Here is a 72,089-nt window from a genome sequence, read left to right as displayed (position 1 = left end):
GGGATGGGGCCCTGGGCTGCTGCTTTGGGAATATCTCCCTTACATAACATGGCATGGTGCCTTTCCTATGCAAGCTCACCAGGATCTTTCCTAGGACAAAACCACCCCCTGCTTCTAGGTGTTACACACACACACACCGCTTATCCCAAGAATGATACTCGAAACAGGGTAAGCTAAGGTTACCAGATTTTTTTCAATGAATCCGGGGACACTTTTCAACTTCAATGGATTTTGTATGGGGACTGATTTGTAAATCCGGGGACTGTCCCCGGGAAACGGGGACGTCTGGTAACCTTAGGGTAAGCAAATAAATACTCTTTTGCCTTTGGAACTGTGGTTATTGGAACATGGTGCTCTTGTTTTCATTTAAGTTGTTTAATTAAAGCCCTTTTGCTGAGTTCAGCGGCAGTGAGAGGGCTGGCCCTACCATTAGGCAGAGTTAGGCAGTCACCTCAGGCTGCACATGCAGAGGGGTGGGGAGTGGGCAGAGGTGAAATGTCCAGCGTGGCCTGGCCTGTGCTCCTTAAGCTAGGCTGAGGCACTTGTAGGTGCAGTACTCTCAGCTCAATTGCTGTCAAAGGCTTTTCTTTCTAGAATTCACTACACAGCTCAAACATAAATCAGGTTACAAGGTACGCAAGTCAGAGCACTATGGCATGTGGCTAGGCGTAATCTAACATATTGTCCCCAACACTTGACACACACCCTGAGCTCATCTTTTGAAGAGTAGGGTGGATGCAGTGATTTACATGGTTGGTGTCCGGAGCCTCAGGCAAGCAAACAAACAAACCCTCCTGTGAGTAGGTTGGGTCTGCTTAAGTCGGTGCAGCCAGCATTGTATATCTGGAAGTGGAGATGTGTTGATCAGCTCACTGTCCTATCCATCCTCGGGTGCCTCCCTGGGGGTGCAAAATGCTCTGATGATGGGAGGCAGAGGTGCAGCCGCATCACCCGATTCGTCCTCCACTCCCAGAATGTCCAACATGACCAAGGCAAGACTTTTCCCTGCCAGATCCCTCAGCCCTCCTTAGCATCCGGATCAGTGCCCCACAAACCACACCAACCCTCCCCAGGATTGAGTTCCTCATCCCATTTCTCCTCCCCGTCAGAGGTCCAAAGGTTCCCTACCCCAGTCTAGGGAGTGGGGAGTGAAGCAAGAGTCTGAGATCCTGAGGTTCAGCTACAAGGCAATTTCAACAAGATTCCAAGTTGCTTGCCCAAGCAGATTATCTGCTTATCAGTGGTTAAGCTGCATGGTTTCTTTATTTATAATATTGCTAAAAAGAAAATCAAATAAGCTTCAGAAATAGCCTTAGCTGAGGCCAGATAGCCAGCTCTGCTATTGCATTACTGAGAAGCTAATGTATTATGAACTGATGCCAAGATATTCCTGCGTAGCACAGAAGAAAGTAAATGGAAATTTCTATTTCTGGGATATGCTTTGCCGCATGCCATGCAATCATGGGAAATGTCAAGATCACAAAGAGTGCATAGATAACCCAGTTAATTAGGAATGTTTTTTTTTTTTTGTCCCGTCCTCCCAAATGGTTAGGATCTGAATATTGCCTTTATAGGATGGGTTTAAAAACAACAAGAAAATAGATCAACAGACAGAGCCTCCTCCCCCCCCCCAAGTATTTTGTAAAGGAACTTGCAGAATGCTGGATAGAGAGAATGTGATTTTGCATTGGCAGTCAATCAATTATTTTTTTATCTCCCCGCCAATTTATTTTGCAACCACATTAAGTTCCCAGGCTAACAGAGGACACTGGCAGAGAGGCCTTAAAAGTGACTGCATGAATTGATAGGTTAGCTTAAGAGATAGCAACAAACAATTAGCAAGTGCCTTGACGGTTCTGTGAGTCACCTGTACGGAACTCACTGACCACCAATGTCCACAGACCAGAGTTTGAGAATCTCTGCTATTGCCAGAAGCTAAGTGTTTGGAACATCTGTCCCTCCAGATGTTGATGAACTACAACTCCCATCATCCCCAGCCATTGGCTGTGTTGTTGGGGCTGATGGTGGAAGTTGTAGTTCAGCAACATCTGGAATGCTAAAGGTTCACCACACCTGCAATAGGCCATAGAACTCAGCAAAACTTACATAGGGTGGGGAATGCTCTCCATGGGATGGGGGGCTTGCCTGGCACCTTCATTATACAGTGGTACCTCGGGTTACATACGCTTCAGGTTACATACGCTTAAGGTTACAGACTCCGCTAACCCAGAAATAATTCCTCGGCTTAAGAACTTTGCTTCAGGATGAGAACAGAAATCGTGCAGCGGCAGCAGGAGGCCCCATTAACTAAAGTGGTACCTCAGATTTAGAACAGTGTCAGGTTAAGAATGGACCTCCAGAACGAATTAAGTTCTTAACCCAAGGTACCACTGTATATATTTAGGCACCAGGTGGAAAGGTTTCTCTATAACCAGGCTTTTGGTTGATTAACATTCTATGGCCTTAAAAATGTGTTTGTGGGAGGGGGGTTGGGGGGGCTTGTTTTTGTTTTATTGTGTAGTTTGTGTTCTCATTTTATATTTTTATGTTGTGAACTGCCCTGTGATCATCAGATGAAGGGTGGTATACTACTACTGATGGTGATAATGATGATGATGGTGATGATGATGATGATGATGAAGAAATGGCTTTCAGGCAACACTGTTGGTGACTCTACGAGACCTAAGAAAAGCAATCACAGTCTTATCTAGACACTGTCCAAGACTTGATTTGTCCTGGACAGTATCTGGATACGACTGAGATTGCTTTTCTTAGGTCTGTTAGACTTAGGTCTGGTACACTAATAAGTGCACAAAATCCTGATTTGATTGCAGCAATAACAACCGTTAATTGGGGCATCATTAAAAGCCAATTTAATATTTCCTCTATTAAGGGGAACCTAATTACTTTTCTCTATAATGACTGTAATTGGTTAATACAATGGCAAATATGACTGTTTTTATTTACATTTCAGTTTTAATAAGGGAATGCTTAAATTAATCTCCCACTTTCTGCTTGAAATTGAAAAGCATTTATGTCATAGGTATTTTGGAGAAATTTCTGAATGTGTGAGGATATAGTTATAGCATGCTTCATGTTAGCTTGGTTTGTGGTGTTTGGAGTTTTTTTTGTCTAGTGGGGGGATGTTTTTGGCACCTTTTGGCACAGTGATTCTCAAAGCTGGGAACAAGAATTAAAAGTGCCAAAACAAAGAAAGATCAAGGAAAACCATATATGGAAAAGTTTAATATTCTTATTTATCCTAGGTGGAATCTACACACATAAAAAAATGCTGCGAGAATGGTGTTTTTAAAAAGTTTTGAAAAATACATTGAATTGTCCATAGCTCACTGCTGCCATCTAGTGTCACATTTGTATGTTGCACTTTGCAACACACTTAAAACTTTTTATTTGCAGCTGTATAGCTGAGCCCCTAGTGTTGCTTAAAATGTGGTGGTTTAAAAAATTAATATATAAATCAGGCCTGCACTGGCTTTTAAAGATAACACCCAGGTCGCAAATTAGCAACACTGAAGCAGTCACCCTCATATTCCTGTATTCCTGTCTTATGAAATTATGGCAAATGATCCAATGAACTTTAGATTTATTGCCTTCTTCCTCCCATCACTGATGTGTGACTTAATGCTGACACACACTTTCTTAAACAAAAGCAAAAATGAAACAAAAAGTGAAGCTCAGTTCCCAATAACATCTCACTCTCATAGTGCCAACTGTATCTTGCATTTTTAAGATGCAAAGTCATGCTGAATCCCAAACTGACTGCTGTGGTTATTGCAAAAGTGGCAACCAAATGGAACACCTGCCTAAACTGGATGTACCAGTTTGAGGCTAATTACAGAGGGAAAAGATCAAGGTTTTTACCCAGGAGGAGAACCAACCACAGCAGCATTGGGCAGCAAAGGATTACAGTGTCTCTATCCCAGGAATAGGGAACCTTGGGCCCTCCAGATGTTGTTGAACTACATTTCCCATCATGCAGCTATACTCATTTGTGAGAAAGGCTTTGGGGGTAAACCCTGAGGGAAAATCTGTACCCTCTCCCTTGTGGTACATCTTTGGGAGAAGGAAAGGATAAGGAGTAAACCCTACATACGTATTTCTCGCCCTATAAGACGCACCAGGCCATAAGACGCACCTAGTTTTTGGAGGAGGAAAGCAAGAAAAAAATATTCTGAAGCCAGAACAGCAAGAGGGATTGCTGCGCAGCGAAAACAGCGATCCCTCTTCCTATCCTGGCTTCTGGGATAGCTGCGGAGCCTGCATTCGCTCCATAAGACACACACACATTTCCCCTTACTTTTTAGGAGGGAAAAAGTGAGTCCTATAGACCAAAAAATCTGGAGTAGAGTCCCTAAGGCCTCATCAGTGAGGCCAAGGTGGGGCCTTGACAACTGGGCAGCCTAGGATCTCCATATACACTGCCCAGGCTTGTGCTCTGCAGAGATTCACCCCAGGAGGCACGCTCAATTGTTTCTCGAGATAAACGGATGCCAACAATAACAACAAGAAGAAATGAAATAGATCTAGATTGTGTGTGGACGATGTACGAAAAGTAAGGACTCGGGCTCCATCGATTCTAGAATAAAATGTGTGCAAGCAGCCCAAGGCTGACCCTGCCCAACAACAGTCCTGGCTTGACTTAAGAGTTATACCTTGGAAGTCAAACAGCTTAATTCCCGAACGTTTTGGCACCTGAACATCGCAAACCTGGAAGTGACTGTTTTGGTTTGTGAACGTTCTTTGGAAGCCGAACGTCTGACCGGGCTTCTGCAGCGTACAATTGGCTGCAGGAGCTTTCTGCAGCCAATCAGAAGCCGCGCTTTGGTTTTCAAATGTTTTGGAAGTCGAACGGACTTCTGAAACGGATTCCATTCAACTTCCAAGGTACGACTGTACTCATGAGCACTTAAAAAAAGGAGAAAGATGTGGTCTTGCTCCTTATAAACAGAACTGTATATAGCCTCCAGCCAAACTGCTTAGAATTTAACTTTCCCCACAGCCCTCTCCAACTTGGCTGCCACTATATTCTCAGCTTTGCTTCGGAGAATAGGATAGGAACAAGAAGGTCATAAAAAGACTCTGCTGGATCAGGTTAATGACCCATCTAGACCACCATTCTATGGCCAACTGATGCCAGTGGGAAACCTACAAGCAGGACTTGAGCACAAGAGCACTCTCCCCTCCTATGGTTTCTAGCAACTAGTATTCAGAAGTATTACTGCCTCCGAGCCTTGAGGCAGAGCATAGTCATCATGGCTAGTAGCCATCGCTATTCTTCTCCATGAGCCTCTAGACAATCTCTGCAAGAGTGACATTCCACCTAACCATGGCAGGAACCACATGAGTTGGGCTCATCTCTGCCGCATACTCAATATAATTGTTAATTCAACCCTGTTTCTTCATGGGAGGTGGGGGCTGGGGCATGGAAACATTTGAGAAAAGAACAAGCAGTACAATTTTAATCACTTACATAAACAGGATAAGGGTTGCTTTCCTAAATGTTATCCTGCATAACCTTTCAGTAATAACCTAGGCAAACATTACTTTTAAATGGCTGTAATTAATTAAATTAGAACAACACATCCTTCTTTTATTAAAATAAATAAACTAAAGCTGATGTTTGGCTAAAGACTTGGGTGCCACCCTAATGATTTTTCTTTTCTTTCTTTTTTTGGATTCGTTTATTAATTTACTAGCTCAATAACTATTGGCTGCCCCTGGGAGATGTTTGTTAATATTTTATGTCATGTAAACATCTGGATCCAATTTAGCCAAGGAACATTTGTGAGTCAAAGCTGGCGTCTTGCCAAGACAATCTTGTAGGTGCCTGACTATGAGATTGCTCCATTTGCATTATTCTTTGGAGAGTTAGCTTTGCTGAGATTTGTTTAAGACACGCCCCTGTCTCCACTTGTCTAAGCACTAAGCATCATAGGGAAAATGAAGAAAATTAGCATATGGAAAATTAAGGCATTAGTCAGGTTATATATGGAATAATAATGATTTTTTTGCTGAGGGAGTAGGCTGGCTTTGTTGATAGATCAAACGAGGGTGTCAGAGAGAAAGTCAGGCTATACTCACTACCTAACACTCTATTTTCTAAATTCAGAGAAGGTCCTTTGTTTTGTTTCAGTGGGAATGTCCCCTTCCACATACAGGCCACATTCACACTATGCATTTAAAGCTGTATGGTATCACTTTAAGCAGCTGTGGCTTCTGCCAAAAAATTTTGGGAGTCATAGTCTATTATAGGTGCTGTGCTAGGAATTGCTTGGAGACACCTGTCCCTCTTGCAGAACCGCAATTCTCAGAGTTCCTTGGGAAAAGAGATTGGTTGTTAAACCACCCTTTGAACTAAAACGCTAATGACAATTTTTTTTTAAGCAAACAGATGTTTGCTTAAAAATGTGGAAATGCAGGAAAAATGAACTTAAGAATGAAGAAATGAGAAACTAAAATAAATTGAAATTGAGAGATTTTGCACATCCCTCCGTAGCTCAGTGGGAACTAGCTGGAACCATAGGGCTTGGCCACACTTCCATTTGTCCTGCCACTTTCCGCTGGGGAAACCCACTGTTTATCACTAAATCGGAACAAATGTCAATCAGTTTTTCTGCAGATTTACTTTCCCCCCATTTCTGTGGTAAACAGCGGGTTTTCCTGAGGAGAATGGTGGGACAAATGAGAAACTGCTCAAACTCACACTTAGAAAGCATGGGACAAGCAGAAGTGTGGATAAGCTCTTAGTCTTACCCATGTACCAAGCGCTAGCTGATCTATGCAGATGGTGACCTTTTACTGATTCATAAATACAGCTACTGAAGTTCTTGTGACTCCTGCTGTTTCCAGTTATTAATGCAGACCCACTGTAAGTTATCCTCACATAGTGAGTACCTTCTGAAACTCATGGGATACTACCAAGTTGTCTATAAGAAATGATTATGATATTTGGGGCTTTTAAGTTTAGAAAAAGGTGAGTAAGTGGGGACATGATAGATGCACAGTGTGAATAAAGTTGACAGAGAGAAGTCTATCTCTCATAATACTAGAATCTGAGGCCATCTAATGAATCTGAAGGTTGGAAGATTTAGGACAGACAAAATATAGTACTTCTTCACATAGGACATAGTTAAACTATGGAATCTGCTTCCCCAATGTGCAGTGATGGCCACCAACCTGGATGGTTTTAGAAGAGGATTAGCAAATTCATGGGTAGGGATGTCAATGTTCTACTTCCAGTATGACCCAACAAAGAGGATGAAGAATGCTTATAACTCAGTGGTAGAGTATCTGCTTTGCATGTAGAAGGTCCCAAATTCAATCCTCAGAAACATATCCAGGTAAGGCTGGGGGTGTCCCCTATCTGAATTCATGGAGGGCCACTACCAGTCAGAGCAGATGATCCTGAGCTAGATGGACTAATGTTTCTATGATATTGGGAAGGAACTCTGGGTAATTAGCAGGCTCAGAGCAGGACAAGGAAGAACGAAGGATCACAAAAAGCAAGTAAATTTAGGCTACAGATTATATCTGAGGCCCAGCCAAAGGACTCGAAGCCAAAGCTGTTGAGTTGCTTTCCAACAGACTCCTTCATCTTCCTTTCATGGAGACTGCCAAGAGTCTGGGCTCAATGAGTCTGGGGCAGGCCAATTAGTCCCAATTGTGCTTATCTGAAAGTCAGTAGAGTGTAGCTATTTCCTTTATTCTAGGATGGGATTCCAAGCATGAGTAAAAGAGTTATACAAGCCAGCGAACTAATCTGCCAAACTCTCTTTATCCAACACCCACTTCATACATTTCAAGGATGGTAGCTGCTCCCCTAGTATCTATGAGTAAACGGGGTCTGCACCAGGTTTGTCTTGGATGTCCAGGCTTTCAGACTCCACTCTTTTCTTTCCCTCCCTCTGCTTTAGGAGCAAAGGAAGCTGCGTTCTAATGAGTAAAACCACTGATCCGTCTACTAGAAGCAGCTTTCCAGGGATTCAGACAGGATTCCTTACCAGCCTTATCTAGAGATGACAAAGATCAAACCTTGGACCCTCTGCATGCAAGGCAGATGGCCCTTCCTTCAATATTATTCTAGTCCTTGCGGTTCTGAATAAAGGGTGTAATTAAATATCGACACAGGAAACTGAACTGAGTCAGACCATTTGTCCACCCAGCTCAGGATTGTCCATACTGACTGGTAGTGGCTCTCCGGGCAAAGGACATTCCCAGCCCTACCCAGAAATTGTGGGGATTGAACATGGGACCTTATACATGCCATGTCTGTGCTCTACCATTGAGTTATGACTCATCAGGCTTAGGAGAAAAGACTGCTCCCAACCTCCTTCCCTAGGCAGTGGGACCCAGCAGGGCATGGGAAGTGGCAGCAGCTCTGTCATGGATTCTCCACCTGCTTACCATGTAACTTCTGTCAATCAATTTCTCTGTTAATCCATTTGTCAAGTAATATTTTTGTTATCAGATGTGGCCAAGCTCAAAGTAGGAGATGATGCCATACAGCTGACAACATAGGACTTACTTGTTCCTTTATTTCATTTTCCTTCCTTCCTTCCTTTAAAATATGTACACTAGAGGTTGTGAGCCGAAGGCTAGGTCCAAATATGGGACTCCAGGCCCCTTCATCTGACCCTCAGGTATCTCATCAGGCGATGCCCACTCTCCAGGCCACAACCTTTCTCTCCAGGCTGCACCCTATCACTGGCCTAGATGATGTGCTTCTCCTCAGTTTAGATCAGGGGTAGGCAACCTAAGGCCCGTGGGCCGGATGCAGCCCCATCGCCGCCTCAGTCCGGCCCACGGACGGTCCGGGAATGATCATGTTTTTACATGAGTAGAATGTGTGCTTTTATTTAAAATGCATTTCTGGGTTATTTGTGGGGCATAGGAGTTTGTTCATTCCCCCCACCACCACAAAAAAATATAGTCCAGCCCACCACATGATCTGAGGGACAGTGGACCGGCACATGGATGAAAAAGGTTGCTGACCCCTGGTTTAGATGGATGAATGCCCTGCCTCAGTATCAGGCAGCTTCCCTAGGCACAGCCATGCCTCATTAGTAGAGTAAATGCTTTGTAGAGAGAAAATCCAAGGTTCAATCCCAAATGACATCTCCAGGTATGAATTGGAAAGACTCTGTAGGAAGCCCAGGAGAATTATTGCCAGTGTCTCAAGATAGTAGCAGACTTTGGTAATATGGCACCCTGAGCGAGGACAAAATTTGGCACCCTTCCCCAAAATACTTCTCATTTTCACAATAATTCATTTTAAAAATATTATTATTATTTTGTGCCCCCTTGGCTCAGTGTCCTCTGTGCCCACACCACCCTAAATCCAGTACTGCTCAAGACAATACTGAGCTAAATGGGCCAACCGTCTGACTCACTTAAAGGCAGCTTCCTATCTTCCAAAGTCATCGCTGACAATTACTTCTCATCTGCCTTCAAGTACAGAGTCATTTTGTCCACATTATTCTCTGCACTCCCAAAGTGCTGCATTAACTTGCTTGCTATCAGCCACAGACACCAGATGGACTCTTTTTCTATTAAAAGACTGCTCATAAATATGAGATATAGCATCATTTAAAATCCATGCAACATCTTCCTACCTGGCAGTTTAAATTTAGAATTTTATGCTGTCAATAAAAAACAAACAAAAAAACCCACATACAATTGTTTATCATCTGTCTTGCTTCAGGCATTTGTAAGTCAATCTCAGATGTAGCAGGTGCTTGTCTCTTAAATTTGGGAGTATAAAGATATAGTGGATTTTTGCCACTCTCTCTCTCCACCCTCCACTGCAATCAGCTATCTTGGTAGTTTGGGTAACTTTTTCACTGTAGCAAATAATAGCAAAGTTTTGTGCAGCAACTGTCTTAGTTCTAACACTTAATCTAAAGTGTGTAGTCTCTCTTTCTTGGAACACTAGAGATGGCAAAATAAGCATACTTTCCTACACTCTAGAATTTTGCAGGAAAATCATTTGTACTCATTTGCCCCTACAAAAAACCCCTCAAAATTGCTTCTAAAATGTACTGCTGTATTACAACTTTTACTCTACAGTTGTGGTCTCTAATTTGGCACCACAGTGCCTTTCTTTGTGGCTGCCAAGGCCCCCTGCTCCTCTCACATTTTAAGAATTGTGTCTTGGTTTGGTTGGGGAGGGCTGCCTATTGTTTTTGGGGTAGAGGGGCTGTTTTTGCCTGTACTTTGTTTTGGAACATATATCTCTTGCCTTGTGTAATTTTGGTTCCCCTTTTTTGGGGTGGGTTTTTTTGAGCATCTTTTTGGAAGTGGGTATTTTGTGGTGTCCATGACAGTTTCATAGGATTTCCAGATGTGCCTCTGGTCCCCAAAAGGAGAGGGGCTGGTTTTTACACACACACACACACACACACACACACACACAATCATAGTCTTGTTGCTGAGCAATGTGCAGGGCTCAGTGGAGTGGGAGGCCAGCCAACCAGAAGAGACTCTGAGGTGAACTTGCCTGGAGACAGAATCCACATCCAAAGTCAGGTCCAGTCCTAGGGTAATCCACGTGGCAGTCGATCTAGGGGTCAGGGAATCCGATGATCTTGGGGTCAAGAGTCAAAATGAGCAGGAAGCAGCAAGATAGAACCAGGAACCACAAGTGTTGCAACCAGCATCTGACTGCTGCTGGAAGCTCTGCTTAAGAAGGCTGAAGCCACCTAGTTCTCATCAGCACCTTCTCCTTTGTGTCCTTGAAGGCTGATCAGCTGCAGGTGGAGTCATTCTGCCTTCAAGTTACTGTTCAGCAGGTGAAGCTGACTCCTGGCCCACGACACTCACACATATACACTCATATACGCTCATATATATTGACAATGTGTGGTCTCCAGGTGTTGTTGGACTACAACTCATAGAACCATATAATTGTAGAGTCTGATGTATGGGGGTGATGTAGTCCAAGACATCTGGAGGGAATGTGTTTGGAAAATTTATTATTATTTATTAAATTTGTATACTGCCCTTAATCCAAAGATCACAGGGCGGTTCACAAAATAAAAATATAGAATAGGAACACATTTAAAAAATAGCAAACCAATAAAACCCTTCCCACAAACACATTTAAAAGGCCATAGGTAAGGTCACCAGATTTTTTTCAATGAATCCAGGGACACTTTCCAACTTTAATGGATTTTGTATGGGGACTGATTTGTAAATCCGGGGACTGTCCCCGGGAAACAGGGATGTCTGGTAACCTTACCATAGGGAACCCAGTCAGAGGGGTAGCATATAAATAAATTATTGTTATTGTTATTGTTAACAACACAAAGCCTGGTTATAAGGTAACATTTTCACCTGGCGCCTTAAAATATGTAATGAAGGCTCCAAGTGAGCCCTTCTGGGCCCTGGTGAGCAAGTTACTTTATTCAGTAGTTTACTACGTGTCCCCCTGCCTGCCAACCAGTACAAACTCCTTCTCATACCTCTTGCAATGGGAATTAATCGGCAGAAGTTCTCTGTATCAATGGTTAATAGGGTAAGGCCGCGGCCTGATGACATTTTCATTTCCCAGATCCATTTACTCCTTGCCCCTACTAATTCATCAAAAGTGCTCTCTGCTTCCTTTTCCCTTCCCTTCCCTACTTCTTTTACCCCTGTGGAGCATCTCATTAACACAAAGGCTAGAAGTAAAGAAAAGACAAATCATGCAGTAACAGTGAGACTTAATTTACAGTCACTTCAGCATTGGGCTTTATTCCCTTTGTTGTTCTACAGCTATTCCAGAGAAAATTTGGGATCCTGCATATAACATTGAATACATTCAATTCTAGTTAAGAATCTTTCTCTCTCTTTCTTTCTTTCTTTCTTTCTTTCTTTCTTTCTTTCTTTCTTTCTTTCTTGTTGGGAAATTCAAAGTTGGGTACTAATTAAATTTGTCCACTAGGTTCAAAGAGCTCAAGGCAGAAATGTGGAGATTTCGACATCCATCATCTCCAGGCTTTACTCTTCTGAGGGGTTTCCAAACCGAGCTTCTGTAATAATCAGAAAGGTGATAAAAGGAATGGTGGGTGGACATCAGCTATTTGCAGACTCAAGCTGAAGGATCTGCTTGTCAAAATGACAGCTGAGGAATTACATTTGAGCAGACAGGCATTAAAACGGATTGACTTCCTATCTTGGAAGTGCAATACCTCCCAATGACTCACAGAGGAAACTAGGGACATACTGGTAAAATCCTTGATCTCACTGGAAGCGTTACTGCCCTGGCTGCCTCATGATATATTGCCGAAGGCTCTACTCTCTGTTACTAGCCTGCACTGATAGGTCAGAGATATACTAGAAAAACATAATCAGGTCCAGCGTCAGGTAGGGATGTTGGAGAATTCAGACAAAAATGGAAACAGGAATGAAAATGTTGCTGATGTTCACTTATTCATCCCATGCCCAGAACAGAAATGAATCCAGTGAATACGATTGGTATTTGCTGCTGTTGTTGCTTTCAGTCCACAAATGTTAGCAATTGATTCCACACACCCATTTGCATCACATTTCCTTAGCACTGAAAATAATAGGGTCGAATATCATAAGTTACATTTTGCGTGTGGAGAGTGAATCAAATAACAGAGTTTTTGGCGAAAGATGAACTGCAACAGAACAGAAACTGTTCTGTATGTGGCAACTATGGGGTAGAATGGGAAACAATGCCTTCTTGCATCCCTAGCACCAGGGGCTGGCATAACTGGGAACATACTAAGGCTAAACCACTGGAGCCTCACAGTTTTGCCTTCTGCTGGGCAATGGTGCAGATCATGCCCAGAAGGAATGGAGAACTCAGTGAGCAGTGATGACAGTCATGACTTGTGAGCAATAGGGGCCCCATTGAGCATTTTCTAGAGTAGTCTCATGTCCTACTTTATAGAGGACAATCTACTGTTTGAAGAAGCATAGGAAGGCAGTCCTCTATTTGAAGATGTCCTTGATTTGAAGGGCTGCCCAGTTCATATCCAGTTTAAAGATAAAATGACCCCTAAGAAGGGAGATCAGGAGTCTTATTGTCAACCAGGAGCAGTGAATAGCTGGACAGCAGACTGAGCAGGCACGTGTGCTACCTGGTCAAAGTCTTCCTCACTGTTGTGAGACAGGCTACATTTCTATTTGAGCTGCAGTTATTATTTCTAAATTTGCACATAGACCTTACCATATGCTGATTTTATGCAAATGCAAGCCCTCTTTTCTCTATGGTATGTTTCCTTTGGGTGGGTAGGGGGAAGCTAACGCATAAATGGTTACCCTAAGTCCCTGCACACCTTTGAGCTAGCACTGCATCCAACTGTCCTACCGTCTGTTATTAAGAGTACAAAATGAGCCTCACTGGCATAGGAAAAAGCAGGCTATCTGAGATGTAGCTGGGGCTTTTGGTTCACAGACCCAGCAAGGCGCATTCGTACAGGAGCAACAGTGCCTCGGGCTGCACAGCATAAATTGAAAGCATGTTCTCTCTTCATGATGCAATCGGTGGTGTCCAGATCTGGCTGGCAGGAAAAGTGCATGCCCCACCCCTTGCTTGAGGATGTGCTGTGTAATGCTTCTGTTTATCCCCTCCAGGCCAGCTCGAGCAGGATTTATTCCATACATTATTGAAATGGATGTTTATTTTACTCTGTGCAGATGTCCGGACAATGCGCCAGCTTTAGCTCGTTTATAGAGAAAATTCACTTTTCAGCAGTATCCACCAAAAGCACTGACAGAGCTTACAAAAGGATTTCAGTTGACTGCCTCACTGCACACTGTGGTCATGTCATTTCCTCATGTGTATACACGCAGACATACAGATCAAAATACTTTGGAAGGAGAGTATCTTTATGAGCTGATGAGTGATAAATTTTCTTCCAGGCAGAGCTCTGAATGTATCATCTTCCATAATACTTTTTTTGTTTTTGTTTTTCAAGAAGAAGGTGGTGGTGGGGCAGGAGGCTTGAGATTTATTTCAAACAGAAGAGCTTAAGGGATTTTTGTATTTAGTTTTGTGTTTAGTTTGGGGCATATATTTAACCTTGCACGGATGAAATCTAGAGCACTTTGGCTCAAAATCAAGAGAGCATATTTCCTATTTTCTAAGGAGGACACTGGTCACAGAACCAACTCTCTGAGGACAAAGTAATAGAACACCACAGCCTATCATGAATGCAGTGGTTTTAATAAATAGAATTAAGGAGACACTGCTGGCAAAGCTCAATATTACCATACCAAATTGGATAGCTAACATAATCCCACTGTATTAACTTTCTTTGAATGATCCAGCCGCAGGAGGAGACAACCCTTTCCAAATGCATCTCATGAGACTCAGAATAAAATGATTATGGTGACTTCACCAATGAAAAAGAAGCTTGTAGGCTCCAAGGTTTGTTACGTAACAGTAGAATAGGAGGAGGGAATCTCAAGCCCAGGGCTAGAATGCAGTGTTCAAGCCTTTGTTATCTGGCCCTTATGACTCACCATAGGCCCAGGAATGGAATGTAGTTCTCCAAGTTTATGAGGCCCTTGAGACTTTTCCCAGGACACCCCCCCCCCTTGAGTACTTTGCCTGGCTGGAATATGTCTTTGAACTGTGATAATGCTTCTTGTTTGCCTGGATGAAGAAATGCGTGTGTATATAGGGACAAGTGAGTGCATACACGCATGGAAAGCTGATTTTTGCATGGCTGAAGCATAGCTTACTGTACAAGATCATATATTTTGCTCAGTTCACTTTTGCCTCTGGCACCGCCCACCACTAGTGTGGGACCCTTGGGAGGTTGCCAACAAGGAAACGCAACCCTCATATTGAAAAAGGTTCCCTAGCCTAAAAGCAGAAGTGACACTGTAAGGTGGCAGGCTTCTAAAACGAGATTATCTTCCTTGAATGAACTATTGTCACTGTAGGCATTCATCTCAATGAACATTATGCTTCTTTGGCACTCAGATGTGCAACATGACACAGCCTGCATTCAGACAGCACCTTATTCCATTTTCCTGATGTTTCCTTATCTGATAATTTCCAAGTTTTATGTGATCTTTCGTGTGACTTAAACACTACTTCTAGAAATCTACAGGAATGTGGTGGAAGTTTAGTCTTCATTTCTCTGCTAATTGCTTCCAGAACAAAATCTGTTTGCAACCCCATTAACCCGCAAAATCGTGGGAGGTTTGTAAGATGCTAGTTCCCTGAGGTTTTCATGGATCACACACTGGGACGAAATTTGGGGTTGTATTCTGGCATACAGTTCTTTCATACAGTTTTCATGGAGCAACCATAGGGAAAACAGAAGTGCACATCTGCATACACAGCGGCAACATGTCCAATGACGCTGGCTGCTGTGTCACACCATAGTCAAGGATGTGAATGAAATTTAGGGGGACATGGTGATACATCAATAAAAAAGCCACAGTTCCATAATGAAGTAGGTAGCGAAGTGTAAAAGGAACATTAGAAAATGGCACAGCACTAGCATTATAACCAGGAAAACTAATGCAATAATCCTGTCTGTATGCAGCCATTAATGTCTTTTTTACAGTCCCCTCACTGCTCTGTAAAATCAGCCGCATTAGGGTAATACACACACCTGACTCCTTCCCCTCTCTCCTTCCTGTTCCTTAACCAGAGGACTGTTCCTCTTATCCTTTGACTCCTAAGTGTACTCAGACAGCTTTAGAGTGGGACTTTGTCAAAAGCTTCTTGGAAGTCCAATGCATAATGGACCATCACTATTACATTCTCAAAGTAACTCTAAAAGGTTAATGAGAAATGAGTAGACTTTGCACAAGATTTTTCTTCAGCAAGACTTGCTCTGCATCTGCATTATACATGTAAATCAGTAGCATAATACTTTAAACTGTCATAGCTTCCCCAAAGAATCCTGAGAACTGTAGTTTGTTATGGGTGTTAAGGTTGTTAGAAGGTCTGTATTCCTCTCAGAGAACAATAATTCCCGGAGTTCCTTGGGAATACGGATTGACTGTTAAATGACTCTGAGAACTGTAGTTCTGTGAGGGGAACCAGGGTATCCTAATAATATTCATAAACTACGGTATATATTCAGTTAGAACCCATTTCCATTTCCATTTTAAGTGGACTGCCTTGAGTAGCCACCCCACTCTACCTCAAAAACACTTCCAGGGTCCTGGGAATGTGGTCTTTCAGAATATGCAGCTCAGGGAAAATAAATGATTGGGAATCCCAGACACAGTGATTCAACAGCATTGTAAAGATGCTTAGCATGAATGGCAGGGATCATTAAGAGTATTAATGGCTGTGCAGTCCAAGGTAAGGTATTACTTTCCATAGTGCAGGCTGCATTTCATCAAATATTGGGAGCACTGCTGTCTAGTTTCCCAACAATTCTCAACCTCAGAATGAGTGAGGAACCTCCACTCATGTCTGCCAAATCTCAGTCACAGTTGGAAAGAGGCTCATTCATTTGGCCTCTGTTTCTTGCCAATTTCTGAAGTGTTGTACTCTCATGATAAAAGGTTTTGCAATTGGTCTCAAGCAGGGGCATTTAAAACATTGCCTAATTTTGTAAATATTTCCCCTCGTTTTACACTTGTTGCCCAAAGCCATATTACACTAGGGTGACTAGTGAGCTATAGCGGAAGGAGAAGACAACAGCTTTGCAGGAGGTTTTGGAGGAGTCATAGAGGTTAGTCCAATTATGAATATGCAAATCAGATAGGCTAAATGAGCAGGCTATTTGTATTATAGCCAACAGGAGAGCAGGGTTTTGTGCATAAAACCCAGATTTCTAACACAATAGTTCGGATAAACTGGTGGGATGAAAGAATGATGGGTTGGATTGGAAGAAGAAAGAGGGTGGAAAAAGAAGGGAAGGAAAGACAAGAGTTGTGATTATTGTCAATTATAGCTATTGTTTATTGCCAATCATTTATATCTCACTTTGCCGTCTAAAAGAGGAGTCCCCAAACTGGTTTGCAGACCTTCAATGGTCTGTGAGTTTCATTCAGGTGGTCCGCAGAGCATCTGTGGATTTATGGTTGAAGATGGCACATTTATCACATTAAATATTCCTACTGACTTTTAATTCATATTTTTATTGCTTCTTACATTGAGTTTTTATTTTATTACAATTTGAATTCAAATTTGAATCCAACAACATATGGAGGCACACATCCCCTACCCCTGACAAGTAACCCATGATCTGCTGTCATCTTGTCCAGGAGAGGCTAGTCCAATACATGTAATATTGTCCAGAAGAGGCTAGTCCTGACCCTCTCTGGAGAGTGGCAACATGAGAACAGGCCTTTTAGGAGAAATGAAATAAATTGTTGTGTGAATGCATTCCTGCAGGCATGTAATGCATGTATTGGACTAGCCTCTCCTGGACAAGATAGCTGCAGATCATGAGTTACTTGTCAGGGGTAGGGAATGTGTGCCTCCATATGTTGTTGTACTATAAATCTCAACATCTCTGGTCGTTGGCCATGTTGGCTGGGTCTGATGGGAGTTGCAGCCCAACAACATTTGGAGGGCCACATGTCCCCATTCCTGCTATTGGGAAAGTGATCTAACAACTGTTAAGTGGCGGCAGAGAAGCAAAACGAAGCCTTGGGGCTATTGCTCACCTCCAGAAATGCTGTCAATAGGTAAGAGAATATTTAAGTACATGGGAAATCAACATAATAAATGAATTATATAGCTTAGATTGTAGAATTTAATGACAATAAATTCATTATCACGAATACTGATTTAGCAGATAAGCAAACAGTTCCTTATCTAATGTAATGGCACCCAAGGTAATTGGCACCCAAGGTAATTAATGACTGTATCTACTTTACTGCACCTAATGTACTGTAATGCAAAAGTAATTGTCTTCCAATCTCCGGAAATTATAAATCATCAGAGTTGATTTACATTATTTAGTATTACTAAATTTAAGAGCAGAATTTATGAAACATTTCCATAATTCAAAACAAATGTCATTTATTACAACAATTAATAGATAATCTAATACTTAAAACAGATAGTTCACTTGAATGTTTCCATTACAGTACTTTCATTCTGGTTAAATGATAATTTAAATCAGGAATGGGAAAAATTTTAGGCTAAGAAGCACACTGGGAAGGCATATTCCATTGGGCAAGGCCAGACCAGCACACACAAACACATGCCCTTAAAACACAGTTATTACAGCAATGGGGTTTGACTATAATTCCAGCCAGTATCGTCAACAGTCATGGATTATGGGAGTTGGAGTAGTCCCTCAGTGATTATGAGAGTGGAGGGTTCTCTATCCCTGGCATATAATGTGGGTGGGTTCTTTGTTATTGCCTGATTGGTGGGTCGGTGAGAGAGAGAGAGAGAGAAAGAAGGAAAGAAAGAGAAATAAGGTGGTGTGGAATTCTAACTCAAGAAGATAATATGAAGCACCCAACACATTATGCCAAATCGTGGTTGGTTGTGGTCTGTTATTCAGTGTTAGACACCCAGACCAAGAGATGAGCCAAACAAAAATATGATAAATGTATACGATGTGTTCTGGAGTGCGGGTGGCGCTGTGGGTAAAACCTCAGTGCCTAGGACTTGCCGATCGCATAGTCGGCGGTTCAAATCACCGTGGCGGGGTGAGCTCCCGTCATTCGGTCCCAGCTCCTGCCCACCTAGCAGTTCGAAAGCACCCCTAAGTGCAAGTAGATAAATAGGTACCGCTTTCTAGCAGGAAGGTAAACGGCGTTTCCGTGTGCTGCTCTGGTGCCGGTTCGCCAGAGCAGCTTCAGCACGCTGGCCACGTGACCCGGAAGTGTCTGCGGACAGCGCTGGCTCCCGGCCTCTAGAGTGAGATGAGCGCACAACCCTAGAGTCTGTCAAGACTGGCCCGTACAGGCAGGGGTACCTTTACCTTTACTAGATTTGCTGCTGTTGTCCCTAAAATTGTTTTTATATGCAGATGCGGTTTCTGTATACATAACTTCTACATACATCATTACTGCACATTGCAAATCGCTTCTAGAGGCCTCATGGGAAGCAAATAATAATAATAATAATAAATAAATAATTTTGAAAGTTTATTAAAATTAGCTTGAAAGTTAATTTCGTAAACATTTCTGCCTTAAATGGTTAAACTTTACTATTATTTCCTGTTATTTAAATATCACAGGCCATTATCATTATTAAAGGAGATCCCAAGTTAACAACCATATATTTCAAGATTAACTAGGTGAGAGGAATAAATCTTGTCTCACCTCAGTGAAGGATGAGGTACATCCAAAAGCTGAGGAGGCGGCGCCACAAATCCATCTAATTCTAGCCTCCCTCCACCTAACGCCGCTCATTCCGTCAGGCGAGGTCTCGTGCGCGTGCGCAAGGAGAGCGAGCCAGCTCTCTCTTTCTGAGCTGCAGCTGCTGCCCTTAGCCGGGGTGCGCGCGCACGCGCGAGGGAGAGGGCAGGGTAGGGTGTGTGTGCGAGCGCGCGTGCGCGCGCAACCGCTGGAGAAAGAGAGCCGAGCGCGCTCCCCTCCCGGCCTAGCGCTGGTGGTGGCGGCGGTAGAGGGAACGAGCGAGCGAGCGCGGGGTCGCTCGGCCGGCCGCCTATTTAACTCCCCCCACCCCCACCCCGCTTTCTCCCAAGGCTGGTTCTTCCTCCGTTTTATTTTCGTGTGTGTGAGTGAGTGTCGTTTTGGCGGCCATCGTCGAGATAAGCCCGCCCGCCTTTTACTCCTTCTTTTAACCCCCTTTTAAAAAAATCCCCTCCATTCCCCTCCCCCCGGTGCTCGCTTCGCCAGCTCATAGCGCCCTCCTCACACGGTCCTCTCGCGGCCCGTCCGGGGGTGGGAGCCAGGCCGCGGCTCGCCGCCCAGCCCAGCGCCCACAGGTGAGGAGGCAAAGAGTGAGAGGGAATGTGTGGTGTCGCCGCCGCCGCCGCCTCATGCCGGGCCCGAGCAGGCCTCGCCGCGGCCTAACGGGAGTCTGAGGAGAAGTGGCGGCGGCGGCGGCGGGCCTGAGTGCGAGCGGGTGGGGGGAGTCCGGAGGAGGGGAGGCCCGCGGCTCGCCTCCTCGGAAGGAGGGTGGGTGGGCTGACTGGCTTGGTCGGATTCCCAGGCCCCGCCGCGCGCAGGCCCCGCTCCGCCTCCCTCGTCTTCTTCCCTTTGTGGTGGAAGAGAGGGGCTGGCTGGGCGGCCGGCCGGCATCGCCTGCTTGGCTTCGGGTGTCCTTTTGTGCTGAGTTCGGAGGGGAGGCAGGCCTCGGCGGCACAAGAAACAACAGCGTGGCTTCGGCGGCGGCCTCCTCGCAGCCCTCAGCCTCGTCTTCCACAGTCACCGCTTCAGTGGCGGGGAGGAGGAAGTGCGAATGGGGGGGGGGGGAGCGGCCCGTGCGGCGCGGCTTCCTCGGGAGCAAAGCCCCGCAGCTTTCAAGAAGCGGCGCTTACTCTTGAGGAAGTCTGACAGCCACGGTGTAGTCGTGTTGCTGCTTAGGGAGCAAGCCCCGCTGCCTTCAGATGTAGCGCTTGCTCCCGACGAAGGCCGGCAGCCACAGTCTGTTGTTGCTGCTGTTAATGTTTCTAATAAGGACTAATAACTAAGTAGGACTGACGCCAAAAGGTCGTGCAAAGCCACGTGCAAAGTTTTCAGGTTCCCCAGAGCTCTTCCTCAGTCAAGATGTTAAAAGGAAACTAGTGGCAGTGGGTGAGAAAGGGGGAATGGTGATCCCAATGATGTTTGCTGCCCAAAACTTGTGTGCAATTTGTAACGGTCTTTCAGGTGGAATGCACGTGGTGGCTAGATAGATGTAATGATATTAGCCACACTTGCCACCGTACAAGATGGCAGCATGCACGGGGGAGGGGTGTACTTGGGACAAAAGAAGCAATGAAGATAGTTCCCCATTTTTGGGTGTTTGGAAATACACATTTCACTTACTGGGTTCTATCTGTAGAGCACACTGGTTCTTTGGTGTGTGGGGAGAAAGCAAGAAGAAAGAGAAACAGGTTAATTGTGGATTGGAACGTTAAATGATGAGTGTGACACTGGAGGGTTAAGCTGCACTTTCTCTCTTACCTTTCTCTCTAGTTTTCAAAACTTATTGGGAGCTGATCACATCTCTCCACCCCCACTTCCCTGATCCCCAGATGTTTGACATCCCTTATGTGGACAGTTCCTGACATCAAATAAAATTGGCAGGGATGCTGATCCCCTTTCCTTTCTAACGAAAATGCAAGATCTGCTGTACAAGTGTTTACTTAAAACTGCCATTATATCCTGTATGCCTTACTCTCCAGTAAGTGTGATTAGGATGCAGCCCAATATTAGGATGCAGCCCAATATCATAATCCACTGTGTTCAAAATAACTCCCATTGTTTTCAGTAGGACTTAGTCCCAGCTAAGCATGCATAGGATTGTAGCCCTAGTTGTAACTGCTGCTGAACTTTCTAATCTCCCTACCTCTCCTTACCAATTTATTACACCAGAGATCTTAAGAGGTAGGGACATTCCTCATCTTGTATCTACATCTCAGTTGATCTGTTTATTGCACACTTATTTTCCCTGTTTAAATTCCTAGTTTGTGATATGTTTCTGCTTGTTTGTCTCCGCCCTTTTTATGTTCTACAATGCATCACCATGCATTGTTATATGTACATAATGATATGTTATTACTTTACCTGTGTGGAGTGAAGGCATTACATAAAATACGGAAAGGGCTGTTTATGTTTAGTGTACATTTTTTACTGCAGAGGTGGTTCCTGTTCTTGTGTATTGTGGGGAAGTTCAAGACTGGTTTTGAACTGTGGAAACTTGATAAATTAGGGGCAATGTGGCCTTAGAGAAACTGTGTGCAAGTGGTAAAGATAGGAGTATGGAAATATATAACACATCTTGCCACTTTCAATTTCTTTTTTTAAAAAAAATCTTTAATACATGTATCATGAAAATTGCCTGTGTAGGCTTCCTAGCTGTATACCAGGGGTTGGCAACCTAAGGCCCATGGACTGGTAGCGGCCCACGGGGCTCGTCTATCCGGCCCATGGTGCTGCCTGCTCTTACTGGCGCGGCGCGGGGACCGCCAGGTTGATGGTGCCTGTGCGCACACGCTATTTCTGGCGCACATCCGGGTCGAAGGAGTGCCGGAAATAGCGTGTGCGCACGGGCTCTCCTCCGACCCGGAAGAGCACGCGTGCATGCACACACGCTCCAGCCCATCTGACAGACAGAGTGTGGACCGGCCCATCGTTCGGTAAGCTTGCTGACCCCTGATGTATACAGAGAAATATGGCATTTTCCAGAATAAAGAATAAAATCATTATTTGCTTTAATCATATATGACAGAAGTGGACAATTGTGTAATAACACTCTTTAAAATGCAAGGTTCTATGCTGTTTGTGGGTTTGTTTTTTACATGTTTGAGACATGACCTAGTTCTTCATGTTCTCCCTATAGATGCTGTATGCTTACTTTTAAATCACTGCTTTTTCGAGTATGGAATAGTTGATTTGGTATTGTGACATCAACCTTGCATGATGACTTTGTTCATGAAGTTAAATAACAGTTGGAAAAGCAGAAAGCATTGGGCCACCTGTGTATAAGCAGACTTCTTGTGAAATAGCTAAATAATATTAAACATTCATGTAGTTTTATTCACCTGTTCAAAACACCTGGCACATTATTTGATAATCCTTAATATAACATTGCAGGATAGTATAGTCCCAATATTATTATCCTCATGCCGCATATGGGTCTGAAGCTATGAGATAGTGGTTTGCCTAGGGCCACTTTTTAATCCCATGGCAGAGGTCAGATTTGAACCTGGGTCTCTGACTCTTAGTTACTGAACTAAACTAGTCCTCTATAATTAAAGCTTGGATTTGTGAGGGTCATTGTGATGAAAGAGTTGATGATTTCATAAATTTAGTATAAAAGAAAGGTTCTAGAGAAAGATAGATAAGATTGGATGATCACTAAGCAAATATGGACTCTGCATACATTACAACAATTTTAATTGCTTCTTTTCATGTGTCTGAATTTCCCCCCATCTCTTAATTGGGTTTAAAGAAGACTGACATATTGTTCCTTTCCTGTGTTGAAATAATCATTATCTAAGAAAATAGCAATTTGTCATCATGTGTGAAACGGTGCTGTGAGTAAAAATATGAAATGTGCCAGAAACAAAAAAAAGTCTTCCAAATGCCATACTGCAGTTACCGGTGGTAGTATTGGCACATTTGCTATAAAATATTTTCATTGATTACAAAATAGTTCAGAAGCCTAGGGCAACATAACTGCAGTCCTGTCCTCTGTTTTTCTTGTACTAAAATTATAGAGAAACTGAACTTTTGGTAGTCCAATAAATTAGTTGTTTGTACCAATCAAGAACTGAACTAGCCTAGCATAAGGTGGTTAGGATAGTGTAACCTAAAAAAATTGTATTTAATGTGGGTCTTATTACAGGGTTAGTTACAAAACTTTCTTTAACTGACATCAAAGTGACGAACAACCTTCACTCAAATCAACACTTTCATGTAGTTCAGAGCAATATGCAGAGATGCTATGATTACTGCTATATTAGGTGAGAGAAGTAAATATGTGGTACATGTTTCCCACATCCCCTAGTGATGATAAAAAAAACTCTGTTGCAGGACTTATCTGGGATCACTGGAGATTTCTGGTGTTTTCTGTAATAATTTGATTTATTGTTCAGAGACTGCAAACAGAATAGGTGAGTGCAGATGGCATAAATGCTTCTAACAAGCAGAAAATACACTATCCCATTAGTCCCCAGTGAGAAGCACCCCTGCACCCCAATATACTTTCAGCTCTTAACAAAGTGCTGTCAGATAGGTTGTAAATAGCTTATTTAAGTGTTTATACATTTATAAAACACTGATTTAGCAATATTTATTTAATTGCAAAAGGGCGCCTAGAAACTCCATTGTGGTGACCATAACCTACGGTTAAGGCGCCATTTGACTTTTAGCTTACATATCTGAGTTTCTAACACTGCTGGGAGGGGAAGGGTCTGCTTTGCCACCACAGGAAAGACACTGGTGAAGCAGCACCCAACAGGATTGAACCCTGCTCATCTGATAATAGGCAGATGTGGTTTGAGGCAAGTGGCCTTGCTGGCCAAATTGCATCCCTGACAGACAAAGATTTGGCCCATGGGCCAGAGGTTCCCTACTTCTAAAGTAGCTCTTTTTCAATTCAAGGCTTATAGTTGCCTTTTAAAATACTTTAAAGTATATTTTATGCAAGTCCCTTTTAGTTCTTTTGATTCATTTTGCCTCACTAGCCCTGCTTTTTCTTGGGGAGATTATGGCATGAAGTTACATATTTTCTCCTAATTGTTTTTCCCCCTGCTTGTTTGGTGTATGTCGCATTTGCTGCTCACATAGCTTAAAATGAGAAAAGCCTGAAAAATCCTAATGGAGCAATCAAACTATGTTAGATGGACAAGGGACCATGCAGGCAGTAGATTTCCCAGTGCCTCTGCCAATTTTTTCATGAGCATCATTTGGTTTCATGGCATTACTTACACAGGGGTAAAGAAAAAATGTTTCTGATTTTTAGGTACCTGAGGAACCAGGCACTCAGAACACTGAGATTTTAGTCCTGACTTAAGTTCATTTCTGATGTTAACCATCATACCTAAGGACAGATAGTTTCAATAATAGAGTCATGTAATAAATGGTGATCGCAGAAATTCAAATACATGAGCCATATTGGGATAGTTGTGTGACTGAATTTGAGCACAATTTTCAGCGCTTGAAAATGTCGTTGAAAATATTTGCTATCCCATGTTAAAATGTATGCACAACTTTAAAAGCAAGTAATCTGGTGCTCTTGGGGGTCTAATATGAGAATGTGTATTGCCTGCTTTTATTCCACAGTGCTAAACAAACGTAATGGGAGGAAGTTGCACACAGTAATGGAACTTGCTTTGAAACAAGTGCAGTTGGGATGAAAACTTTTATTGAAGTGAGCACTTATAAAATGGCATTCTAAGCACAAAAAAACCCAACAACCCCACCTCCAAATTATTTAAGAGCCCTGGGAATTGTTGCTTGTAGTGAAGTGGATAGAGTATCTGACCAGGAGCTGGAAGAGCAGAGTTCAAATCCCCACTCAGTCATGAGGCTCACTGACCTTAGGCCACTTATTGCCTCTCAGACTAATGTACCTCACAGGGTTGTTGTGGGGTTTGTATGAAGAGGGGGACAACAACATAATCACCTTGAGCTTCTTGGAGAAGAAAAGGTGGCCTTTAAATTAAGTTTAAAAAACAGCAAAGCTGCCTGAGGGTTATTTTCAGACCATTGTAGCACTGTTTTTCATGATTTCTTGCTGCTGTAAAAATGAAGTTACAGTTGTTGAATCTGTGAATCCTGTGCATTTAACTGAACATAATATGTCTAACACCAGAAACCACTTGGGCTCACGTGAAATCTATCCATTTTTAAAAATTATTATTAGTAGCTAGTCATTTTAATGATCTGTACTGCTTTTAATACAAGGGACACGGGTGGCGCTGTGGGTTAAACCACAGAGTCTAGGACTTGCCGATCAGAAGGTCACGTTTTGAATCCCCGTGACGGGGTGAGCTCCCGTTGCTCGGTCCCTGCTCCTGCCAACCTAGCAGTTCGAAAGCACATCAAAGTGCAAGTAGATAAATAGGTACTGCTCCGTCGGGAAGGTAAACGGCATTTCCGTGCACTGCTCTGGTTCGCCAGAAGCGGCTTAGTCATGCTGTCCACATGACCCGGAAGCTGTACACCACCTCCCTCGGCCAATAAAGCAAGATGAGCGCCACAACCCCAGAGTTGGTCACAACTGGACCTAATGGTCAGGGGTCCCTTTACCTTTACCTTACTGCTTTTAATTGCTTTTATTTTACTATTCACAGTCCTGATACCTTATGAGAGGGTGGGATGGATGGATGGATGGATGGATAGATAGATAGATAGATAGATAGATAGATAGATAGATAGATAGATAGATAGATAGAAAGAAATAAGGTGTGGGGAGAATTCTAAGCTCTTGGAGAATGCTTTTCTGCTAGCTCTTATGGTTTTGGTTTTGATACATAGATGGCATAATTCAGAGTTTCTTGTTGACCTTAAGAGGTTGTGGTTCATGCTGGGCCCAAGCTGTTTAGGACTTCAGAAGTCCTAACTAGCTCTTTGAATTGGGTCCCTGTGCTCTCTATTATCTGTTAAGTCAGTTTGTTTATCATTCTAGCTGTGATGCAAGGCGAAGTAAATACTTCTTGCATCATGTAAGCCACTAGATTAGACTAATAGCATTAATGTAAACACTCTTGGCCCAAGTACTGAGAATTTCATGTTGCATTTCAAGAACTTTTCACAGAAAATGTAGTTATTTTAGGAAAGGAGCATTCCAGAAAATACATGCAATATTTAAATGGGTTCTCTTATTCATAAATCTAGTTTAATCTTTTTTGTTCACTTAGAATACCCATGCACTTGTATAACAATACGGGGCCCTTATTGCATCTTAAGTTTTGAAGTGAACTAGAATAGACTTTTAAGATTCATCTTGGGATTCCTGAAAAGGCACCATACCTTTAAATGAAGAACTGAAATAACTATTTTACATTTTTAATTAAGGTGCCTTTGAGAATTTTTTAATAACTCAACCACAGTCTTCAGTGGAGAAGTTGGTGAGAGACCGCAGATTAACATGATTGGTGTCAAATCTGCATCATGCTTGATATTGTAAAGATATGTTATATCCAGCCATGGCTTTTTGATAGGTGTCATCTGTATCATATTCCATACTTTTTCAAAGGTGCAGTAGTTTTTCTAGGTGTGGGTGGGCTTAAGTGGGTAGGACAGATTGGTGAAAATTGGGTGCTCCACTTTGAAGATGTGTTTCCCAGGTCTAGGGTTGCAGTATTTTGAAGAGCAAAAAAGAGGACATATTTGCCGACTTCTACTTTTAACTATGGATCACTAAAATGAAAAAGAAGAAGTGTCCTGGAAAAAGAGGACATATGGCCACCATTAGATACTATCCAAGATGGATGCAAATACAGTGGTACCTCGGGTTAAGAACTTAATTCATTCTGGAGGTCTGTTCTTAACCTGAAACTGTTCTTAACCTGAGACACCACTTTAGCTAATGGGGCCTGCCGCTGCCATCGCCCCACCGCCACACGATTTCTGTTCTCATCCTGAAGCAAAGTTCTTAACCCGAGGTATTATTTCTGGGTTAGCAGAGTCTATAACCTGAGGTACCACTGTAAGGTGTGTGCCACTGATAGGCAAGGGAAGAGTCCCCACCCACCTCCCCAGTCCTGACTGTATACCGTATCTAGGCCCAAACTTCTGCCTGCATCTGTACAGCTACATGTACCTTTGGCTCAATAGGCTAGTGGTATAACCAATCAAACAGTGCTCTTGGGATCTAAATAGGCATTGCAGTGTACACTAGAAAAAGTCTGTCTTGTACTCTGAACATGATTTATAGCAAGCTTTCCAAAAAGGTTGGACACTTCTGTGCTATAAATTGCTAGCAGTCTGTTGGAGTTTGAAGGTTCTTTGCAATGGCTGTAGTCCTGCAAGCACTGCTATAGCCACCATGCAGGTGTAACTCTCACTAACAGCATCAAGCTTATTTTGTACTTTGTATATGCAGGGCTTGAAAATGTGCCTTTGCCCAAGCCTATGCAGGCAGAGTATTGCTGCATCCAGAGAAAATGCAGCAACACTACTGTGACATAAGTCACAGAAGGAATAGCATGTCCTGCCCTGGCACTGTTTTGTCATTTCCCCTGGGGTGGGATAATGGTGTCTACATCGCTCTGTTTTCCCACCCTGTCTTGTCTCCTCCACCCAGAGCTTGTCCTCACATGCAGGGGATGTACCTAACTCACCAAGAGTTTGAAACCCATCTGCTAAGTATTGCCCTATGTATTTGAATATTATGATATAACTTTCCTTTTTGATCTAATGCATGTACTGAAAACTGGAACTTGATGCGAAGTTTCCTGACTGATAGGAGTTCAAGAAAACCCATAATTATCTCTCCTGAGGCTTTTGTGTTTGTGTAATACAAAAATAACTAAACTACAGTGGTTCATTAACACATTTCATTACTGGGTTAGTGTTTTGAAAGGAAAATTGGTAGGATATATAGTCTTAAATAAGACATGCATTAAAATTTAAGAGTTGCAACAATCCATACCCATTGTAGTCAGATCTGTCTTGGTCTATTATTATACAGACTTCTGGATAGTAGGCGGATTAAAAAGAAATCATTACTATTTTGGGAAATATTTCTTACTTATTTTCTCCATTTCACTTACAGTGTGTTGATATATACCGTAAGTCAAATACATTTGGACTAGGTTTAAAAATATTGGCTTAACTTCTATTTAAGAGTGGGGGGAAGCACTTAAGATTGTTTTTATCTAGTGGTATAGATGGATGTAGCCTGGGGGCACCCCACCCCCGTTCAAGTAAAACAATAGAAATACTTAACTAATAGTCCAATCAGGTTAGTTCTGCCCCCCAACAAAGTCCTGCCCCCCCAATCCTGGCTGCACCCATGGTGTTATTTTCATTTTGTTAAATATTTTTTTTAAGCCTGCACATGAATAATTGTGAGAGTGTGTGCCAGTGTGTATTGGTGAGTGGATACTTGCATTTCCTAGTTCCATGTTATTGAACGTCCTCGGTTGTGTTTTGATACAGAGTTAAGGTAGTTAAATGTAGTTGTTTTTATTTTATTTATTTAACAAAATGTAGCTACCACTTGAATATTATGAAACCTGTAAGTGCTTTAAAGTAACTATTGTTTTTTTCAATTATAAGAAGCCCTACATAAAGAATGCATTGCAGTAATCCAATCTTGAAGTCACCAGTGCCTGAACTACTAGGGCCAAGCTCTCCCAGCCCAGGAATGATCATAGCTGTAATACCAGATATAGCTAGTTAAAGGCACTTCTAGCCTTTGAGGCAACGCAGACTTCCAGTGACAAAGCTGGATTAAGAAGCCCTCCAGACTCTCTATCAGGAGGTGTGCAATCCTGCCTAGAACAAGCAGTTGACAAATTTCTTGGACACAGGAACCATGTTTCCAATTTGTCAAGATTAAAGCCCAGTTTATTGTCCCTCATACTTGGTTCACTTTTTAAATACCTAAGAGGTGAAAAATTATACAAACAGTCACAATTTTAAATTATCCTAAAAGAACAAGATAATCAAAACTCCTAATATAGAAACATTATGACTACAACTATTGAGCTCTTTGACGTAGAAGATTAAATTGAATTATTTATATAATTATACATTGTGTCTGCAATCCCAATGCCACTTATCTGGGAGTAAGCTGCATTAAATTCAGAAGGACTTACCGTACATTTATTATTATTATTAGCAGTAGTAGTAGTAGTGGTAGTAAAATTTGTATTACTGCCCTTCATTCATAGATCTCAAGGCAATTCACAACATAAAAATACGAGATAAAAAACACAAAATAAATAACAAAAACAAACCTTGTCTTGTGTGGGGAAAGCCTGCAGGAGACTTTTGCTCACATTTGCTTGAACACAAGCAGCCTGTAAGGCCTTGTGGTGGCAGCCTGCAAGGCCATGTCGCAGCGGGAGGCAGATGCAGCAGCGGCCTGCAAGGTCATGTTGTCGTGGAAGAAGTGGTGCCAGCCTGGCACTAGTGGCACAATAACCAGAAGCCTGTGAGGCCTTGCCCAGCCGCAGGAGGAGGAGGCCTGTGAGGTCATGTTGCTGTGGCAGCAGAAGCAGCAGCCTGCAAGACCTTGTGGTAGCAACGGGAGGTGACGGCGGTGGTCAGGCGGTGACAGAATCAACACTGCCATGGCAATTCAGTAGTAGCGGTGGCAGCTTATGAGGCCTTGTGTCAGGGGCACAAAAGTGGCGGTTTGCAAAGCTGCTCAGTGGTGAGAAACGGCAGTGGCTTTAAAGGCCTCACCAAGGCAGGCCGCTTCTGCTGCCACCTCCCACCTCAGTGACATGACCTCACAGACTGCTTCTGCCATTACATCCCATCACCATCATGAGGCCTTGCAGGCCACCCCAACTTCTGCCTCATCATGCTGCCACAACATGGCCTCGCAAGTCGCCTCCATTGCTGCTGCTGCCTCCCACTGCCATGAGGCCTCGCAAGTTCCTGATTATTGTACCACTGCTGCCAGGCTGCCACTGCTTCTACCACCACTTCCCGTTGCCACGGCAAGGCCTTGCATGCCACCACAACGTCTGTCGCCACCTCCCACTGCCATGATAGGGCCCCGCAGGCTGCTGCCACTTCTGCCACTGGCTCCCTGAGGCCCTGCAGGCCACCTCTGCAACAAGTAGTAGCAGTTGCCAGGACGTTACCCTGTTCGCCTTTGGATAGTTCCATCCTTATTTCAACATCACAATATATTGGTATATCACAATTTTTAGCTAGTGATATATCACAATTTTGAAAACCAGATATCCTCTAGTCCTACTCATTAGAAGCAAAGAAGAAAAGCATCTCTGCCCACTTTCTCTACACCGTGCATCATTTTATACATCTCCAACTTACACCCCACTTTTTTTCTGAAGCTCAGTATCTCAAAACATAACTTTTCCTTGTACTGTAAAAGAGTTGCTCCAGTCCCCTGATCATTTTAGTTGCCATTTTTCACACGCAGAAGTCCTTCATTATCTTGCCCAGCTTCTTGAAATAGGTGATCAGAACAGTAAATGGCAGCACAATTTGGGAGCTAGACAGACACAGTGAGCAGTATGGAGGTCTGAAGGAGGAAATGACACTTAAAGCTTTATTGCCTTAAAAGGAGAGGGAGTGTGGCTATCCTGATAATTAGCTGGTTGCTGGGAGCCCTCAGCCCCCTTTTAAACTATGTAAAGAGCTCTTTAGCAATTTGTAACAAGGCCTGAAGTGGCTTAATAGCCAGAAATGTGCTTCTAGCCCCTCAAATCCTCACCATGCTGCACTTGAGCTTGCAAGACAATTAACACATTCGTTAGCTGTTTGCCAATTTTCTTATGACTTAATTAGTTGATCATATACATTCCTTAAAGTGTTTAACTAGGCAGGAGTATAGGCCTAAAGATGAACCTGTTGAGCTTGGGGTGGTTTCTTCCATGTGTCATTGCTGTGCAGCATTGTGGTCAGTACTATCCCTGGCATTTTGTGCATAGTAATTGTCCTCTGTTGACTGCATGGTCTGTGTCTCCAGGCTGCAGGCACTATCCTCCCTTTCCTTGGTACAGAATTTGGGTTAAGGCTAGACACTGGAATTTTGTCAGCAGAAGTTCCTCAGTTTAGTTTAGGCTCATTCCTCTATTGGTATCTGTTAAATCTCCGTGGAGTTTCCTGCTCATGCTATCCCAGTTTTTTAAAAATACTCAGGGTGTATATAAAGACCTTTTATGGGAAGGTCCATAGTTCAGTGGTAGAGCACATGCTTTGCTTTGCATGCAAAATGCCTAGGGTTGAGTTCCTGGAATCTTAGTAGGGCTGGGAAAGATTCCTGCATTAAACCGGAGAGTTCTGCCAAGCAGTGTGTAGACAATATTGAGTTAGGTAGACTAATAGTATGATTTGGTAGACGTCAAGATTCCTTTGTTTCAAAACATCAGCTGTGCAAATTACCAACATTCTTAAGAGTTAAAGGGGCAGATCCAAATCAGATACGTAGTAAACTGTTTTACTAGATGGTTCAAGTCCATTGTTTTGACTCTGCCTACCAGCCTGTCAAGTTTGACTCATTCACTCGAATTTTGCTCCATATTAATCCTGCTGTGCAGGAAGGACAGTAATTGAACTCTGTCAGCTGCTTTTGGAGACAGCTTAATCGCTGGAGAGGGAGGGGCTGGGGGTGGATGGGCCGGCGCTCGTTTGCCTCCCGCCTCGAGAGCGTCTTCCGGGCGAGCAGTGACCAGGATCGTCCCTTCGTAGCGAAGGAAGGACCAAGCCTCTTTTCCCGGCGCGACCTTTGCTGCGCTAAGCAGTCTCCCTTGGCGGATGCTTGCTTTAGCTGGCTGCAAACGGAGTCCGGCTGATCATGTGAGGCAGATCTGCCCGCCCAGCCTCCTTCCCTCTCTGGGCCCAAGCAGGATACCGCCTCCTCGATCTCACTGGCTTTAGGAGGAGCTGGCGGAGAGTGAGCTCAGGCTTTCTTCGGCGACCAATAGCTTTGCCACACGAGGCTTCGGACTGAACTCGGGAGTTGCTGCTTCTGCTTTTGGATGTGACCGTGCGCCTCCCTCTTGGGTTTGGGCGCAGTTGTTTCCAGTTCAGATTCGCGGGGGCTCCGGAGATCGCGCAAGAAAAGGAGTTGGGTGGGGGTCGAAATTCGGGTCTCCATCTTAGGAGGCTTCCTAATCAAAGTGGATCTAATTGGTGAGACTTTCTGCAGCTTCTTCACACTAGCACGTCTTTCACTTTGGATTACTTCGGAAACTTTCATTAAAGGAACGCCCTTCCCTTGTTCAGGGAGCTGCCTGCCTCGCATGGATTTGTGCCCCCTTCTGGGTATTGTTTTCGCGCCGGCTGTCTCTAAGCCTTGGCGTTTCCAGGAGGGGCCTCTGTTGTGGATTGTTTTTGTTTCTATGGAGAAACGCAATGAGCTGTTCTACTCCTCATGACGGGGAAATCCGCCTTCAGTTTTTTATACGCATGGAAAGGAGTCCTTGATACATGCCTGCCAGGAAATAAAACCAGCAAAAGAAAAGGTAGCATTTCTTACACTGGCATTATTAGGCGCTGGACCTCAGTGAGATTTGTGAAAGCCATCAGTTGCTTGGGATATCGCAAATGGTCAATTTTCCTTGTTTGGCACTGTATCATAAACATCTTTAGTTTTTCACTTGATGAGTACACTAGCTTATCCTGTAATCTTAAAGAGCTATCAGAAATAGGTTTGTTGCCCATGTTTTATTTTTCTTTACATTCACTACACGTTTGGAATGTAGCTCCCCTTCCCCCTCAAAACCCAACTACTACTGGGGGAAACATACTGTAAGAATGCTCATCATATAATCCATGCAGGTGTTTGCCCTCTTTTCATTACCAAGGCACCTGTTAAGGAAATCAGATTTGGAGGCTGGATTTGAATGCATTTTCCTTCTTGAACCCCTACCAAGTTTTGATCCAACATTCAAATGCTTCTGTTTACTCAGCATGATCAAAATATTTTGGGGAAACAAGGTACGGAATTTTAGTTTGTTTGCCTGCACCTGAACTTTTTATAGAGTTTTTCCTTTCAGCTGGAGCAGACATTGTAGAAATACTTTGCACAGTGGAATTTGGGGATGTACTAGTGAGAAGTTGGGCTCCTCATGTGATAATCTGATTCTGACATGGATTTTTGTATTGCGGGTATCAAGACACAATATGAAACTTTAGTGCAATCAAAGAGCCACATAAAATTTATGGATGTTAGAGATTGTTGCAGAATTGGGCGGGATCTGGCAGGCTCCATGATGGTGGGACAGGATCCAGCACTTACCCACACGTGTGTGTGTGTGTGTGTGTGTGTGTGTGGTGTGTGCAAAACATACTTAGTGACTCACAGGCTACCCTGGATTTCCTTTGTTGTGTAGAGATCCACTTTCTGCCCCAAGCAGCGCAGGCTGTTGCATATATGTCCACTTCATATTTATCTGTGTTATTCCTGAAGATTTGTGTAAAGGTTTATGTGGGTGAAAAAGACCTTGGTTGTAACTTCAGCTGTAATTAGTTGGTGTGAGCACTGCTCACTTTAATTTTTATTCTATGGAATTAATGTAGCAGAACAATTAACATGGCTTTAAAAAATAGACACAATGAGAGTCAACTTGAATGTCTTTTTCCTCTTGCACTATTTGCCCTGTGTTAATAAAGGAGATGGTGACAAAGTAAAATAGGTTTTATTTACTTCCTTGAATCACAATATAGTGTCCAAGCCTGCAGCCAGAACTTTGTCAAGAGCGAGGGCAATGGTTCCAAGCTGGTGCTGATGAAAATAGCTATCACTACTACTTTTTCTTTTCTTTTTTAAAACAGCAGCCTTGTGCATTGTAGTAGAGTAGCAGAGGTGAATAAAACTCTCAGATGGCTATCAAAAAGTACAGCAAACTCCAACATCTGGTTGTGTTCCTTTGGTGACTTCAGGATTGACTATTTCACTGCAGAAGCATCTGTACACACAGTTCTGTTGCAGTTTTGTTTATGTTGTTCTTTCCCTCCCTCCTCTACTCCATTTTCTTCTGGTTGCTCACTACTTCACCCTGCAAAAATTTTGTGTTTACTATGCAAGCCCTTGTAATGCAAAGGAGGCATATGTACTTAGAAAATACATGACTGTTGGTCAGTAGCTTCAACACTTTAATTCTGGTCTCACAGGGATGCTTACAACTAATTCAGATTTAACACCAAATTACCTGTAGTAAAGTGTGGACACGGCGATGGGCTAACTCTGGCTGTCAAACAGTGATAAGGTATTCTTGTGAGCACAGCTGTAGTTTAAAAAATGGGTCATTAAGGGGGGTGGTTTTTTAAATCAAGCTTTTAGATCTTAACAAGTGACAACTCAGACATAGGTACAGTATACCCAGTAGAAATTGAGAAAGGTGCATCAAGGTCTAATACTTTATGACCGAACTGTTAGTTCTTTGGTTCTTAGAGAACAAAGGAGACAGGCTCTATTGATTGAATTGCAGTACATTTGGTGCTACTCAAAGAGATAATTTGAATCTTTCAGGCTTTTATTTTATTTTTTGTGACAAAATTCATACGATTTGAGTTTTGTTTGGGGTTTACAGATGTCTTATGAAACATATAACAAGTCAAAACAAATTCTCATATTAACTTAAATTGGAGGTAAAGTTTGCACAGTACACTTGGTAAAACCAGCAGTTTCAGTTAGATCTTGCCTAGTAGTCAGAGCATTATGGTGTTGACTTCAGTGTTCACAGAACAAGGCCGCTTCTCTTCTAGCAAACCCTGCCAAAAGGAGAGATGAGACATTCTGAGTAACTGTAAGCAAAAACTCATAAACCTTTTGTACTAATATATTCAGTATAAACTACAGGTGTTTTTGGTGTTCTGTTGTGAGGGACCACCCAGATGCAACATTCTGAACTGGCATAGGGTAAATTTGCTTATCTTTTGAGGTTGTGGGTTTTAAAAAAATTAGAATGAGTTGTCCGCGTTAATATTATAGGCTCCTGTCTTATTGATTGATTTTATATATCAAATAATTTCAAGCAAAATATCATACCTTTTGTCCTAAATCACAGGATAAGTTGCAACAATGAATACATAAAACAATCAACCATGAAAAAAAAGAAAAAGTCAACTGTACATAAAATAGTATTATGATTATATATTTATATAATTATATATGATTATATATATTATGATTATACTTGTCACTTTTTGCAACGCAGCTTGCAGTACAAGAACAAACATTAAAACCAAACAGAAGAATAAGACTAAAACAAGAACCTTAAATGCTCATTCATAAAAATATATAAAAAGGACATATCCAACCTACCCCACTAAAAGGATGAACACAAAAGTTGGCTAAAAACAACCACCACCTTCCAATTTAAGAGTCAAATGCCTGGGCAAATAAAAACAATGTAATAGTTCCAGGCATAACCCCCTGGGGAGAGCATTTTACAAGTGGAGTCTCTACTGAAAAGGCCCATTCTTTGTATCTTCACTCTGCATCTCCCTTAGAGGGACACATAGTGAAAGGTGATGGAATGCAGGGTCCAGGTTAGTTCATGTGGAGAGAGGTGGTCATTTCGTTATTGGGGTACTGAACTGCCTAAGCCTTTGTAGGTCAAAACCAAAGTTAAACTTGGCCACCAGTGCAGTTGTGCCAAAATTGATGTTATGCTCAAACTGTCCTGCAATTTGGCAGCTGAATTTTGCACTAGCTGTGGTTTCCAAATCATTTGAGGGAACTCAACCACACAACACATTGCACTAATCCAGCGGTCAGCAATTTTTTTCTGCAGGGAGTCGGTGCACTGTCCCTCAGACCTTGTGGGGGGGCTGGACTATATTTTGGGAAGCCCCTCCCCACTGACTCCCCTCCCTTCTCTACAGCACTGGATGAGCCCCAGTGGCTGCTTACCTATGCCTTGCAAGTGGCAGGGGCTGGCGGCAGGACGATGAGTGGCGCGAAAGGGCTGGCTCCGGAGAGGGGCTGCTTAAAATGGTGTTCAGCCAACCGCGGCTCAACAAAGCCCAGCCCCCTTTCTCCTCTAGGCAGGGCGGGGAGAAGTCAGGAGGAGGGAGGGAGGAGGTGCCTCCGTGGTGTGTGTGAGGGGAGGGAATGGCGCAGCCCGAACGATCAGAATCCCTACCCCAATCCACTCGGCAATTCCCGGACCGTCCATGGGCCAGATCCAGAAGACAGTTGGGCCAAATCCGGCCTCCGGGCCTTAGTTTTGCTGACTCATGCACTAATCTAACCTAGAAGTTACCAAAGTGTATGCAAAACAAGTTAGCCTATCTGGCCAGAGAGGGGCGTAGATAGTTCGCACCACTGAGGCCACTTGTGCCTCAAGCTATGTTACTAGAGCCAGAAATACCCATGAGCTACATGCCTCCTTCACTGAGAGTGTATCCCTACCCAGATCAGGCCAAGCCCCACCCATGCAATCTGGGAACAGTCTGTCAGCATTAGCAGGTTCTGGGTCCTTGTTGGATATTGTAATTTTACTCATATGAAAATGTTTTGAGAGTTGGCCCATAGTAAAACTAGTTGATTTCTTCGGTCTTCTAGGAATGAGTTCCATAGATAACTGAAGGTTCTGATTGGGCCTGTAAGATAGTTGGGACAACCTGGTATTTGCCAGTGGATATATTTATTGCATTGCAGATTAATTTGGTAAAAAGTGAAGCAATGTGCTTATGTCTAAATGGTCATTCAGAGTTGAATGTGAATTGTTCAGTGGTGTATTCAAATGTGTGAGGTAGCTGAGCTTGCCTGTTCTGGTGCCCAGCTTCTAAGCATATGCGTAGTGGTAATTACCTTGCAAGGCTTACAAGATGGGAAGATGGGGATGCCGAAATGAACATTTGACTCTTCCCACATTGGATTATCTACATGTGTGCGCTGTCAGGTGATTTAAAATGATTTGGTCATAAATTGTAATCTGTGTACAAATAAATTATTCTGAAGGAAATGGTATTTTGTTTTTAGATGCGTACATGTGTCACAGGGGGCAGCATTTGCAAAGAGACATTCCTTACTGTCTGAGATAGAAGAAATGTCTGTTCCAATATGTTTTTGTAAGCAAAAATAATTAGCTCAGTGTGCCTATATGCATGTGTACACAGAAGTAAGGCCCACTGTGTTAATGGGAATTACTCCCTACAAAGTGTGATTAGATTCTTGAAAGAATCTGCCTATCAATTAATTGGTGGCATATTTTTATTCAAAATATTTTAATTGCTTGATCCATACCATTAATTGATTTAAATACTTGCAGTTCTCTGTTCACTAAAAATGCACCATAAGTTTCTCAGTTCCCAGTGAACCTTTTAGCAGGCTATTAAGGTTAGCTATAGTCTCTAAGGTATGTAATAGCATTGCAACCACACACAAAAAATGTAGCCAGATGGTTAGAGACTTTGTGAAAATATTTTGACTAATGTGAAAAACCAATTGTAAGCTATTACCATGCTTGAAGTGTGAATAGTACAAAACGTTTCTATTTTAGTCTGCTTATTTTTTTAAAAAAAGATGTTGCTCTCCTATCTTTAAAACAACACTATATGCAAAGTATGTGTCGATACATACACCAGGAATTTTGTCATTCTTTTTCCTTGTAACGTTACTGCTTGTCTTTAAGTGAGGTAGAGATTTCTGTGCTGCAAATGGCTAAGCAAAATTGCTAATTGCTGCTCAGAGTACAGTGGTGCCTCGCAAGACGAAATTAATTCGTTCCGCAAGTCTCTTCGTCTTGCGAGTTTTTCGTCTTGCGATGCACGGTTTTCCATAGGAATGCATTGAAAATCAATTAATGCGTTCCTATGGAAAAAGCCTTCCCCCGACCTCTTCTGGCGGGCGGCATTTTAAAATCGCCCGGGACAGCGGAGGACTTCTCCGCTGTCCGGGGCGATTTAAAAGCCCCTGGGAAGGCAGGCAGGGGGGACAAAGGCTTTCCCGCCCGGCCGCCCGGCTTCGGGACATCGTTCCGATGCCGGGCGGCTGGGGGAGGCGTTCCTGCCCCACCGCCCGGCATCGGGACGATGCCCCGAAGCCGGGCGGCTGGGGGAGGCGTTCCTGCCCCACCGCCCGGCATCGGGACGATGCCCCGAAGCCGGGCGGCTGGGGGAGGCGTTCCTGCCCCACCGCCCGGCATCGGGACGATGCCCCGAAGCCGGGCGGCTGGGGGAGGCGTTCCTGCCCCACCGCCCGGCTTCGGGACATCGTTCCGATGCCGGGCGGCTGGGGGAGGCGTTCCTGCCCCACCGCCCGGCATCGGGACGATGCCCCGAAGCCGGGCGGCTGGGGGAGGCGTTCCTGCCCCACCGCCCGGCATCGGGACGATGCCCCGAAGCCGGGCGGCTGGGGGAGGCTTTCCTGCCCCACCGCCCGGCATCGGGACGATGCCCCGAAGCCGGGCGGCTGGGGGAGGCTTTCCCGCCCGGCCGCCCGGCTTCGGGACATCGTTCCGATGCCGGGCGGCTGGGGGAGGCTTTCCTGCCCCACCGCCGGGCATCGGGACGATGCCCCGAAGCCGGGCGGCTGGGGGAGGCTTTCCCGCCCGGCCGCCCGGCTTCGGGACATCGTTCCGATGCCGGGCGGCTGGGGGAGGCTTTCCTGCCCCACCGCCCGGCATCGGGACGATGCCCCGAAGCCGGGCGGCTGGGGGAGGCTTTCCCGCCCGGCCGCCCGGCTTCGGGACATCGTTCCGATGCCGGGCGGCTGGGGGAGGCTTTCCTGCCCCACCGCCCGGCATCGGGACGATGCCCCGAAGCCGGGCGGCTGGGGGAGGCTTTCCCGCCCGGCCGCCCGGCTTCGGGACATCGTTCCGATGCCGGGCGGCTGGGGGAGGCTTCAAAAGCCGTCCGGGGGCTTTTAAATCGCCCCGGACAGTCCCGGGGCGATTTAAAAGCCCCCGGTTAGGTAGGCAGGGCCTGCCTTCAAAAGCCTGCCTGCCTTCAAAAGCCGTCCGGGATAGCGGGAAGCGCTTCCCTGCTATCCCGGACGCTTTTAAAATGCTGGCGGTGGGGAGCAAAGCCTTTCGCCCCCGCCGGCCTTCCTGGACCTCTTCTGAAGTCCGGAGGGGGGGAAAAGGCTTTGCTCCCCACCGCCAGCATTTAAAAAAAGGTCCCCGAGATTTCCCTATGGGCTTTCGTCTTGCGATGCAAGCCCATAGGGAAAATCGTCTAGCGAAGCGTCGCAAAAACCAAAAAACCCTTTCGTCTTGCGGGTTTTTCGTCTTGCGAGGCATTCGTCTAGCGGGGCACCACTGTATATTGAGTAAGAACTTTGAATGTATCAAGGATAAGGTTTCCTGAATAGCACAAAACTTAACTAGAGAAGCTGTTATGTTTTTAAGTAGACACTAATTAGTCTGATTTTTGAGATGGTGGAAAGAATCACCTCATCTCTGAGATCATTAGCAGTTGCCCACTGTTGCATGCCTCAGGGATTTTTCTTTGTGGGGTAAATATATGCAGTAAAACAAACCAGCTTACTGGTCACTTACAGGTTTTGCTTGCAGTTGTTATGACAGAAGGATTGTGACTGCAGTCCTGTGTTTTTATACATTGTTCAGGGTGTGGCTACAATCACAGGTTTGATGTATCCTACATGTAGAGAAGCTCTCTTGGCATTTGAGTTTCAGGAGCATTTTAACTCTGAGATACTACTTACTCAAACAGACTGTGTTACTCCATACAAAACCTGAATGTCTGTACTACTTATTAACGCCATATGACTAGTTGCTAGGTAAAGGTAAAGGTACCCCTGCCCGTACGGGCCAGTCTTGCCAGACTCTGGGGTTGTGCGCCCATCTCACTCAAGAGGCCAGGGGCCAGCGCTGTCCGAAGACACTTCCGGGTCACGTGGCCAGTGTGACATCGCTGCTCTGGCGAGCCAGAGCTGCACACGGAAACGCCGTTTACCTTCCCGCTAGAAAGCGGTCCCTATTTATCTACTTGCACCCGAGGGTGCTTTCGAACTGCTAGGTTGGCAGGCGCTGGGACCGAGCAACGGGAGCGCACCCCGCCGCGGGGATTCGAACCGCCGACCTTTCGATCGGCAAGCCCTAGGCGCTGAGGCTTTTACCCACAGCGCCACCCGCGTCCCATGACTAGTTGCTATATAAGACTTTTTAATACCCTGCTTAAACTTCATTGGTGCTTTGGCTGTAGTCCAGACACAGTTAAGTTAAACACACTTAACTTCCACTGCTTCCACTGAGACCTAGACGCAGACATGAGCATGAACTTGATGGTGGCTTTTATGTTTTAACGCAGATCACATCAGGTTCTGTTTTCAGACATTGTGAAATGTGGTAATATTTAGCATTTATTGGGTCCCCTGGTGAAATTAATTTCAGGGGAGACAAAAGAAAACACTTTTCACACAACAAATTAATGTATGGCATTCCCAACCACAAGATGTGGTGTTGACCATGGCTTAGATGGCTGTTAAAAAATAGATTAAAACTCATTTACCCTAAACCACCTTATTAGATGCTCTAATTAAGCAGTATTCCGTTACAACTATCTCATCCATTTCTTTAGTTACAAATTATTAATAAATAATTGTGGTTAAAATGCATATTCCAATATATTATATATTGATTGCAATTCAAGTAACATGTGATGGTATTATTATTATTATTTATTGAATTTATATACTGCCCTATACCCGGAAGTCTTAGTAAAGCCTCCCCAACATCTATCCTCTTAGATGGCTTTGAAAAAGGATTGGAAAATTTAATGGAGAATTGGTCTAGCTAAGTGGAGCATTTATGATCAGAGGCAGTATCACTGTAAATACCAAGTTTCTGGGGAAGTTGGCATATAGGATGGGTTACTGTCTTCATGCTGTGCTTGTTACCCTTCTGGAAGCTGTGAGAAATAAATGCTGGACTAGATGGACCTACAAGCCCTGTTGGATTAGACCAAGCTTTCCTAAACTTGATCTCCAGCAGTTGTTGGGCTACAACTTCCATCATCCCCAGCTAGCAGGACCGGTGGTCAGGGATGATGGTTCAGAAACCACTGGAGACCTAAATTTGGGAAACCCTGGATTAGACCATTTTTACATTTAGTAAATGTGTCAGATTCTTCCCCCCCCCCCCAACAAAAAATAGGCTTGATTGTTTTCTTTTGAAAGAAGGGGCTTTACAAATGTGCTCATTTTGTTTTGCTTTCTTACAGAAATGAGTCGTCAAACTGCTACAGCGCTTCCCACGGGTACCTCCAAGTGCACACCATCACAGAGGGTGCCTGCATTGACTGGCACCACCGCTTCCAACAATGACTTGGCTAGTCTCTTTGAGTGTCCTGTCTGTTTTGACTATGTACTGCCACCTATTCTGCAGTGCCAAAGTGGCCATCTTGTTTGTAGCAACTGTCGTCCCAAGCTCACATGCTGTCCGACCTGCCGAGGCCCACTGGGTTCAATTCGCAACTTGGCTATGGAAAAGGTTGCCAACTCTGTACTGTTTCCTTGTAAATATGCCTCCTCTGGCTGCGAAATCACTTTGCCCCACACTGAAAAAGCAGACCACGAAGAGCTTTGTGAATTCAGGCCTTATTCGTGCCCATGTCCTGGTGCTTCTTGTAAGTGGCAAGGCTCTCTAGATGCTGTCATGCCTCATCTCATGCACCAGCATAAGTCAATAACGACGCTACAGGGAGAAGATATAGTTTTCCTTGCTACAGACATTAATCTTCCTGGTGCCGTTGACTGGGTTATGATGCAGTCTTGTTTTGGCTTTCACTTCATGCTTGTATTGGAGAAACAGGAGAAATATGATGGTCACCAGCAGTTCTTTGCAATTGTACAGCTGATAGGAACACGGAAACAAGCTGAAAATTTTGCTTATCGACTTGAGCTAAATGGTCATAGGCGACGATTGACTTGGGAAGCAACTCCTCGATCAATTCACGAAGGGATTGCAACTGCCATCATGAACAGTGACTGTCTAGTCTTTGACACCAGCATTGCACAGCTTTTTGCAGAGAACGGCAATTTAGGCATTAATGTGACGATTTCGATGTGTTGAAACCGCGATCTGACGTTTTCAGGCCAGTGTCTAAAAACAACCCACAGCATTCAGTTTCATAGAACAAAGGTAAACATCTTTGACTGCCAAATGTGAACAATTTGGTAGGGAGAGGTTAGCATATATGAAGGTAAATTAATAGGAAGGCTATTAAAGTACAGGAAACAGTTGCATGTAATAACACTAATATATTTAAAATAAGTCAGCAGTAAACCACTGAAAATATATATATATGCGTGTATGTGTATATATATATATATTCTACCCAAAATGGGCATCTTTTTGTATTAAGAACTGATTGAATGAAATGTGTTGTAAAATAATTCTAAACTTGTTTGTAGATTGATTGTACGTTTGGAACAGATACTGTTTTGTGTTTAATTTGTATTCTTTTCCTTTGACTGACAAGCCATGCAAGGCGGTCCAGTCTCTGGCCGCTACTTCCCCCTATTCTTCCTCCCCTCCCACTGCGTAAGTCACTACATAGTATTGCTGCTGTTCTTGTGTAAATTTTCTGTGTATTTGCTAATTTTTATTAACTTCTAGTTTTTCATTAAATAAATGATTTTTTTCTTTTATGTAATTCAGGTTTTTCCTTTTTCCTTTTTTTTTTTTTTGACCCTTTGAGATTAATTACAGGTGTCCATTTCCTGATACTTATAATTACTTATGGTAAAGTGTATACTTCTGTATGTTTGGTATCATTTTTAGGGGGGTGCAATCCTGCCACTGGTTATATAGTACAGATAAGTCCTGTGGACCTATATGGAACTTAAACCTGAGTAACTCTGCAAAGGATTGAAGTCCTTAGTCTCTTTCCAGTAGTTCATTCAATGATACTGTTGTTCATTCAGCTATTTTTGTGAACATAACAGTGTCTAAAAAGGGGCAACATTGAACTGATTCCTAAAACGGCTTCTTTTAAATTGTAGATGCCGTTGTATTTTGAGTTCAAGCATAACTGCAGATTTGTTTGAGAATGTTCTAATTTAAAAAAGTGGAAGGTCAGGCACATTTTCAAATGACTTTAGAGACCTTTAGACATTTTGAAGTCATTCTTGTATTTATTGGTTGTGCAGTACAAGAAGGCATTGTCTATACAGTATTTGTAACTATAAATTACAGACCATTTGTTTAAATGAGGCAGTTGAAATAAGCTGTTTTTGGTCTTTTTTAAATTCTGTCATTAAAAGAATTCCTGGCAAACTGAAAACTCTTTTAAGTGAATTTTTTGCCTTAACGGGATAGAAGCTCACTTGAATGCACCATTGCTCAGAATTCCTTGTTCCTTTGTCCAAGGATATGCTGCCTGTTCTTGCACAAGAGGAACTCTAATAGTGTTCCTAGCTCCTAGAGGAGTTCTCAGTGGTGGTGGTGGTGGTGGTAGTAGCAGCCATTCTTTGACCTGACCTTTTTTCTGGAACATTAATGGTTGGGATTTCTGGGATTCAACATGCAGGGCTTAGTGCTGCATCTACTTTTCAGAAATGTCAACCCATGTGATATTTCTTTTGTGTTTACTTTTGTTTTGCCAATGGGATCTGTGCCAAGGCTCTCTTAATTTTTTGTGCGGATTACACAGATGAAGACTCTGCATGTCTTAAAAGTTATCCTGAGGGAAGTGCTTGTGAAAGATTAAAAGTAATCTATAAGAATTCCTTTAATAGAAGGGTTAGGCAGGAATCAATGCAAGAATGGGAAATATTCTTATCTGTTCAACAGCTGAAATAGCACTGTGGTGGGAAGGGGGCCTAGAAGGCTGCTGGATGCAGATGAGTGAGGCACAAAAAGAACCTCATTTCACCAAGACCCACAAGGCATGCTTCAGCACAATGCAGATATGGAACTGGGAGGAGAGAGGGTTTGAATACACTGTATGAGGGGTGCTTCTCCATGTCTGCTGTGGCTGAATCAGTCTTGTAACTAAGCTCAGGAGAGTTACTAATCTGTCATAGGCTAGCAGAGGATGGCTGTAGAGCTTTCTGTGCTAGGTGAGGTGCCAGTGGGTTTTCCATTCTCTGGCAGCCCAATGATTTCTATACTTTGTGTAGAGGAAGAATGAAGCACTCTCCTTGGTAATCAGCCCAGTCACTCTCCCACATCAAAGTACTTAAATACAAGGCTGATCCTGCCCATTTCCCCCCAAAAAGCTGCTATGTTATATGTAAATATTTAGTAATCTAGAATTAAATAGATTGCAATTTGCTTTAACAGGATATTGACTGCTACTAATTAGTTTTGACTTCAAAGCAGGTATGAAATGAGCAGCTGCATTAAGGTAAGTGCCATTCAGCCTGTTGCCTATTAAGCTTGCTTAAAAATACTATCTTCTACCTAAAATACTCAAACCAGGAAATCCAGGATACCACATCATCTCAGGTATTGGCACTATTACTGTGGGTGTTTCCGGTTATATGGACTCTGTTCTGAAACAATATGCCATCAGTGCTCCCAGCTACGTATGTGACACCACAGATTTTCTGAGGAAAATACAATCTTTGAATAAGCTTCCTAAAATATATATACTAGCCACTATGGATGTGGAATCTCTGTATACCAACATCCCACACAACGATGGTTTACAAGCTATAAGGAACACCATTTCAGATAAAATCACAGCAGACTTTGCTACCAAACTCTACCATTTTGTCCTTACCCACAACAACTTCAAATTTGGTGATGACCTGTTCCTCCAGATCAGCGGCACAGCAATGGGCACCCGCATGGGCCCACAGTATGCCAACATCTTCATGACAGATTTAGAACAACGTTTCCTAAACTTGTACCCACTCAAACCTCTCTTGTACCTGCAATACATTGATGATTTTTATTATCTGGACACATGGTCAACAGACCCTGGACACCTTCCTCCAGACAGTCAATGACTTTCACCCACTATCAACGTAACAGTGAACCAATCTATGCAATAAATACATTTTTTGGACACTATTATAAAAATACAGGATGGGCGTATAGACACCACTTTATACTGTAAACCAACTGACCGACTAACATATCTACATGCTTCTAGCTACCATCCCAAACATACCAAACAATCCATTGTATATAGCCAGGCTCTACGTTACAGCTGCATCTGTTCCAACTCTACAGACAGAGACTCTCTACAGCAAACCCTTTTAGAACTAAAATACCCACCTGATGAAGTTAAACAACAGATCAACAGAGCCAGACTGATACCCAAAGAGAACTTGCTGCAAGACAGACCCAAAAAAGAAAATAACAGAACACCACTAGTAATCATATACAGCTCCCAAGTTCAAACAGTTCAAGGCATCATCAGAGATCTACAACCTCTCCTAGACAATGACAGTTGTCTTTCTCAAGCTCTGGGAAGAAGACCTTTCATTGCCTACAGATAGCCACCCAATCTTAAACAACTCCTCACCCACAATAATACAACAACCAGACTTAACATGGGCACTGGTACCAGAGCCTGCAATAAACCCAGATGCCAACTTTGCTGCCACATACACGTGGACCACACCATTACTGGCCCCAACAACATCAAACATACCATCTCAGGACTATTTAATTGCTCATCTAACATTGTGTATGCCATCAAATGCCAACAGTGCCCTTCAGCTCTCTATATTGGACAAACCAGCCAAACCCTACGCCAAAGGATAAATGGACATAAATCTGATATCAGGAATAACAAGACAGAGAAACCAATAGGAGAACACTTCTATCTCCCAGGACAATTCTATACAAGATCTCAAAGTAGCTGTCTTATTACCAAGAATTTTAGAAATTGACTGGAAAGAGAAGTTGCTGAATTGCAACTTATTACTAAACTTAAAACCATGGAGAGACCTGGTCTGAATAAAGACATTGGATTCTTATCTCATTATACCTGATAAAGCTATTTTTAGCCATCTCACCCCTTGCTTTTTCCTGTAAGACCAATTGCAGCCGTTAACAGGTTTACCACACCTATCGGCCAATCACCCATTCCCACCACCCTTCTGAGTAATACCCCTCCCCACCCTCTCACTATATATCAGGGTCTGGTGACTTCTGTTTCAGTGTATCTGAAGAAGTGTGCATGCACACAAAAGCTCATACCAATAACAAACTTGGTTGGTCTCCAAGGTGCTACTGGATGGAAGGAATTTATTTTGTTAAAAATACTAGTCACTATTGCTTGGTTCTGTCTCTGATGTTGGAGGCAGTATGTTTCTGAATACTAGTTGTTGGGAATTTCAAATGGGTAAAGCACTGTTGCATTTTATTCCTGCTTGTGGGCTTTCCACAGGCATCCGGTTGGCTGCAGTGATAACAAAGTACTGGACTAGTTGGGAAATTGTCTTGATCCAGCAGGGCTCTGCTCACTTTAAGGTGTAATGTACACATAAGCAACCAATGTATTTGCATAAATACTTTTTTCTGATTTTTGTTTGTTTGGGGGCCTCATTTAACTCTGAAGTTTAGTTCTGAATGTTTGCCCCTCTTTCCCCCTTATATTTAAGGAAGGGCATTGAAACTGAGTAAGAATTATGCGAAGACAGAGGTGCCTGGCGTTCTCTGGTCCATGGGGTCACGAAGAGTCGGACACGACTAAACGACTAAACAACAACAACAACAAGAATTATGCAGATATTTTAAGATAACCTTGCTTTTGGACAGTTTCAGGGAAAATGGCAAGCAATTTGGATGGCATGCATCTTGGCAGCTGTATGTTTTCTGAGAATCTGTGCCCTGCTGTTCTCTGTGACATTGCAAATATACTTAGAGAGCACCTTGGAGCATTGTGCATACTGCAGCCAATTATGCTGGATTTGTTAGTTTATTTAAAGTATTTCTATTCCACCTTTCCCCCAAGTTGGGATTCAAGGCAGCTTACAACAGTTTTAAAAACATTATAAAATGTGAAGTAATAAAAACAATCTAGTTAAAAACAATAGTTAAAATACGGTAAAACACACTTAGAGCCAGTATTAACCTACTGATTGCCCTGATAACAAGCAGCCCGGTAGTGAACATAGACTGCACCTGGTTTTTAAAGCTCTGTCTAAATAGGAAGTTCTTAACCTACTAACAGAGATCTGGTCTAACCCCTTTTGTGAGGAAATCCCACAATATAGGAAAAGGCTTGGCTCTCCTGTCACCACCAACTTTGATGGGACCAAGAGAAGATGCTTACCCACAGATCTTAGCACCAGGGCAGGTTCAAAGAGAGAGATAATAATCTTTCAGGTAACATGGAGCCAAGCCATATAGGATTTAGGTGTTGAACTGCTGCACTACTGACTTTGCAAAGGTTTTTCTTTGAGTTACCTGAATTATCTTGTGTTCTGGGAATGTTTGCAAACCCACTTGGCAGTATAACTATTTCACATATATTTTTAATATGTATATCTCCCCTGTCCTCCGGGATGGAACTCAAAGCAATGAACATGGAAGCTTTTCAGACCCTGCCCAGATCTAAACTTGCTTAGCGTCAGCAAATTAGCTGCACTATGTGCCTTCAAACTATGTGCCAAGACACAATGAAGCTGCCCAGAGTCTGTCTAGTGTATACCCTGATCACCAGCAGCTCTCCGGTGGATTTTTCTTTTCTGAAAAAAAATAAAAAATCCAGATCAATTGGGGAACAATTCTAGTTGACATGCACAGACATTTTTTATTTTTTAAAATCTTTTTAAATGGTCCAAGATGAATGCCACATGTTTGTTTAATGAAACCGAAAGCAGCTGCTGATTTGTTCTTGTTGCCCTGTGGCTTCTCATGCAGCTTGAAGTGAGAGCCATTGCTGCAGCATCAGAGGCAGACTACTTACCAGGTTTATAAAAATGGTTTTGAGGAGTGAGGCAATGTTGTTACTGCCTTAAAAAAAAAAGCTGAATGCACTGCAGTCAGATCCAGTTTGTCCTCGTGTGCCCTTTTTAATGGAGAAAATAGACTGCCTATGTAACAGTTTAAAAAATGTGTGCAGCCCTCTTTTCACATCTTCACCTGTAAGTAAAACCAACTGTTTTCAGTAAGAACTACTTCCTAGTAATGGTGTGTTTAGGGTTGAAACCTTCGTGCTTAGAAAGTCAGAGATGTGAGAGAACAAAAGAGGTAAACAAATCTCAAATCCTTTGTTCATACACTACACTTAACATCCTGGCTTTTGATGTGCAAGTTAGACCGGTTTGAATCTCTTTTGTTACTGGAGACTCCTGTTATACTTGCTGGGTTAAATTCAGAAATGGGCTATGGAAATGAAATATTAGCATATGGGTGTGGGGCTTTGTAGGAGTCCATGTTGCTATGACATGTAACAAGAGAATGAAAAAAGTGGGTTTTTCCAGAGCATCAATTTTATTCTGTGTCACAGTGTTGAGGGCAGTCCCTAGGCCCCATCCTTGGCTGCTTTCAGCTCATGTATACATGCAATAATTGGAGGGAAAGCATTATGCATGTTTCCCCCTTTGTGAAATACCAATTTCAAGACAGACAATGATGCATCCTGGCTGTATTAAAAAGGAAGTGTTTACTTGGTTGCTTTTCATTCTTGAGCCCCTACAGTTGCTGCCTGCACAGGCCTTTGGAAGAATAGGGTGGAAACAGTATTATGGCATCAAATCCTGCTGAAACAGAATTATGATCACATATTCAATAACCAATGGGACAGGAGATGTGTATTCCTTCTTCCATTTTGGAGTAATATCTTGGAGCCGCCTCCCTGGTTGGAGATGTCTCCCTATGAACTTTTGGTTGTAATGTGGAATTTTTTTTGGGGGGTGGGTAGTGAAGTGTTGATCCCTGCTGCAACCTTCCTTTACTGAAATTCCATTTTGCTTTCTATAAAGCTTACTCAAGTATAAGACTGTAGCTTGGCATCAGTGACAATTTAACTATAGCTCTGATATTTCAGCTGCCTTTTGTAATGTGCTGTGCTAGATGCTGTACCATTCTTAATCTATTTTTATTGCTGCTTTTATTTCTTACATTGTATTATACTGTATAGTGGTACCTTGGTTTGCATAAGTTTTGGATTACACATGTCAAACCCGGAAGTGCATGTCCCGGTTTGCAACCTTTTTTTGGATTACAACCCATTATTATTTTTTGGAGGCCCCATTGGCGAAAGCGTGCCTTGGATTACAACCTGTTTTGGTTTACAAATGGACCTCCGGAACGGATGGTTGTTGTAAACCAAGGTATCACTGTATTATAGTTTGAATTGTAGAATTCAGATTATAATACAATAAAGTGCATTTAGGATTACAATAAAAGAAGCAACAAAAGTATAACACATGATATCTAATAGGACTATACCATGGACCACCTGAATGTGGCTCATGGACCAGAGTTTGGAAGTTAGAGTTGCTGCACTAAGGAATACTTCCCTTCTGGTTCAAGATAATTTTTTCATGCCCTGGATTTGGAGTAGATGGAAAGGATGGTTTCATAGCAATCCCCAGCAGTTTGCTTTGAATCATGACTCAGTGATGTGTTGGAAGGGGAGCTTAGAGAGCTTTTTCAAAAGGGAAGTTCAATCAGTTCTCCCTCCCAGTTCTCCATTAACATTTCCTGCCTTGGCCAGTGGCTTCCTATAACTTCAGGCGGGGTAACTTCCCATTCCAGGAGAGGCAAGGGATGCCTGCAGGAATTTCTCATCAAGTGTCTCCAGACTGGCTAGCAGGAAGACAAAGGGTTGCATTCCTTAGCAGTGAGGGTCAGAGGGCAAAATTTCCCACAAAGCTTGCTCTACAGGAGCAGAGGAGGGAAAAGATTAGCTGAGGAATCTCTCCGCTTCTGAGCCAAGGAAGAATCTCCCACTGACAAATACAAATTGAGCAGGGTTCAAGAACGATAAAAATAAGCTGGTTAACGGTAGCCAAGGGAAAGGAAACTCCAGGAAGGACATGTTTGTGTCCTCCCCCTAGGGTTTCAGTTATCTGTTTGGAGAAAATATATTTAGGAAGAGGAGGGCCTTCATCTATATGAATTTGCTACCTGGTGCCCGTATTGGATACACTGCTTTCTCCCTTTTAAATAAGACTTGTCTAAAAAGTTCTAGTGAGGGCCTTTTCTGCAGTGGCCCAATACAAATTTAATCTGATGATAATGGAGCATGGTCAGCAGTCAGTATGTTGACTGTCAGCTGGGAAAGAAAAATAGGGCAAGAAGTGGGGGCTTGAGTACCTAACAGCTTACAGTATCCTCACATGGCTGTCTAGGTTTTTAAGCATCTGTTAGAAGGTGAGGATACACTGCATAAGAAGAGCCTCACTGACTTGGTCCAAAAGGCCCATCTAGTCCAACAGCATCCTGTTCTTACAATGATCACCAGATGGCTGTGGGAAGCCTGCAAGCAGGGCCTGAGTGCAACAGCACTCTCTCCTCTTGCGATTTTCAGGAACTGGTTTTCTGATTGCTGCTGACAGAGGAGGTAGAATATCACGGCTTGCCTTGTCTCTTATCACTACAATAATCAAATGCCATCCTCATTTTTGTTTAGTGTGTATGAGAACTAAAGCTTTTAGCATCATGGTGCTAGTACTTTGGATAACTGTTCCCATGGAAATTAAACAGGCAGTTACAATGTTTTGTTGCCAAGTGTTTTGTAGAGAATTACTTTGATTCAGGGTTGTTTGTTTGTTTTGTGTTTTAAATGATTTTAATCAGCCGCCCAGAGTGATTGGGGCAACCCAGTCAGATAGATGCGGTACAAATAATAAATTAACAAATTATTATTATTATTATTATTATTATTATTATTATTATTATTATTATTTTACACGACAATATATATTTTTTTAGTTGGTGGTTCATGAATACTTTTATCAAACACATCTATAAATGAACATGTTGAAAAGCACAGATTGCAATACTGAAACGAAGGGGACTTCACTATCTCACTCTCCATTAGAAGGTCCTCTTATCCCATAACTACGAAGCTTACTCAAGTATTTTTGGTGAAGGGTTTTTTCAAAGTATGAGTTGTTGCCAGTGTTTTTCCTACTTAGAGGAGATCCATTGAAAGTAATGGATATACCTAACTTACGCCCATTTATTTTATTGGGTCCACTCTTGAATTGGATACAACCCTATGTACACAGTGTTGACTGGATCACCTCTATATGTTGGTTGACACTCAAAAGTAAAATATTTACTAGGAGTTCTAAAACATCTATTGTTCTTTTGCAGGACTTAGTTGTATTAGGGTGAGGGTTGCTGTACTTGACTAGATTGTTTTCAGTTGATGTCATGATAAACCTGCAATCCTACGTTTGCCTGCAGAAGCAAGCCTCATTGCATTCTGTGAGATTTGCTTCTAAGTAAGTGCACTGCACTGTGCAGCCCTAAGTTAATAAAAATTTCCCATTGGCTTTGAAAACGTTTTTAAAGAGCAGTACTGAATATATGAACCGAAAGCTGGACTTGTGTGGGGCAATTATGATGAAAGCTTATTTTGAGAGTGAACAAAAGGAATTGCAGCTGGCCCATTTAAACACACAGTTTGCAGCAGGGAGCATATTTCCAAGAGTGTCAAAATAGTGGGTGTGTCAAAAATGGTTTAAGCAAGCTGACCCTACCAGTATAGCTTGCAATCTTGCATTGATCAAATACCTCTGGGTGTGATGAGGTTGTGACTTCAGAAGCCCTGAGCTATTCATGACCAGAATAGATTTGCCCTGCCTGATGTGGGAGAAGATGGGGGAGGGGCAGGAACAGCTGAAAGAGCAATAAATAAAATGCAGTGGAAATTGATCCAACACCATACTGCGTATCTGAAGTGCCTGCCTGTAACCTTGTATGTTTGTAAAACAAAATTCCCACAAATACTAATTGTACCCACAACTTTGTACAATAAAGTAGTGCTGCTCGTGTGTTCACATCTATCAATCAAATCAAAGTGCCTGTGGCCTGCGGTGGGTTGCAGAACCCCATGTCCTTTGTGCACCGGGTGTGGTAAGAAAGACCCCCTTCCGTCTGTATGGTATGATTTTGTACACTAGTCAAGTAGTGTGTTGCACATGGAGTTCTTAAAAGCCAAAATTGCAGCCATATATTAAGCCCTGTGAAGGATGCGTCTCTCGCTCACATGCCCAAGCTACATTCCATGGAACAAGGCCAGGGCTAGTGCTGTCTTGCATAGAATCATATGACATTTAAGCACTGTGCTTTATTCATGCCATGCTACATGGATGGACGTTTACTAGAACTTCTTTTATGTGAAACAGAATGCTGAAAACGTGTCTGTGCGAAACGTAAGGCTATATAACCTTTAAAAGGTTATTTAAAATGTAATTTAAACAGAAGTCATTGTGTGCGGCCTCTGTGAAACAGAAGGTTTTTAGACAAGCAAGAGCTTCAAATAACCCAGGGGGTGGGGAACGTGTGGTCCTGTGGATGGTGTAGGACTCCACCTCCCATTAACTCCAGCCAGCAAGGTCAGGGATAATGGGGGTTAAGAGTACAGTAACGTCCAGAAGGCCACAAGTTCCTCATCCCTGCAATAACCAATAAGCATTATTTAGGTAACTGGGTTGTGTAAACAACCCATTTTGTATTGCACGCAAATGGACTCCTTCGTGGAAATGAATGAATGTGCTCTGAAAACACCCTATGATGACCATCCACAATATATTTTGGGACAACAGCTCCCATTATCCTTAGCCATTGGCCATGCTGGCTGGGGCTGGCTGATGGGCGTTAGAGTCCAACAGCCGGAGGGCTGCTCAGGGGGAACAGTTGTTACAGCTCAGTCTGGGAGACCTCATTCTCTTGTGTGTGTCACATCTCTCACAGCTGTTATGTCACTAACAAGCCTCTGTTCAGAAATGCCCCTGTGAGCCAGCTGGCATCTTGAGATACTTCAGGCAATCAATAGATAATTATTTTTCCCCTTTTTTTACCAGAATGATCTCCTCTCTCTTTCATATACTTGTTTCCCTAACTATAACCACTGCAGATGTGGCTTTCTCATTCCATGTAGAAAGTGTTATCAGTGCTAGAAGAACCTTCAGCCTGAAAGGAAAGTTGGCTCTTGTGTACCATCAGCTCTTTATTTTGTGTCTGATCTCATTACAACTTTTCAAGGCAATAAAGTCTTTTATAATAATCAAAGTTAAGTTTCTGATATTAAACACTATTTTAACAGCACTATTATTAACAAATCAGCCAGGCCATATATTGTCTAGAAAGGCTTTGCTCTTCCTCTACCATTTCAAATGAATCACTTCATTAATTTAAAGCAGTCAAAGGAGCAGCGGGACAGCAGACTAAATTCGATGCAGTTACTCTCTAAAGCAGGAGTGGGGGAGCCTTTGGACCCCTAATGTTGTAGGACTTCTCCCAGCCAGCAAGGCCAATGGTGAAGACACAACTCGCCACCTCTGTGGCAACACTTCTTAGACTGTTCTAAATTAGACCCTTCTAGTTTCAGAGACTCTCCTATGATTCAAAGCTGCAAGTCCTTGGTCTATTGTAAGAATGAGACCTCAGGACAATCCCATGTGCAAGACCAGAACTAATTAATTTGCATACCTATTCAGCTTAAAAACCCGAAGTGAACAATACTGTAGCTTGGCATCAGTGACAAGTGACAGTTTAACTACAGCTCTGATATTAAAGCAAGGTAAAATCTCAACATTTGCATCAAGCTCTTGGTGGGGGTGGAAGAAAGAGGCTTCAATAAATTAACAGGCAGATTTCATGAAGGCTCATGTGATTGGATATTCTGCTGCTGTATCAGTCTACCCCTTAATTGCACAGGGGATTAACAATTAAGAGCTTAGCATTCAAATCTATCTCTCTGGACTCCTGTCCACTAATGCACATAAAGACCAGTAAGAATGGGCAGCAAGTTTGTACCACCAAATGAAGAAGAGCCCTTTCACATATTCTAATCTCATTCCAGTGTTGGCCACTTTTAAACACTCTCACATTATTTTTTTTTGCATCCTGCCAGATGAACATCAGCTTTGCATTTTGTTCCTTGAGTGAGCCCAAGTCAATCTGCTTAGAGTTTACTGTTGAAGTGATCAAGTTTTGTCTTGGCTGAAAATCCCCCATCAAAAGCGGCATTAAGAACTTCATCCAGGCAGCTTGTCATCACAAAATTCAGATCCTGCCGTACATTGGCGGCAATCTCCTCAAGATCCTTTTCATTTCTTTGAGGAATGATAATTCGCTTTAGTCCAGCTCGGTGTGCTGCTAGAACTTTGTCCTTAATTCCTCCAACCTGTTTAAATACACAGAATGAAATGGGGAGAGCAGAGAGAGTTTAAGGAAGATGCTACTGGCAGAAATAAGGCATTGTGTTATTACTATGCTATGTGCAAATAATTTTCTCAACTTGTTTTGTTAATGTTTTCGCAAACCACTGCATCAGACGCCAGTGTTTTCTTGCCAACTCTCTTGTCACCATGTCCATTTGTTCCCTTCATTCCTTCCTTAAAGAATCCAAGTTATGTGAATGTTTGTCAAACAGATAAAATGTATTAAACATATATATAATTTGGGTTTGCCACGTGCAGATTTGAAAGGGGGGGGCACACAAAAACACATGTAACCCTGGACTATGTGTTATTTAATCAAATTTATATTCCAGCTTTTCCCATCATTAAAGACAACATACATGAGTTTCCTAGATGGTCTCTCACCTAGGAACTGAACAGAGCTGAAGCTATTTTGCTGCAGAAGGCTTGCTTTGTGATGTGTGTGAGCCTTCAGGGATCATTAACCAACAGGACTGCCTTTAACCTGAATCACTTGTTTGCCGATCTACACAGAACAAAGCAAGTGTAACAGTTATGCAGATTCTGGTTTTTGTTTCTTGTGTGTATTGGGGATGAGAGCAGTTAGTGTATTGGTTCAGCCACCCCATTTTGGCCCCAGCATGCGAAATGAGAACACTTAAGACTACAAATACTGGATTTGCACAAGACCTGAAACCAACCTCAAGGGAGGGAAAGGAGCAGAAAAGCCCCATCATCAGTTTTAGCCCAATGACCAATCCTGAAAAGGTCTCGATTGGAATAAGGGCTGAAACTGGCAAAGGACTAATTCCTGAGATTAGTCAGTTTCTGGTCTAGTGCAAACTTGCTCTTTGCAGGCTGAATGGTGCCTTGCGATGTCACATGGAAGAGGGAGTGTTTTCTTGCTTGCTGTTGGTGACGTCAACCAACACTATGCACATTCCAGAAAGCACTTCAGATCACAATGGCCTGGGCTAGCTGAGGCATGTGTCAGTTTTGTATTTTTATTTTTGTAGCAAACCTATGATAGATGATTTTCAGCAAGTATAATGAAATCCCCGCAGAGGTAGTGCCTTTTTAAAGGGAAGATGATGATTAAAATTTCTATACTGCCCTTCCATCTGAGGATCAGAGTGGTTTACAGTTACATAGATTGTTTAATTTTGCCTGGCATCTAAATATATGTAACAAAGGTGCCAGGTGAGTCCCCCTGGGGAGAGCATTCCACAAGTGGGGAGCCACCACAGAAAAGGCCTCTCATATTCCTACCCCTGGCACCTCGTGGAGGAAGCACATGAAGAGGGGCTGAAGGTCGGTTCATGTGAGGAAAGGCAGTCCTTGAGGTATTGTGGTCCTGAGCCAATTAAGGCTTAATAGGTCAAAACCAGCACTTTGAACTGGACCCGGAAACTAACCGTCAGCTACTGCAGTCAGGCCAGGATTGGCATCATATGTTCAAACCATATTGCCCCAGTGAGCAACACTTCCAGTTCTTGGAAGTGGTGTTTAACCAAACGTCTAGGGCAGGCACATCCAACTCCCAAGGGACTGCGATCTACTCCCATTGTAAAAAAAACTGACTGTGATCTACCCATTGACATTAGAGGGAGGAGGAGCCAGAGTTGTTGAGCTTTTTTGGGGGAAATGCCATACATCTCTCACCAAAAAAAACCCATAAGAAAACAAATGCACGCACTGATTAAGTCAATGATCATATCCACGATCGACAGCAACAAACGCCAAACACACAAACACTTTACGTGACGGAGGAACAGGGGGGAGGGTGTTGGAAACATTATTTTAATCCCGAGATCGATAAGGGTCCCGCGATCAACCACGATTTACCAGGAGCACCCAGGGATCTACCTGTAGAATAGGGTCGACCGGTTGAACATGTCTGATCTAGGGGTATTCCAGCTGTCATCAAGACAGAAGTGGGAAGGAAGTAAAACTGGCTGAATCTGGTAAAAGAATTGCTTCTTCAACAGCTCCCCAAAGAACAAAGTGATGATGCGACCACAGTTTTCAATTAGGCAATATCTGACAATATAAGCCCCACCCGCTGGAATAAATTACTATTATCTTCTCTGTTGTCTTGCAAATGTTGCCTGTGGCAGATCTCTAATGTAGAGCAGATCTGAAAAATAAAGTATGTGCTAACTGTTTGCTTTGTAGAACTGTGTTATCTTTACTAGACAACCTTCAGTAGCGTGACTAGATTAAAGAATTAGAACTAGTATTGGAATGTGTGGTGTGTTGGGTTTTTTTGTTTTGCAGGGGGTGGGGCAGGGGATGAGATAGAGAGATAGAAAACCTCAATAATATCGTTATCTGCAAAGAATACTTACTGGAAGAACAAGGCCTCTTAGTGTAATTTCTCCAGTCATGGCTACATCTGAACGCACGAGCCGCCCACTGAACAAGGAGGCAAGGCAGGTTACTATGGTAACACCAGCAGATGGTCCATCTTTTGTGACAGCTCCAGCTGGGAAGTGCAGATGGATGTCTGTGTTGTCAAGGAGATCAAAACTTCCAGAAGCTTTAAGAAAGAGAATTGGGGAGGGGGGATGTTCAGTGTGGAAAATTCAAACCTGCGGTGCTTCTGGTCTTTTGTTCTTTGGGGAAAAGCAAACAAACAAATAAACAAACCACATCACTGGAGGACTTGCATTCCAGACGCTTGTTCCACTTGGCAGCAGAGCATTTGAAAGGAGATCTGTGCCGGGTGGTGGAGGAGGGGGAGGAGGAGGAGGAGGAGGGGGAGACAGAAGGATTAAGGAAGAAAACACCTGTGTCAATATACTCTGCTACACTTTGAATCTGGAAACACTTTCCCAGATAAACCAGTTTAACAGCAGTAGGAACACTTTCCATGGTACTAAAATGAATTGATTGGATTAAAAACGGTGCCCCCCCCCACTTAACTGGGCAGCAGATTATTATTTTTTAAAAGTTACTTTTAATTTTTTTTAAGTGTTTATAAGAACTGTAGCTGAATAAGGTCCATCTCAGCAGAGGCATTCCCTTCTGCACATGTGAGAGGAGAAATGCTTCTTAGGTGATGATACGGGGTGTGCAGGCAATAAAAGCACTGGTTTCTTTCAGAATTTTAATTGCTGGTTTTGATCAGGCAAAAATGTATGCTGTTCGAAGTAGTCAATAGTAAATTAAACACACTGAGCATCGCTAGGAAGTGTCCTGAGTTTTCAAAGCATACTTTGAAAACACACACCACCTTTGGGATCTGTAAAGTGGATCTGGACTGTAACTCACGAGTAGAGCACATGGTTTCGCATGCATTCAATCCCTGGAATCTCCAAGCAGGACTGGGACTCACTATAAGGTAGCTTTCAATGTTTTCATGTGCCTAGTATTATTTCCATGTTACAGATGAGGGGCTGAAGCTTAAAGCACATCTTTAAAAAGCAGCTAGAGGGAAAACAGCATTCTTAGCCTTTTGTAAAAGCAACCTTAAGAAACCAAGGTGCAGTTCATTCACACGAAGGCAAGTCCCTCAAAGCCAATACTGTGCTGTTTTTAATAGCTGCGCTGTTCTTAAATATGGAATTTGCAGCTGAGGCCATTTACAAATTCTTTGTTTATTTGGAAACATTTCTATCTGCTTTTCAGTTTATGTATGTCCTGAGAACGGGAGTTAAAAAAATACAATCAAAGCAATTACTGCAGCAAGAAGAAAGAATTCCCAGACTAATTTAACCAGACAGCAGTTTCAAAATATACAGTACTAATTCAATTCCAAGCACTCTTAAAGATCAAACCCTTGCCCAAAAGAGAAATTTAAAAAGAAAAGCTTCTGTTTTACATTGGGTTGCTATAAGGCTCTTTGGGTTAACCAAAGTGGTGCATTAAGATATTTAATATAATAAAATGGAGACATGTCAGTGCCTTTCTTAGCCAGCCTACTGTGTTTCCAGCCTGCTAATCATAAGCCTGATTTTAACTGGTAAAGGGTTGGTAAAGTTGGGACAGACTGCCCTGTTTGTTCTCTGCCAGGTCTTCTTATGGGTAAAAAGTAGGCTAGTAAAAAACTGAGCAGGCTAGTATTGTTTGGCGGCTTATTTACATGGGGTGTGATGAGGCCCAAACCTGGGACCTTTTCCATGCAAAGCACTTGCTCCCCCACTACTCAACAGTCTCCTTTTGCAACTTGCCCCAAGCTAAAAATGCCTTCCACCAAAAATGTATGGTGTCTGCCAGAGGCTTGATGGCCTTCACTTCTATAGTCCGAGGCAGGCAGCAAAAGCCAGACATGTTCAAAACCTATTCTATGCATGCATGAAGCATGCGCCAGATCTTTCCATTCATGCCTTCTCACATACCATTTGTCAGTAGGTATTTCTTTGCGTTGCTGCGCAGCCAGCTGATGGCAAGATGTGCCGACTCCTTCATGACATCGCCCAGCTGCCCGGTCAGAGTCAGCTGGCCTTCCCCATCCATGCGGCTGGCTTCTACAAACATGATCTCCCCTCCTAAAGGAGTCCAAGCCAAACCTATTGCTACGCCGGGTTGATTCAGCCGCTCGGACACCTGAAAGAAAGAAGCACAGTATTTCTATTGAAAAGGACAGCTCGGCGCCGAAAATAAGGCTCCCACTTGAAATAGGTCTTCTGATTTCAGTACTGCAGAAAGGCCAAGATGGGTTTCTCTGAATGACCCTAATAAGTGGTTTCATGTAAATGTTAAATAGCATAAGCATAGGTGAAGCTGCCCTCCCCAATCAATGAAAATACATAGCAAACTAAGGTTCTGCTCCCCCTAACAAAAGGTCAGCCCCCTTGACAAAAGCTAAAGAGCATCTTGAACTGAGCCCAGAAACAAAAAGGGAGCCAGCAGAGACAGTATGCCCATGCTATTAGATAATTATTGATAATTAATTGATAATTATCAGAAATGGTCCTAGTTCACAGGCATTCTGGAAAAGCTTCTAGGAACATTCTTAAGAGGATTACAGGAGGGAATCTCAGAAATGACTTCTGCTTATTGACTTCTGCTTATTATTGGGTGCAAAATAACAATAATAATAAAAAATTCTTATTTATACCTCGCCCTCCCCAGTAGTAGTAGTAGTAGCCCATAAATCAAAACCATAAGGGGAGGGAAACATAAGGGTTAGACTGAGTCCAAACCAAAGGCCAGGCGGAGCAGCTCCGTCTTGCAGGCCCTGCGGAAAGATGTCAACACTTTTGCAGCATGGATCATTTCCACAAACAAAGCAAGCAAAACTTCAAGTGAAATGTTACCCTTTCACTGCACACATTAATATTTTCCGGCTACACATTTGTTTTCTTCCCTGCATCAGGCCAAGGAAGCTAAAGATTGAAACAGCACTGACAACAGCTTTCTGAAAGGGTGGAGCTGCAAACATATACTCAGAGGAAAGTTTCCTAAGGCTAGGGTGCATGTGGGTGGGGGCTTAAAATGGGTGCTTCATAGAGCAGAGAATAGAGTACTGGTTTTTTGTGTTTTTTTGTAACAGCAAAAATGAGTTAAAGTTTTTTGAAGTTGGCAGATGGAACTTTTCATTTATGCAGCAACCCAGAGATCTACCCTGTTCTTCAGTTTCTCCAAGTAAGGAAAGGTCAGCTCTTATACCTTCAACTTTAACTGCTATACAGGAAGATGCTTTTTAAAAAGTGCTCTATCAAACCTTCACATGGGCCATCTAGCCAAAGCTAAGTGCCTTTCCGTCTCCCTGAATTAATGGGAGAGTTCTACAGAACTCAATGGGATTCAGAAGTGTTCCAACTCTGGTAGGTAGTGTCTGCACCCACAGAACTTCAACTGGCCCAGGCAGCTGTTGTACAGCTGCCAGACTGTTGACTGAGGCTGGCTAAATAGAACACATCTCACTTACAGAGCATCACTGCCTAATAGTTTGTCTCCAAGTACAATCTGAAGTGCTGGCTTAAAACCATTTAAGTCCCATATGGTTTAGGGTGTAGATATACGAAGGGCAACCTACTCCCAAATATTGAAGCCATATTTAGAGGCTCCCTGCTGCACACTTCTGAGACAAAGGGCCTTTTCAAGTGGTGGCACCTCAAGTGCGGACTTCTCTGTGAAATTCTCTCCCCAGAAGGGCACACCTATTGCCAAGTCTTGTGTCCTTGTAGCACCAAGTGAAGACTTTCTTATCCACCCAGACAATTCTATCTTAAAAGTTTAGTGTTAATGCTGCAGACAAACACCCCGCCCTGATTTTTAACCCGTTTTCTGTTTTGCCACACATATGAGAAGTTTAGCTTTCAAATGGTGGGATGAGCTGCCACTGAATGCTCAGAGGAATCCATTGTTGTAAACCTAAGGCAGCATTTTTCAAGCAAAGTGCTAGGTAAGTCAGGCTTATCCCCCTAAGTCAGGGGTAAAGCCTGTGGCTTCCCAGCTGCTGTTGGGACCCCCATCAGCCCTAACCAGCATGGCTGATGGTTAGGAAGAATGGGAGTTGGGCTTCAGCAACATCTGGAGGACCACAGGATTCCAACTCCTGTCCTAACCTACAGCTTCCAGGTTGTCAACAGTCCTATACACCTGCTGTTTCCAGTGGCCATTAAGCAGCCCAGGATGCATCAACAATATTGTAAAGAAAACATTGCAGTTGGGACCAGGGTGGCAGCAGCCCTATGGAGCAGCAGAGACAGATGTGAGAAGAGGCAGGCCACAGGGTGTTCCTGGGCACACAAAGGGGTTTCGCATTTCAGGAAACCATCATGAGTTAATCATCCTCAGCCAGCACTGAGCCATCTCTCTTGAGAGAGGCAAAAGGGTGCTTTAGATATACACACTCAGACTCTGCCAGGATCGGATTTCAAAATTCCAGCGAGTGACATGTATCCGTCTGGGGTGTGCCATATTCTGATTCCACCAAAAGAGGTTTTGACTCTAAAAGCGAACTGTGACTTTGGAACAGCTGATTGAATTGATTCTTTCCAAAGCACCCTAGCTTATGAGATTATAGGCCTAACTTCTCTCTAATATATATATTCATTTGAAAAGGTCCTTCCCCTTCCGGAAGGGCCAGTCAATTCAATTACGGGAGGTTTTCAATTTCTCTCTGCCGGGCCTCCTCGAGCTGAGCGCTGACATGTGACTGGCCTTTGCAGAGTCTTGATTTCCAGCTAGTTATTGATGGCAGAGCGAAGGTTAGAGGTGAGGCTTTCTGAGCCGGGGGTGGGGTGGGGAGGGAGAGAGGCCCCACTGCAGACTACAGCAAAGAAAAACAAACGGAACCAATCTGGAATGTTTTTCACAGAGACGGAAGTTCAGCGCTCCTCGCTGCAGAGAGAAGGGCAGCAGCAGCTTAAGAAGAAAGAAACCCCTTCAAGCATGCCAAAGCCTCACTTCTTTTATGAGGCTGCCATCCGGTAATCTTGGCCCCTGGATGTGGCCAGATCCTGGTGACAAACCGCAAGGAAAAACACCCCAATGGTTCAAAGTTGCACACACAGCTACTGGAGGTTTGACATTCCATCCCTAGGTCCTAATTTTTTCACTGGCCTTATAAGACCTACAGTTCAGTGGGAGCTACCTGCTACTGCATGTAATAAGAGGGGTTTTACCCTTGCGCCTGAGCAGAGCTCAGAGGCTTCAGATGTAGTCTGGATGTAACCAAGTAGCTTCTGGAAGAGCTTAGATTTCGTGCCACTAGCATAAGGTGGAGAACAGCAGGCTGGGACCCAAATTCAGGCCCCGCCCCAGCCTTTCTATCTGGCCCATGGGACTCTCCCCAGAAGTCCCTTCCCAACCTGGCTGTTCTGAAGGTGGGGAAGCAAGCAAACCACCACCAACAACTAATTTATCAAGCTACAAAATAAAAAAGAGCAAAGATAGAAAATAGTCAATAATTACCTCCAGTTCATACATTGGTGGCCCAAGAATGTCCTTCAAGGCATCTAAGTCAATTAGAATGGGCATTTCAGGTGGTAGAGCCAGATCGGCAGTGTCGCTGAGAGAATCAGGTTTCGCATCTTCCGCAACATGCTCTCTACACTCTTAAGGTTAGAAAAAAGGTCACTTCACAGATATGATCATAAGAAACATTTTCTGGCAACTTCTAGAGCAGGCATATGCAAACTTGGCCCTCCAGATGTTTTGGGACTACAATTCCCATCATCCCTGACCACTGGTCCTGTTAGCTAGGGATGATGGGAGTTGTAGTCCCAAAACAGCTGGAGGGCCGAGTTTGCCTATGCCTGTTCTAGAGAGAATCTTGACTGGCTCCACAAAATGGATGGGCAACCACTTGATGGAGCTACTCCTAAGGATCAATGATTCAGTCACATCACTTAACACAGCTACACATACACACACCCAACCATTGTAGGGAAGCTGCATCTTCTCTCAAACACATATTCGTCCGAATGTGTGCGCATGAAGACTGTGCAGAGTGTGCAGCCTGCCACTACTCCCACAGCAGCTGGTAAGGTGCAAGTGAACACAAAGCTGTTTTACACCAAGTCAAGACCACTGTTCTCATTGAGTCTATTACCATCCACTTTGATGAGCAGCGGCTCTTCAGGGTACAAAAGGCAGGGGTCTTTCGCAACACTTGCTACCTGATCCTCCTTTAACAGGAGATGCCAGATATTGAGCATGGGACCTTTGGCATGCAAAGTATGTGTTCTGCCACACAGCAATAGTCTCTCCCTGACGTATGTTTTGAACAATGGATAACACATTGTAGGAGATTTTATGTTCTTCGAGAAAAGAAGTGGAGAACCTTTGCCCCTGTTGCTGGACCAACTCCCCTGCTCCTTGCCCCCACTGGCTGGGCTGATAGGAATTGGGAATCCAACAACATTTCTGTGTGTGTCACAAGCCCCCACCCATGATCTAGGTCAGTATTTTTAACGAAAAGAACAAACACATTCTTTGTTTTTAAATCAACAAAGGAGAGACTATAAGTCCATGAGGAAGACCCTATGGGAGAAAGAAGCAGCTAAGTAGTTGTGCACATGACTATGCTTGCAAAAGCCCCCAGATTCAGCCCTGAGATCTCCAGGTAGAGTTGGGTAGATGAAGAGCTGCTGCCAGTCCGTGTAAACCACTATAGCCAATGTGCATTGTTGTACTCCAATGCTCATCTGCCCCAACCAGCATGGGGGTTCTAGTCTAACAACATCTGCAGGTCCCCACATTCGCTTCTCCCTGCCTGGACAATAATGAGATAGATGCACTAAGGATCCGTAGAACAAAGTGTCCTGTGTTCTTAGACCAATAGAGCCAAAGTGGGAAACCTGTGGCCTTCCAAATGTTGTTGGATTCCAACTCCCATTAGTCATCTCCAGCATGGCCAATGGTCATGACCAATGGAGCATGAATCTGACCACATCTTGAGAGCCACAGGTCCTCCACCACTGCAGCATAGCACACAGAGTGAGTAGAGTCTACAGCAAGGGGTACTGGCAGCAGGAGGCAAACTTTGCACAGGGATCCTTAGAATGACAGAATGTATGTTACTACTGTGTCCCGCAGTGTCCCTCATCAGTACAATGGTGGAAGGCATGGGAAGGAAAAGTGCGCAATGAAAGACACCAATGCATACATAACAACATAGGAATACTCTCCAGCATTTTGCTGGAAGACTTAAGAAGCTAGTTTATTTGGAAAACCCATACATGCCTACTCAGCCATTAAGATAGGAGGAATTAGCATTGTTGCAGGTGTTACATAATACCCATTCCGCATTTATAAGAAATCAATCTTTTAGTGTGGCAGCACTTACACTCCGGAACTCCTGGTCTATTGACATCACGCAAGCATTTCACTGTATTCTTTTTGGCGCCCACTAAAATAATTTTTGTTAGGCAAGCCTACCCAGACATGCAGAATGTTGACGTAAGTCTTAATCTGTTTTTAGTTTATTGCTGGTTTTACACCAAGAGTTGTTTCTACTGATATTCTCATTCTTTAACTCTCTTTGTAAACTGCTTTGAGGGCTTTCTCTTTTTTTTACAATCAAGCGGTGTATAAATTTTATGAAATAAAAATAAATAAATAAATAAGAAACTAAAAGCATACAGGAAACTATTCATATTTTAACTGGGACTTAGTCCAGTTTTATTTCAAGCTGCTCACTTTGCAGACAGGAGTTGGCAACATGGGAGACTTGTAAATGATTCTCTCCTGAATTTGTGAGGGGCATCTGTCCTATTGAGAAAACCACGTTTCTTTCTTTCTTTTTTTGCTTTATACTCAGATAACCCAATTAGGAAGGCCTGTTTCATAATACGTCGCAGTGACAAACAACAGTGTCCCGTCTTTCGGCAGAAATTTATTCCACTCTCTGACCCCCTCCCCTACTGCCCCAAATCTGATGCAACACAACATTTGCAACTTTGCATACCAAGTTGTGCAATTACAGCTAGCGTTGTGGTTTCTGCTTCAAATAATAAGCTCTCTTAGCTCATTCTGATTACAAATAGAACACAGGCCGGACTGAAGCATCAAATAATCAGATTGGCGTATGTTACATAAACATACAAACCTCACAAGAGGCTACAGAACCAAGCAGGCTGAAGAATAGTAATAAAAAAAATATCACCTACAAAACAGGTTGGCTTCTTTTAAATTAGAAAGATAACAACTAGATTAAAAAGTATGATGTTAAGATTTCACAAGAGTCCAGTGAGGGCAGGAGGAGACGATCCTAAATTGTCCATTGAACTAAATTTGGTCCTGAATGGATCTGTCCACGAGGAAGGCTTGTATAGGACATCTTTCAGAGGGATGGGGAACCTGTGTCCCCTTCCACATGTTGATGGACTTCAACTCCCATCACCTCTGACCATTGGCCATGCTGGGGGGATCTGATGGGAGCTGGAGTCCCAAGACAACTGGAGGGTCTCAGGTTCCCCATCCTAAACTGTGTGGGGCTTTTGGTCTGAAGGGAGCCTAGAGAATCTTCTCAGCAGATTTGGGCTAAGAGAGTCTTGTCTCTGAGGGTCCCAGTTAGCTGTGGGGACCTGCACTTGGATATGGTACTTCCACAGTTTGTGTTGCTAGGAAAGAGGGGCAAATACTGTGACCCAGCTTCTTGGAGGAAGCCCCACTGAACTCTGTGGGACTGACTGCCAAACATGCAAGCACAGGCTTGGGGAGCAAACTTAAGACAGGGTGTATGTATAGTTTGGGGGGGTTGACTGGGTTCCCTTCCTCCAGTCCCATTCAGCATTCCAGGAGTTGCATTCCATGAACATCTGGAAGGCACCAGGTTGCCTGCCCCTGCTGTTGATATTACTCCTTTACACAGAGTGTTTGGGACACAAGCTCTACTCTTACCCAACTCCTTGCCATTTTAGTGGGCCCAGCACCAGATAATTTTCTGGGCAGATTGTGCCAGTAGACTTCAACTTTTGCAACAGGGCAGTGAGGATTCTTTTGCCTTCCAGATACTGTCAGACTCCCATCATCTCTGATTGCTGCCCACGCTGGCAGGGCTGACGGGTCTTTGAGTTCAACAACATCTGGAGGGCCACAAGTTCCCTTCCCCTGCTTTATAAGCGATGGTGGGGGTGGGATGGGGGGCTTGGAGAGAAGAGAGAAGGTGCCAGAGACTGGGGGCCCCATCCAAGTGCTACATTTTTGCTGACATTCCTTTAAGTGTGTTAACCACAGTGCAGCTTTATTCAAAGCTCACAGCTGCCTGCAGCCGTATCACCTTGGGATTTGCTCTCATCAGATTTTCGTTAATGTTTCTGCAGCAAGATTGGCTGAAGTTGAACCCTGTGCTCTTTAGAAGGGGAAGGGGGGAGAAAGCCCCAAGGCAAATAAGAGAGACTGGCTACTTTTTGTTAAAAGCCCAGGTGTTTTAAAGCCACATGCTTGCTATGCAAACAAATGAATTTAATAATAAAAAAATTGAGATCCCGGGATTTTATACCCTTCTCATAAAATTCCACATTTTAGCCAAAACAGACCCGAGACTGACTTTAAAATCCTAAGTATGAGGCAGTGTGGGTTATTAAGAATGGTGCCTAACTCGCAAGAGGATTTTTGCCTGGAATTCATGCTTTTCAGATTTCCTTTCAAATTAGTCGGGTCAAAAAAATGATTGCAGCAAATAAATCTATTCTAAGTAGTAACTACTTTGTTATATTTCTCTGGCACACTAAACAGGGAATCTCAATGCGTTAACTTTTTGTTTTAGTCATGCAATGCTAAGGGTAGTTTGTGATATGAGGGATCTGGCATTTGGCTGGCTTGGAAATCCTAACACTCTCATTCATCTGGGTCAGGGGTGGGTCCTCCAGATATTGCTGGACTACAGCCCCCTCCCCCATCACCCCTAACCACTGGCCATGGTGGCTGGAGCTGGCGGGAGTTGGAAGACTATAGATTATCTACCCCACCCCAGGGCCTGCTTCACACCATCTGATTTTAGGTAGCTGAACCCACTTCATCCTTGGATTTATCAGGGTTAAATGAAAGTAATGATGATAAATTCCACACCTTACATTTCGATAATGTAGCTTAAATAGTAAAAAAATATGATATTTTCAAAAGAAAAGAAAGAAAATGTTGTTGTTGTTGTTGTTTAGTTGTTTAGTTGTGTCTGACTCTTTGTGACCCCATGGACCAGAGCATGCCAGGCACTCCTCTCTTCCACCCGCAGTTTGGTCAAACTCATGCTGGTAGCTTCGAGAACACTGTCCAATTAGAATCATAGAATTATAGAGTTTGAAAAGAACCCCTGCGCAATGCAGGAATTCTGCCTACAGCTGTCTCTGGGTGATGCTCTGAATTCTGCGCTACACAATTTAAAGTGTGCCATTTGTCCAGTTTCCTGACCTCTCTATCATTTCCTTTTAGGAGAAGGACAGGCACTGTATGAGAAGTCAGGCAACCTCTATTTGAGCTTGAATACTGTATGATGATATTTTGAGAGTCTTCTACAGAAATCGCGAGGTTTGGCCCCTGCAACTAAGGGCCTGAGCTGAAGGCTTCCTACCAACTACCTAGTACATACTGTTGGGTGGGTGGGCTTAATAAATCTTCTGGCTTTTGGCTGCTAGGTCAACGAAGACTGAAGAAACTGAAATGTTGCCAAGGACCCAACAAGTCACAATACATGGCGGGTGGCTTGCATTGGTCTAGGTGTTTTGAAGCTGGGCAGGCCTGAGCAAGGTTTTCCAAGATGGCTTGATTCATTACAGCTCCTTACAATTGCAGGGATTGCGTGCTGCAAAGCATTTGCCCTCCTCCTCTGTCTCTCTCTCTCTCTCTTTTTACAAAACAACCCACCTCCTTCTGGGGCTAAAGCAGTGCCATTCTAATGCCAGCACAGCCAAACATCAAGCCCTTTCCCCGTTTGTCAGGCTCTCTTTTATTTTGCATTGTTTTGCCTGCTGTCAATTTCAAGCCACACAAAGACAACTGTTCACAGATTAGGATTTCTGGGTTCTCTCCAGACAGCCAAAAAAGAAAACAGAAAAAAATAAAAAAGACAACCCTTAACAAACTGTGGAGTTTTACACCATTTGGAAGCACTCAGCTTGCTATGACTTTCCTAGCTGGCAGCGATTGCCAGCTCTAATTTTAACACTGTAAATAACTCCTTCGCTGGATTAGCTGGAATGCTGAAGACAGCCTCCCTTTTGTTCTGCGTTTAATAGTAAACAAGTCACTGTATCATGTGAAGGGAAGAGCTTCCAAACTGCTCTGCTAGAAACACAGGAAGCCGCCTGCCTCATAATGCTTCCGACCATTGATCCACGTTGCTCAGTGCTGTTGTCTACACTGTCTGGGAGTGGCTCTCTGGAGCTGCAGTCAGGGAGTCTCTCCAAGCCCTACCTGGAGATGCTGGGAACTGAACCTGGGGCACCTTCTGCAAACAAAACAAAAAAGATACTCTACCACTGAGCTTTGGCCCTCTCTCTAGTAAAACTAGATAACTAAAATGTTATCTTTCCTCAAGTCACAAAGACTTCAGGGCTCTTAAACTGATTACCAGCACTACATGTGAGGTTTTTTTCTTTATGAAATATCTTAGTTTCTTTATCTTCTCCGGGGCTCCACATTTTAAACTAATTAACTGGGTAGATTAATTACTTATATTAAAAAAACCCACTATAACAAAAATCAGTACATAGGCTACATAAAACCAAAAAAGTACAAATAATGGCATTCAGTAAAATCTCCAGAAAGCAGTTAGAAACAGAACAAAACTCTATCACCGATAAAACCAATCAATTACTCCATTTACAATATTTTTTAAATGGACTAAAGAATCCCCAAACAAGCAACATACTTAAAAAGCAACGGTTTTAAAAATGGTTAATGTGCTTTAATATGCATGCTTCATCATAGAAGAGTCACTCTCTCATTCTTACCTAGGAGAAGATGCCTTTTTCTAAGATGACACCCATCTGTGACTGTGACATCAAAGCAAGCATGTTTACCCACCTTCAAAACTTTTTTTTTGTTATATGTAGATTTAATTTAATATTTGATTAACACATACTTTTTATTGACTAGGATTTCTTTAGATGTAGCCCTTGCCTTGCATTACTGGAAAGCATGTGGGCATTCAATGAAATCTGAGATGACTGCAAAGATTAAACATATTTGAGGTTTTCCTGCCTCTCCCTTGGGAGTGCTAAAGACTACACATACACGGGGATCCTCCAATGACAGCTCTCTGCAACTTAATACCAACCAAATTGTTTGGACTACAACTCCTATCAGCCTCAGCAAACATGTCCTTTCAAGGGGAAAAACTGGCCTTTTAAAGCAGGGATGATGGAGCCAAAAAAGCCACACAAACAACTTTTGACTCGAGCAAGGATGACAATAAGCGCTCTGTATAGGTAGTATAGTTGTATCAGTTGAGACTATTTGTGCATTTACCTAGCCTCCAGTATCATCTATTCTGACAGTTAGGGAATCTCAGGTGGGAGGCCTGTTCCACTACTTGCTGCCAGATCTCCAGGCATGGCCAAACTTGGCCCTCCAGGTGTTTTGGGACTACAACTCCCATCATCCCTAGCTAACAGGACCAGTAGTCAGGGATGATGGGAATGGTAGTCCCAAAACATCTGGAGGGCCAAGTTTGGCCGTGCCTGTAGACTGAACTTGGGACTTTTGTCATGCAACGCACATGTTCTGCCATTGAGCCATGATCCCTTCCAGAGTCCAGGCTGCAAGGGGAGAAATGTGATGGTGAATGCCACTTACCAGAGCTAGGTCTGTATGTGCAGTTCTGGACTACAAGGCCCAGCTATCAGATTCCCAGTCTGCTCTAGCAGGCACTTTGGTACCTGGGAAAAACCAAGCACTGTCATGAGCTGTGACTTAATGTTCTCCGAGGCTCCAATGCACGCAGAGAACTTCAGATGAGCCTGCGCTTCACTTCAATTTTGGGAACACTAAAGAGAACAGTGTGCGTAGCAAACTCCTGATACAGGAGCTCCAGCGTACAGGACAAAATTTTGAAAATCAGCATCACTCTCTTGAAGCAGCCCAGAATAGCAACATGGGCTACCAAATACCAAAAGGTTTTTACTGTATGCCTTACATAGGTCATCCTGCTGCTATGGATGTATGGCCTGTATTCAAAACAAATATATATATATATTAAGCACATCCACGGACTTGTTCCCACATGGGGAATTTTCTATTTTTTCCCTACCAGCTCCTACTATGAACTGGTTTTTTGGAAACACCCCTTGATTCTAAACAGAGGTTTGCCATGTGGTGGTGACAGACACAAGTCCAAATGGTTTGGGACCTTCTGGAATTAGTTGCATTGTTCTTTGACTCCTGGTTGAGGTATTCATAGAACTGAAGAGCTGGAAGAGACCCAAAGGGTCATTTAGTCCAACCCCCTGCAATGTAGGAATCACAGCTGAAGAACTCTGACAGATAGCCATTCAACCTTGATTTAAAAACCTCCAGTGAAGGAGAGTCCAGCACCTTTTGAAGGAGTCCGCTCCACAGCTCTTACTGTCAGAAAGTTCTTTCTAAAGTTTAGTCAAAATCTCCTTCCTTGAAATTTGAAAACACTGTTTTGGGTCCTACCCTCTGGAACAGCAGAAAGCAAGCTTGCTCCATCCTCCATGTGACAGCCCTTCAGATATTTGAGGGTGACTATCATTGCCAAAATACTTCTTGTTTTACATATCTTGTCTCCAGGCACATACAGGCAGCCCCTGGATGTCAGCTACACCCTTTCTTAAATTACAATAGTGCAGAGTGTCAGCATCTGAGTGCACATGCCATGTAAGATATCAGTGGTACATTATCTTTTTAAAAGGTGTATTAACTGTTCAATTTTATTTCTGATGATTAATAACAAAACAGTAAACAGAGGGCTGCTTTGTGGGGGGGGGAGTATGAAAAGCTTGTACAGACATCTGGGTCTCCCCTGTTCTCAGATCTGAAAAAAAGAAATTGGCATAAAACCCTTAGCTGGCAATCACTGTATCAACAACTCAGCTGCCAATGAAGCCCCCGCCACAAGCTGGTAAAGAAACCTGGAAATGAGGTAAAAGTTCAAGGGCGCAAGGCTATTCTACACTGCACAGATGCCTCGAAAAACATGCCTTTAAACTGCCATGTGGTAGGTAGAATGGTGAAGAGTTCTCCATAATGTCTTTTTGCTATCACTCAGACAAGAAGCGAGTGCTAGATGATCATATTTAAGTCTGCCAACCAACACAGAAGCATCTGACTCATCAGCAAGACTGCAGCCCCTGATTATGTTTGTTGTGTAGGCGGTTTATAGCAGGTATGCCCAGTTGTAGTACTAATGGCCTCCTCCTTGACAACAGCATGTCGGTGATTTCATGCAAGCTTTTAAAGGATTTCTGAATAGCAGAATCATAACCCACGAGTAAATATTCACTGGAGTCAAAGGTAAAGATCTACTGTTGCTGATCACTTCTTGTTGCTTTTAATACTCTATGTCGGGGATGAGGAGCTTCAGGTCTGGGGCTCAGTTAGAGCCTGCCAGGCCTCTTACCCAGCCCTCAAGACTCTCCCAAGCCACCCCCTTCACTGCCCTACTTTGCACCCTCAAGTGTTTTGGCCTGGATGGAACGCATCCTTCAATTCTAATCATGCCTCTTACTTGTCTACATCGAGGGCAGAGAGGGGTGTGTGAGTGTGTGTAGGAAACCATCCCATTATATCAAGGTAAAATTCACATTCGTTGCTCCGCCCACTTTTGCCTCTGCACCACCCCCCACCACTGGCATGTGGCTCCTGAAAGGTTGCCCAGAAACAAATCTGGCCCTTGGGCTGAATAAGGTGCCCCACCCCTGCTCTATGCAGAAATCCTTTTGGTGCTACTGTTACAGGAAATGATCTGGCCACATTGCTCTGGCAAGAGGACTCAGGGCCTCTTTTTCACATGACCGCATCACAGCATAGCTGATGCTTCTGTTATTGCTGGAACCTTATTCATCACACCAGAGGGGCCTGGCGATGCTGGTTTATCTGTATCCTTAACTGTTCCTTCCCATGTTATCTCCAAACTCCCAACATCACCCAAGCAGCAAAGGGTGACTGCTCAGGCTCTATAGTGTATCCAGGTACTCAATAACTGCGGACAGCTCTCTGGAAACTCCTCTTTTTCTCCCTGCCTTTTTGGATAGCACTTGCTACGGGGGAACATAACAGGATACAG

The 72,089-nt window shown here is 43.3% G+C and overlaps 2 protein-coding genes across 7 annotated transcripts in view; one reads left to right on the top strand and one right to left on the bottom strand.

Moving 5' to 3' along the window:
- Positions 1-19,738: 19,738 nt before the first annotated feature.
- SIAH1 (siah E3 ubiquitin protein ligase 1) lies at positions 19,739-43,440 on the top strand. 5 transcript variants are annotated; one of them, XM_081924103.1, is made up of 2 exons: positions 19,739-19,862; positions 41,377-43,440. In XM_081924103.1, exon 2 carries the CDS (start codon positions 41,379-41,381, stop codon positions 42,225-42,227), a length of 849 nt encoding a protein of 282 aa, XP_081780229.1. In that variant the 5' UTR covers positions 19,739-19,862; positions 41,377-41,378; the 3' UTR covers positions 42,228-43,440. The 5 variants fall into 5 exon arrangements, with proteins under 5 accessions (XP_081780229.1, XP_081780227.1, XP_081780230.1 ...); XM_081924101.1 differs by lacking the exon at positions 19,739-19,862 and adding an exon at positions 32,125-32,705; XM_081924104.1 differs by lacking the exon at positions 19,739-19,862 and adding an exon at positions 32,135-32,373.
- Positions 43,441-53,232: 9,792 nt separating this feature from the next.
- Positions 53,233-72,089, bottom strand: part of LONP2 (lon peptidase 2, peroxisomal) — a 48,895-nt gene continuing 30,038 nt past the window's right edge. For both annotated transcript variants that reach the window (XM_081924033.1, XM_081924032.1), the window contains exons 12-15: positions 62,312-62,454; positions 58,786-58,993; positions 56,794-56,984; positions 53,233-54,429 (exon numbers count right to left, since the gene is read on the bottom strand). In XM_081924033.1, the coding sequence (XP_081780159.1) occupies positions 54,208-54,429; positions 56,794-56,984; positions 58,786-58,993; positions 62,312-62,454 (764 nt within the window). In that variant the 3' untranslated portion in view covers positions 53,233-54,207. The remainder of the gene's footprint in view (positions 54,430-56,793; positions 56,985-58,785; positions 58,994-62,311; positions 62,455-72,089) is intronic.

Source organism: Podarcis melisellensis (assembly GCF_964234715.1).
Source record: "Podarcis melisellensis genome assembly, chromosome: 8".
In the NCBI taxonomy this organism is placed as follows: domain Eukaryota; kingdom Metazoa; phylum Chordata; class Lepidosauria; order Squamata; family Lacertidae; genus Podarcis; species Podarcis melisellensis.
Note: the sequence above shows the minus strand (reverse complement) of the source record. Positions and strands in the feature narration are given on the sequence as shown.

Excerpts from the sequence above, each read along its gene's own strand:
- SIAH1 (XM_081924101.1), top strand. The coding sequence starts at position 32,615 with ATGACGGGGAAATCCGCCTTCAGTTTTTTATACGCATGGAAAGGAGTC. Across the intron at positions 32,706-41,376 it reads TAAAACCAGCAAAAGAAAAG|AAATGAGTCGTCAAACTGCT; the intron begins GTAGCATTTCTT and ends GCTTTCTTACAG.